At 48.2% G+C, this 60,948-nt stretch overlaps 3 protein-coding genes across 5 annotated transcripts; 1 reads left to right on the forward strand and 2 right to left on the reverse strand.

The window, feature by feature from the left end:
* Positions 1-1,842: 1,842 nt before the first annotated feature.
* On the reverse strand, positions 1,843-27,653 carry VIPAS39 (VPS33B interacting protein, apical-basolateral polarity regulator, spe-39 homolog). 2 transcript variants are annotated; one of them, XM_082617964.1, is made up of 20 exons: positions 27,538-27,653; positions 24,698-24,790; positions 23,744-23,846; positions 21,183-21,326; positions 19,806-19,844; positions 19,389-19,453; positions 18,616-18,672; positions 14,706-14,798; positions 14,035-14,068; positions 13,427-13,529; positions 11,139-11,166; positions 9,708-9,781; positions 7,897-7,972; positions 7,315-7,449; positions 6,665-6,706; positions 6,252-6,341; positions 5,134-5,220; positions 4,474-4,563; positions 3,607-3,711; positions 1,843-2,850 (listed from the first exon to the last, which is right to left on the reverse strand). In XM_082617964.1, the coding sequence occupies exons 2-20, from the start codon at positions 24,788-24,790 to the stop codon at positions 2,830-2,832; spliced, it is 1,479 nt and encodes a 492-aa protein (XP_082474090.1). In that variant the 5' UTR covers positions 27,538-27,653; the 3' UTR covers positions 1,843-2,829. The 2 variants fall into 2 exon arrangements, 1 of the variants encoding a protein (XP_082474090.1); XR_014293792.1 differs by lacking the exons at positions 1,843-2,850; positions 3,607-3,711 and adding an exon at positions 5,570-5,629 and having other exon boundaries at positions 4,553-4,563.
* A 453-nt stretch (positions 27,654-28,106) lies between these two features.
* AHSA1 (activator of HSP90 ATPase activity 1) lies at positions 28,107-36,000 on the forward strand. Its single transcript, XM_082618158.1, has 9 exons — positions 28,107-28,337; positions 29,705-29,895; positions 31,593-31,675; positions 32,077-32,194; positions 33,334-33,422; positions 34,262-34,390; positions 34,851-34,952; positions 35,438-35,489; positions 35,607-36,000. Exons 1-9 carry the CDS (start codon positions 28,258-28,260, stop codon positions 35,777-35,779), a joined length of 1,017 nt encoding a protein of 338 aa, XP_082474284.1. The 5' UTR covers positions 28,107-28,257; the 3' UTR covers positions 35,780-36,000.
* A 4,790-nt stretch (positions 36,001-40,790) lies between these two features.
* On the reverse strand, positions 40,791-56,136 carry ISM2 (isthmin 2). Of its 2 annotated transcripts, XM_082618000.1 has the most exons (6): positions 55,681-56,136; positions 46,837-47,079; positions 45,107-45,476; positions 43,274-43,414; positions 42,933-43,016; positions 40,791-41,653 (listed from the first exon to the last, which is right to left on the reverse strand). In XM_082618000.1, the coding sequence occupies exons 1-6, from the start codon at positions 55,810-55,812 to the stop codon at positions 41,136-41,138; spliced, it is 1,488 nt and encodes a 495-aa protein (XP_082474126.1). In that variant the 5' UTR covers positions 55,813-56,136; the 3' UTR covers positions 40,791-41,135. The 2 variants fall into 2 exon arrangements, with proteins under 2 accessions (XP_082474126.1, XP_082474127.1); XM_082618001.1 differs by lacking the exon at positions 43,274-43,414.
* Positions 56,137-60,948: the final 4,812 nt, after the last annotated feature.

Below are 60,948 nucleotides of genomic sequence, written 5' to 3' on the forward strand. Positions count from 1 at the left end.
CCTTACAGCTCAGCATGACGACGCAGCACACGTTAACTTGTATAAGCGTGGATTCTAGACCCATCCTTTACTTACGCATTCTCAAAAATGGGGATCTGCTGCTTGTGGCTTTGTAACACATCGAGTTGGCTAGGCTGAACTACATTTTCCAGCATTCCCTTCCTTGTCTGTTTCCAGTTAGGGTGTGCCACCACAGGAGAGGTTTCTGTGCGGATCTGGAGGTGGAAGTGCAGCAGCCGCAGCCGTTCGTGCTTGCGAGGCTGGGCAGGCACTTTTGCTGTCTGCAGGCGGCGCTGTTACTGTGGGGCAGCAGTTGGGCCCGCAACTGCTATACCTTCCCTGGGATCCTCCTGCAGCTTCTCACACTCCTGGGCCAGGTGTGTGTTCAGCTGTGTGACAAAGGCCACCAGTGAGCTTCCCCTGCAGGTCATCCACTTCCTCAGGTTGGAGGCGGTGAGAACTGGCGGGGGTTCCAGTCCATCCTCATGGGCTCCAGCTCATCCTTGCTCCCCCTCCCCTCGCTTTTTATCCATCTTCCCTTCCCCACTGCCTGCCCTATGGATTTCTAGCTCTACCACCAGACATGAAGATAACCTTCCAGAGACCGTACCAGCTGCCACACTTGAGCAAGGTCAAAGCCCTGTAAGGAATCCCACATGTAGATCAGACAGGTGGACAGACTGGGAGACTATATACTCCTAGTGGCTCTGCTTCTCTAAATGAACCCTCATACACTAGTTAGGTCACCACTGTTTATTTGAAGATCAGACAATAACTTCAGCACAATTTAGCGAATTAAACTCCTCTTTCTTCAATAGCAAGAGGGTTGATCCGGAAAGGAACCAAATATGAGGTTACCTGGAATTGCAAAGGCCATTGCAAAGTACAGGAGCAAAAGATGGAATCTGATCCCCTTAGAGCAGGCTTTCTCCGCACTACTAACATTTGGGGCCGGATAAGTCTTTGTTGTAGGGAGCTGCCTGTGCATTGTAGGATCGTTAGGAGCATCCCAGGCCTCTATCCACTAGATGCCAGGAGCTCCATCCAGTTGTGGCAACAAAAAGTGTCTCCAGGCTTCCCTGGTGGCGCAGTGGTTAAGAATCTGCCTGCCAGTGCAGGGGACACGGGCTCGAGTCCTGGTCCGGGAAGATCCCACATGCCGCGGAGCAACTAAGCCCGTGCGCCACAACTACTGAAGCCCGCGCACCTAGAGCCCGTGCTCCGCAACGAAGACAAGCCACTGCAACGAGAAGCCCGCGCACCGCAACAAAGAGTAACCCCTGCTCGCCGCAACTAGAGAAAACCCGCGCACAGCAACGAAGGCCCGACGCAGCCAATAAATAAATAGATAGATAAATAATAAATTCTTAAAAAAAAAAAGCATGTCCAGATGTTGACACGTCTCCTGGGGGGCAAAATTGCCTCCAGATGAGAACCACATTGCCTTAAAGCCTGCTGTGTGCCTCTGTACGAGCGTCTTCTCTTTCCCCTACCACTTCACCCACTCCACACAGCCACGTGAGCACAGAATCCTACAAGCTCTGAGAGAATCGTGCCGTCCCCTCACAGATTAAGACAGTGAGTCCAGAGAGAAGGAGACTCGCCCAGCACCACACAGCTTGTCAGCGGTAGAGCTGGGACGAGAGGCCAGGTCTTTAGCCAGGGGGCAGTGCTCCCTCTGTTAACCACACGGCCCTGCTTTGCCGTAAGCACTGTTACTCCACAACCTGAAGTGTTGACAGGCTGCTGAATGCTGTCACCAAGGCAGATTTGTAGTGGTCCCAAGAGACGGGGCAAATGCTTCACTGTTCTGTACAAAATAACTGGGAGGGAAAGAGAAGGCACCAAGAAAGAACCAGCTTTATTAGGAGTCTAGGCATGTCTGGGAAACCCAGTTCAGTCACAGAGAAGAAAGGCTAATATTGGCACAGGAACACAGGAAACTGGCATTACAGAATATCCTCTCGAAAACCAACCATGAACCTAAAACCTCCATCTTAATGCCTAACAGAAAAGCTGCTAAGTTTAGCCCCGGTGAAACTTGGGGAAGGTCCTAGTGAAATAATGAGATTTGTGCAGAAAAGGAGAGCTTGCTCCAGCAATGCTGAATCTGAGCTCCATATAAGGTTAGGGGTCTGGGTGGGAGGGAAAGGTAAGGGGGACGCTCTCATCTCTCACACAAGGCCACCTTGGGGTGCAAGTGAGAGAGGAACCACAGTTTTTGTACAAAGGGAAGACCATGGCAGCAGAGGGACGCTGGCAATCTCTGTCATGAGGTGGAGGACTCTGTACAGTGTGAGGGCGCCTCCAACAGGTCCTGGCGACCCTGGCAGCGCTTCCTGAGGCCTCTTGGGAGACAGCCATTCTGGTTCTGTCCTGACTTCCTTCAGAGCAAAACTGCCAATGTCCAGCACCAAGTCCAGGGTCATAATCAGCTGAGGGGAACGGAGTGGCCACCCTATGACACCTGTACCTCTCAGTCGAGGAGACTTCCTTTCTGGAGCAGTCAGTTTCCGCAGACCGAGGGAGAGCTTGCCCAATATGGGCCCAGTCTAGAAATTATTCCCACCTTCACATGAGCACCAGGTGGAGAGAGTCTCTCATGAGGCAAAGCTTTAGATCTTGCCCCTCAGGTGATGGCCCCTGGACAAAAGATCGGTCTGAAGCTGTCGGTGCCCAGGTGCTAGTCTCTGTCCCACGGGTAGCAGGCACTGCCTGCTGACGATGGGCCCAAGCGATGTGATGCTTAACTCTCCCAAGAAGAGCGCTCTCTACTTTCACAGGCAGGAAAGGAAGAAATGAGGCAGGTTTCAAGGGAGCTGATACCACTTAATTCTTCCATCGAATTTGCTGTGAAAAAAACAAACAATGATCAATTTTTCACTGATCCTTACAGATAGGCAGAGGGAATTCGATAAAACAAGGCCCACAGCTAGGTAATGTAAGGAAAAGAAGGATGGAGGGGGGAGGCTGAGAAAAAAAAAATTTTAATGTGGGGAGGGAGTTCATTTATTTAGAGATGGATTAAGTTCCTATTCTGTATCTTACAAGCCTGATTTAGGGCATTTATTCTGGTTCTGCCTGCCTGAGGACAAAGATTCACTAGCTGTAGCTTGTGCAAGGTTCCAAAATATCTAACAGGGACCTAAGCTCCACGTTAACAGTAAGCTCAGCAATTTTCTGCTATGAGAGATGAGTCAGCTGTGTTCCCCAAATAGCTAAAATCTATTTCACCCACTTCTTTCTCCCAACAGGAAAGTCACATCCAGCCCCAGGAAACTATGCAGTTTGGATATTCTGAATGTGTAACGTTTCTTTCTGGACTCCCAGTAGTTAGTCCTTCCTGCCTGCTAGGTTTAACAATGATCAGAGGGCTACAATTGTCAGCCAAGGTCCCCACATCACCCTTATGTCATCCCACATCTCAGGAGTGACTTCTGCTGTTCTAACCAGCGCTTTTGACCTGTAGGACCATAGGAGACCCTTATCAAGAGATCCACAGGCTTGGCTGACAGCAATCCCATCCAGGCCGTGGCAATATAAACTCAGTGCTACTCTATGAACTGTCTACTGACACTGCTGGAGGCGTAAGCTGCAGCTGCTCACCGAGCTGCTGAGAATGGCGTCAATCTTCTCCTCCTCGGCAGATCCTTTATCCACCTTGCTTCTGTACGCCAGCAACTGCTGACGATCCTTCAGGTCCCGGCAAGTCTATCACCAAAACAGACAACAATAGAAACCACCAATCAGCCTTCTCCAGAAGGGCCTTTTTCCTTTTGTCACTCCCGTTTTGAGCTAAGGTTCAAGGAGAAGCCAGGAAGCTACAGTGGGATGACCGTGGGGTCAAGCACCCACTGAACTTCATGCTGAAGAGAAGTCTACAGAGGTTACGTGGCTTGATTCAGTTCTATGAATTCTCCGAGTGCAACGAATTTATAAAAGCAGAGAGAAACCAGTCAGAGGGCTGGGAAAATCATACAGGAGTGCTGGTCTCCAAACTAACTCTTTTTTTTTTTTTTTTTTTTTTTTTACAAACAAGTGTTAATTTAAATTTATTTATCTATTTATTTTTAGCTGTGTTGGGTCTTCATCTCTGCGCGAGGGCTCTCTCCAGTTGCGGCAAGCGGGGGCCACTCTCCATTGCGGTGCGCAGGCCCCTCACTATCGCGGCCGCTCCCGCTGCGGAGCACAGGCTCCAGACGCGCAGGCTCAGTAGTTGTGGCTCACGGGCCCACTTGCTCCGCGGCATGCGGGATCCTCCCAGACCAGGGCCCGAACCCGTGTCCCCTGCATTGGCAGGCAGACTCTCAACCACTGCACCACCAGGGAAGCCCCTCCAAACTAACTCTTGCCAGACCACTTTATCCACTGAGTTGAAACTGAGAGATGAACCTCAGGATCTAGGACTTGAGACTATAATCTCCCACTTTCCACTGAGGTCTAACTCAGGGTTTTCATTTCTTACGGACTCACATCAATGACGACATCATGACACTTGAACTTGGTGGCTAAGTTCAACTTTGTGTCCACATCTTCCACCAGATTGACATACTCCTGTAATATCTGTGAAAAGAAGTACTTCTGATTAATGATTCCCAGATGTATTAAACCCAGAGCTCTGAAAGGTAGAAAAAAATCCTGAAGAAGGAAAAGAGTCAGTATCTGCAGTCTACAATTCCCATCATCAACCACAGGACTAGTTTTGCAGAGGGAAATGAGGTAGACCCTCTGCAGTACCTCCATGCTCCCCCAGGAAAGAAGGGCCCATTCCTCCTTATCCCAGAGCTAGATACCCATGCCAGCAACAGGTGTGCCCTAGACCTGACCCCGTGCTGTGCCCCCTTGCTCCTTGATGTCCTTTCTCATTAAGTTCTCTTTTTGCATCATTTGAATAGTATGTCAGTACTCCACCCGGGCTAAACACAGTAGATGTTCCTCAGAGAGGGTAGATTGGGCTTACTTCTTAAGGGCAGAGGAGAACTTCCTTCCCTGGCCTTTTCTATGTCAAGGTGCAGTACAGCCATTATGCTGCCTTTAAGATAAGACCAGAGCAGGTCAAGTCTCCCATCGCTGAGCACTAGAGGCTGAAAGTTAGGTTTCCTAGAAGATCCTTTACCCTCTAAGAGCCATTACCTGGACAGGGGCACTGTTCTTGTGCAAAATTTCCACAACCCGATGGAAGCCAATGGGTGCTCTCTTCTTGGTATAGCCCAGCCAGTTCTGAAAAAGGAAGATGGGGCAGCCGTGGGTAGGCCAGACATCTGAGCTAATCTCCCTACGTTTTATGGTCAGACTAGAATAACATGGTGATGAGGAGTGGATGAATGGGAGGGGAGGGAGAGAGAAATGAAGAGAGATGAGGGTTTCAAAAAAGTCAAGGAACTCAGGAGGGTGGAAAAGAGTCAGAGGTATGAAATAAGTTCTTAGATCTATAGGCACTAATGCAAAAAAATGTCTGTGAAATATGGCTAAATAAAATAAGCAATTTACTTAACAATCCTTGTAGTATGAACTTATCTGGGTAGACTGATCCTACCCTTTACAGCTTTATATTCATATAAATGTTTACTTGTCAGTTCATGAGGAAAGGTCTGGAAAGCCACCCGTCAAACTTTTCACAGTGCTTGCCCTGAGAAAGGAACAGGTGGACAGTGAAAGAGGAACTTCACTCTTTACCCTCTACACTGTCATATCGTGTTTGATTTTGACACAGGCATATATTGCTTTGGTAGTTAATGTAGCCAATTAAACAAAAAACTGTCAAACCCATAATGGAAAAATGGATATTTAAACATAAACTAATAGAGACATGACAACCAAATGTAATGTAAGATCCTTGACTGGATCCTGACAGCAAACAAAAACAAACAAAAACCAGCTCTAAACAGCAAATTCATGTGTATGATAATATTCTTATATTAATGTTAAATTTCTTGAGAATGATAATATTGTGGTTACAAATGAGATAAATGCCTACGTAATTAAAGGAAAAGTATCATATCTGCAACTTACTTTCAAATGTTTCAGCAAACGAAAAAAGCATATGGCAAAAATGTTAACAAATTAGTGAAGCAGCTGAAGACTGTTTAACTATTCTTTCAGCTTTTCTTTAGGTTTGAAACCTTGGAAAAATAAAAATCTGAAGGAAAAATGTCTACCAGTAACTAGAACTTGAGACTCCCAGGAGGCATGGGATGACAAGATGGTATCTCCAAGGCATCAGCGGCATGGAACAGTCCCAGGGCACCCACCTTTGTGGTAAAGAGGGCATCGACATCATGCCAGGCCCGAAGCTTGGCGCGAGCAGCCAGGGCTGTCAGCACATACTGTTTTTCTGGGATCTAGAAAGCAGAGGCCAGGGGAAATTAAAGAGAAGTAGAAACGCATCAGGGGAGGTGCTTGAGAATTCTGGAAAGATAGGCAAAAATATTCCCTGGTGTTGATTCTGCCTCTTAAAATCCACAAATCTCTCAGGTTTCCAAGACCCAGCACTGCTGCAGGCCATTCGGTTAAAGCCTTCCCTCACTTCCCACAAACTTACTCCATTTTCCCCTTAACCTTGCACGTTAAGGGACTTACTACTGTGCAGGGACAGAAAGCAACATCCACTACATGCAGTTACTTTGATACTACTTTTACCAAACACTGACTAATTTATATCTACCTTAAATGTCTTCTTCAAGTTGACCGGACTGCTGAATGTGCCCTAGGATGAAAGTGAAGAAGGAATTTTAGTGGTATTTCTCAAATACTACCAATCTCCCCTTTTCTTTTCCACTACATAGACAGTCTACATTTCACTTTGTAACCATTCAAACCCGGAAATTAATTTAAGAGAAAAGCTCCATCAGGTCTAATTGGATATCACCATAACCCAACTTAAGAGGACTGGATTAATAGGTATGGTGTATTTCCCAACTTTATGCTAATCCTATGATCATTATGATCATGCCCGCCTATGGTCATTAAATTTACACCTGTTCAAACAAATTTTTTAAAGTACCCACAAGTAACTATCCCCTGCTGCTCTTCTCTATACTGTGTGAATCCATTTGAAACTATGGACCCTTGAACAGAGGCTGCTATGGGAGCAGCACTGCTGCATGCCAGCTCACTGGAAGCCATGCAAACCCTTACAGACCTCTTTTCTCCTCTTGGTTCACCCCTGCTGAGAGCCGGGAAGGCTTCCCAGATGGATTGCCGAGAATTATGCGCACCCATTGTAAACAGGATATGCTGAAGTACTGGCTTTGAAATATGCTCGTCTTGTGCAGTGAGGATGTGTGGGGCCTTTCTTTCACGTTCTGCCTGTACCTCAGCCTCTGTGTAGTGGTAGAAGCAGGAGTAGAAAAGCGTCGTCACTAACGGCATGTTGAGGATAGAAGCTTTGCGGGGGTGCTTCCGGAAGATTTCAGTCTGTCCTGCTGATTCTAGATGTCGATCATTTGCCTGTGGTGGCGTGAGCCAAGTGAAAAAAAGAACAATGTCCATGGAGTAGAGGCAGGAGAGAAGCCTTTACTATTACAGCAGTTGTGCTTCCTACCCTAGGAAAGAGGCAAAGAAGAGAAAAAGAAAAGAAATTGCCTAGGATAGCCCAGAGGAGCTTAAAATCCAGAAAATGATGACAGGTCCAAGTTGGATGGAGGAAGACCAGAGAAACAGTGATGAAATGGAGTTCTGGGATGAAGAGGACCTACTTCCAGGTTAACAGCAAGTGAGAAGAAAAAGGATGCCTGAAGACAATGGACAGAGGCTACCACGTAGAGAGAAAGAATGAAAGGCTCTTAGAAAATGTAACAGGAAATGACCTAGGTGGGCAGAGCAGAAGTCTCCTAGCTGCTGAATGGCAGTGAGCTTTGGCACTGAAGCAGAAAGTGTAGAGATGAGGAGTCTAACCTCGATAATGATCTGACGTTCCAGGAGCGTGTAATGGTCTTGTATGTGTGCAGAATCTTCTGCTGAAAACGGCAAACTGGGAGAGGGCCAGAAGGTTAGTACCTCATTCTCTGCTCAAACAGGAAACAAACCCAACTAAACCAAATCACCACTGTAAGCATAAAAAGCTCGTGGGGCTTCATAAATCTAATCTCAGTTCACCTTTACAGCATCCCTGAAAGGCAGAGAGAGAGAAAGCAGAAAATAGAGGAGACCGTTGGCTGGGATTTTATATTTAAGGTTTTGTCGATTCAAAAGGGAGCCTAGCCTGAAAGTCCACGAAATATACACAGTCACTGGGGATTTTGCTGAGGAATGAATTAGAATCCCCTCATTGTGGGAGTTGGAATGTTTGATGAACGAGTCACTTAGCTAGTGAGTGAGCCTAGCCAGCTGCCTGTCATCCACATCCCTGTGAAGCACAGCGGTTCCTGTCATTGCTTAACGTCAATGCTTAACTCTGCTTAAGGGGCACTTACATTTGTTAGCATTTTTTTTTGAGCAATTTTTATTGGGGTATAGTTGCTTTACAATGTTGTGTTAGTTTCTGCTGTACAGCAAAGTGAATCATGTTAGGCATTTTTTAATGCAGAGTAATAAGGTAAAATCAAGTTACACAGCACGGCGGTATGTTTGTAGATTAGTAAAGATCTCTCAGAGCTCTACATAATGTCAAGGGTCCCATCTTCAACACTACATTATATTTTTACACATGAAGAAGTTGAGGGACAGTGTCTTGCCTAAAAGCTATATGGTAAGTCAATGAGTAAGGCCAGGAATAGAAGCCAGATTTTAAACTCCCAGTTCCCAGACCTTCCTTCAGAAAGTGCTGCCTTATTCCCCTACTCCACTCACTCCAGGAAGAATTCTGAAATTCAACTACACTCTCCCAGATAAGTGTGATCCCCAGCCAATTTTTGGAAGAGATAAAGAAGACAGCAAAAGGTTCCAGTTACTTCACTATTCTAACTTCTCTTTGTTTACGAGAGGCCATACGACGTATCAGCTCAGTAGCTGATAAAGTTAAAATTACGGATTACATTGAAATAAACAAATTTCTAAATGTGAAACCTGGAAATCATGTCACATGAGGAATGACTAAAACAACTGTGACCACTGAACCTCAAGCAAGGTCTACTAGGTAGACTCCACACCTGTCTTGACAGATACAGGGAAGCAAGTTTTAGCTCAATATAAGGAAGCACTTTCCAATAATGAAGGCTGTCTGACAATAAAATAAGCTACCTCCCTGAGAACTGTGTGCCCCATCACTGGAAGAATAATATGTGGGGCTGGTTTTTACAGGGATTTATATTCTGAATGAAAGCTGGACTGAATCAGTAGTTCTTGGACTGTGGAGTTTCAAGGACCAGTAACACTGAAAATAATATATAAGGTAAAATGTTGCCAACTTTTTCTTTTATTACATAAGGTCAAACACAAAAAATTATAACCCATTTTTCTACCAAAAAGGGGGTGGAGGAAGAGGGGGAAAAAAATCCCAGAATAAAAGGCAGTCTTTCAAATTAAATAAATATAGCTTTAGGAGAAAACTCTCTACATTGACCTTATTATGCTCAACTTACCACCTATCAGAGAAAACTCTGTGAGGACTAGTGTTTGGAACCACTGAATGAGATGATCATTAACGATGCTTGTATGATCCATTGTTAGCCTTTCCCTGCAACCATCTATCCATTCTATCCTTTTTTAGTCTTTTCATTGCTCTGTATAAGAGTATTTATAGTTAAAAACATTTCTCCCCCACTTACCCAATGCAGGTCTTAAGAAATTCTTTTCGTTTCTCGGGGTCCTGAATGTTCAAATGCTCTCGATAATGGGTTAGCTACAAAAAACAGAGAAAGCCTTTGAGCTATTTCTTTTCCTCAGAAGGGCAAGGTAGCTCTGTAAGTAGATTTCCCATGCTTAAAAACTAAATTCTCATTACCAGAGATTCCTCTGTGAATAGATGAGGGGGCAGGGGTGGGCAGGAGGGCCAAGAATGATTCAAAATTATTATCTCTAACTGCATTATCCAATACGGTAGCCGCTAGCCACTAGTTTCAAGAAAAAGTTGTTCTTAGGAAATCTTCATATTCTACGGGGATAAACTAAAAGCAGACTGTCAGCTTTGCCAATTCCAAAGTTTACAAGGTTGAAAAACTCCAAATTTATATACAACAGCATGCATGACAAATCACCTTCAATTCAAACATAATACAGAATATGAAGAAAATATGAAAGTTTTAGATAAAAATCACATTTATTTTCACTGATTAATCAAACTTCAAAATAACAAACTTTATAAGCATGCTATTTGAAGAAAATTCCTTATAGTTTAGAACCTACAGAAATTAAAAATGTAAACAAAAAGTTTTTCAAAGTGATTACTACAGATCCCCAATCATTTTGAGTAGATTTAGATAAAGGGTTTTTGAGATTTTCCCATGCCTTGAATATTAAGTACAAGTTCCTTTTACAAAATGTTACTGAAAAACATTTTCCTGACTTATATTCTGTTGCGTAAAGAAGGTTAAAAATATATTACCACCAGTGTGTGGTACAGCGACTAAAAGGACAATCCCGACATTGACAGCACTGAGAAATTCTTAACCCTGCACTGTAATGTTCAACTGTTTAAATGATCACTGAAGTCTGAATAATACAATTACATTTTTGGTAAACTTTCAGATTTATTCTTGTATTCCAGGAGTTTCTTCTCTAATGGTGAAAATCTGCCCAAAATCAATTTTAACACTTGGTCGTTGAGCCTTCAGCCAAAATGTGTCTTGGCTGCACCGTCAGCAGCCTGACCTATCTTCCTTCATGACCTGCATCTGGTTTCTCATCCCTCTTTGCTTTCAGTATTATCTTTAGTATTAGAAGCCAAAACCCCAAAGCTCCAACAAACCAAGAATTGAAAACAACTAGAAATTAAGAGACAAATTCCAAATGGACCAGGCCAGTTTTCATTCGGCTATTAAAAAAAAAATTATTCATAAGCCCAATCAAAACAGCATATAAAAAGAAACAAAATGGTACATCATTTGGATTGTTTTTAGGCTTCCCAGATGCCTTTCTCTCCTGGATATAATCAATACCAAAGGAAAGAAAATATTCAATCAGTCTGGGATCTTGGAGGCTGGGTTTTGGCTTAGACTTCTGTTAAAGAGGCCCCCAACTGAAACAAAGGCCACACTTACCGCAAGCTCTTCTGTTCTATCTAGGAACCTGGGAAGAAGCAGAAGGCAGCAGGGCATTTGTATTTATTGATGTGTGGCAGTATAACCTCACAAAATAGGATGACTGCTCTAAAAGAAACACAATTCAAACTCATTTGCTTCTATACATAAGATAAGCCCTTCTCTTCTTAAACTCTCTACTAATCAGCAACCCCTTGAGAACACATGGTGGATCAGGTATCATCGTTCCCCCATCTACCTAGCTGAGCAAAGAGTAGGGACAAGAAGACACTGCAGGGCACTAACAACTGTAATGTTAACAGATCTGACAGAAAGGCTCAGAGCCTCCGCAAAACCTTAGCCCACGGCAGTCTTCTGGTTTGTTTTTTTTTTTAAATACAGCTGAAGAGTTTTTTTTCTTTAATAAATGTATTTATTTATTTTTGGCTGCGTTGGGTCTTCGTTGCTGCACGTGGGCTTTCTCTGGTTGCGGCGAGCGGGGGCTACTCTTCATTGCGGTGCACAGGCTTCTCATTGTGGTGGCTTCTCTTGTTGCAGAGCACGGGCTCTAGGCACGCAGGCTTCAGTAGCTGTGGCTTGCAGGCTCCGTAGTTGTGGCTCACGGGATCTAGAGCGCAGGCTCAGTAGTTGTGGCGCACGGGCTTAGTTGCTCCATGGCATATGGGATCTTCCTGGACCAGGGCTCAAACCCGTGTTCACTGCATTGGCAGGCGGATTCTTAACCACAGCGCCACCAGGGAAGCCCTGGGTTTTTTTGGGGTTTTTTTTTTGCGGTACGCGGGCCTTCCACTGTTGTGGCCTCTCCCGTTGCGGAGCACAGGCTCCGGACACGCAGGCTCAGCGGCCATGGCTCACGGGCCCAGCCGCTCCGCGGCATGTGAGATCCTCCCGGACCGGGGCACGAACCCGCGTAGGCGGACTCTCAACCACTGCGCCGCTAGGAAAGCCCCCTGGTTTTTTTTTTTTAAAAGATGAAAACACTCTTCTCTGTTAGTACAATCTTGGAAACAGATTGCCTATACTGCCCTCTGTTGTTTTCAGGTACAGCATACAATGTGTTTGGTCTCTCCCCAACGGTGGTAAGGCCTTGGAGAACAAGGACTTGTCTTCTGATTCCTTCTTACCCTGAATGGACCACTATAATTAACATCACTAATTTGGCATAGAGGTGATACTTAATAAAGCCTTGTTGATTAGGAGGGAAAGAAGGAAGGAAAGGAGGAAGGAGGGAGGGAGGAAAGGGCTGGGGGAACAACCTGTCTTGATGAACATGTCTTCTGCAAAATTCCTGGCTAACCATCTGTAACCTTGACCCTGCCCAGGTGACCTGCTTTCCCCACCTTAGTCTTCGGGGCAGCTCATCACTGTGCTGAAGCCATGGGGTAAATGAAGTTACCTTGGGCCACATGTCAGCCTAACCAGAGGTTCCAACCCCTTCTCTGATACTGAAGAAAGGACATAAAATAGTCCCTACCAGTTGAAATGAGACAGGGAAGAAACACATGACAGAAGACAGCCACCCCCAGTAGATACGCCTACCTCTTGCCTCTCTACCTATCAGAATCCTATCTAGTCTCACAGGCCCAACTCAATTCCTAATCACTTCCGTGAGGCTCTCTGCAGATATCCTGATTGAAAATTCTATTTGCTTCTTCTGCTCTTCCACTGTACTTCTCACTGGCATCACTGGGGACCAAGTAATAAAAGATACCTTTATTCTAGGTCTTTTGTAAGAAAATACTTAATAAATATTAATACTACAGACTAGGCATTATGCTGAGTGCTTTACACACACGAACTCTTTTCATCTTCATAATGACCTGTGGGGTGGGTATCATCATCTCCATTTTACAGATGTGAAAACTGATGCTTGGAGAGGTTGAGTAACTTGCTCAAGGTCACGCTATGAACTAAGTGGTGGAGACAATATTCAACGCAGGTGCTTGACTCCAGAGCCTGGTTCTTAACCACCTGCTGCACGGTCACTTTATCATAGGTTGTGGTACATTATTAGTTATCCCATCACGTTTCTTTTTTCTTTCTTTTTTTGTTTTTTGGCCGTGCTGCGCAGCTTGCAGGATTTTAATTCCCTAACCCGGACTGAACCCTGGCCAGAGCAGTGAAAGTGCCAAGTCCTAACCACTGGATCGCCAAGGAATTCTCCCATCACGTCTCAATATCCTATCTGATAAGCATTTCCATAAAAGAGGGGCAGTGTCTTCTCTTTCTTTGTATTATCGCCCAGAGTGCTTTGAACAAAGTACTTAACGAACTTTATCAGTTCTTACCTAAAGAGGTCCAAAAGCAGCTTTTGATCCCCTATCTCCTTAAGGAAGTGAATGAGATGTCTCAGGGCAACCTGCCGCACCTCCAGCTCTCGGAAGAGGATCTCTAGCAGGCAGGAAGGAGTTAAATGGGGAAAGATTAAAGCCTATTACTCAATAGGAAATTGCTCTCCCTACTCACACATTCCAAACATGATCTCCTCAAAATCCATCAGAAGCTAGGAATGGTTTTCTATGGTGCCCATCCCTATGGCTCAACCCACCAGCAACATACTCCATGGTCCAGGGCAATGCTTAGCCTTTGTGTTAACTTTCAGTTCTCACCAACCCAAACATCAGGCACTGAGCATGGACTTTCACATCCTCAAACCCACACAGACATCTGTCTGTCCAATAAATGGAGGGGCTTTGTAGTTACTGTAGTTATCACCCTAAAGGAAGAACAACTGCCCTCAGGGTTGTGATGTGTATTCAGAAGTCTCAGGCCACCCCAGCTGTCCCTAAAGTAGACTTGATGCTGGTAAATTCTGGTATGAAAGCCACAATGCCATTCTCCCTTCAAATGTAGTAGATACCTTACTGACTGAAGATTTCCCTCAAACCACACTCACCTTTGCTCAGTGTCCTCTTCAGGAAGATCAGAACCTAGAGGAACAAGAGAACCAAGAATGAATTATCCTGTGTAACCTTCCAAACACAAGGCCCTGCCTGAGCACCTGATGTCTAGGAATGAGGCCAGCAACTCATCAGGAATCTCTGCCGGTCTATACAACAGGTTTCTCTATGTGATGGACACATGGAATGAGCTGTGTCTTGGGAGTCCACATACCTGTGCCCCTACTGGTGAGAGGCACCTCCCTCCCTGTGTGAGAAGCTGCTCTCACATCTCTCCTCCTTCAGATTATTTTTGAGAACACAAAGTGGCCAACCTACTGCTTCTGGGTCATAATCAAGAGTGCCACACACAATGCATATCCTGCCAGCTAAGCCTTAGAACACATACTTCTGAGAATCTTCCACTTCAAGAGGAAACCCAGGGTCTCTACTTGACATTACCAACAAGGACCTACTGTATAGCACAGAGAACTAGACCCAATAGAATCTGAAAAAGAATAACTACATATATAACTGAATCACTTCACTGTACACCCGAAACTAACACAGCACTGTAAATCAACTATACTTCAAATAAATAAAGAGATTTTTTAAAAATCTATTCTGATTAGACTTTCAGAAACTAATGAAAACAATACTTAAACAACAAACAAAACCCACAACTCACCGCAGTAATGACGTTTCCATCGTGCATGCTTACTGCTTCTTCTAGGAGTTGTAGCTTGTCCTGTAAGGAGCGGAATCTTTCCAGGGAGCAGACCTGGCAGAGTAAGAACAGAATTGGTGTGCAGGGAAGAAGACAATTTCCTATATTCTTTTGTCACTGGATACTGAAGAATGGGCAAGAATAAACTAAAATGTCCCCAAGGAGAGCTTCTTTGTTTTTACACAACAGCCCCCAGCACTCTATGAGCCAAGAGGTTCCCATCACACCCTCCCTAGTTCAGCCTTACGCCCTAGAAGATGCTGACGTCCTGATGAACTCTTGCCAAAGTCAACAAGTAGAGAGATCACTTGTTCTCTTTTCCTCTTTTTCTTTAAATCTGGTTTTTCAGTTTGTTTGTTTGGTTGTTTTTTTTCAAACCCTGTGTCAAGGGTCGACTTTCAGTAGGTCGCAGCGAGGGAGCTACTCTGCTACGAACGACACGCTGACCCAGAAGCAGGTCGTCTAGGAATAGTTTAGGACCAGGTTCCCCAGGAACGTGTGGTGTGTGATGGGCAAGGCGGTGGCTGCCTTTCCAGCAGCGCCCCATGTCCTAGGACGAAGGGCTCTCTGCACCGGCCCCCGGCCCCGAAGTGCCGCAGGGTACGCCACGCCACTGGGGACAGTGGGGGACCAGCTATCTGAGGCCAACTTGTTCTCTTTTTAATGAGGCATAATTTGCATAGCATAAAATCTACCCTATTTAAGTGTACAGTTCAGTGAGTTTGGCAAGTAAATAATTCCATGTAACTACTACCACAATCAAGATACAGAACATTTCCATCACCCCAGAAAGTTCCCTTGTCCACTCTGATGTCAATACCCTTCTCCTATCCCTACCCCCCAACAACCACTGATCTGTTTTGTCACTAAAATTTTGCCTTTTCTAGACTTTCAGAAAATCAGAATCATACAATATGTACTCTTTTGTACCTGGCTTTTCACTCAATATAATGTTTCTGAGATGGACCTATATCTTGTGGTATTAGTAGTTTGCTCCTATTTACTGGTGAGTAGTTTTCCATTGTATGGGCATACCACAATTTTTTAATCCATTTACTTACTGATGGATATTTGAGTTATTTCCACTTTAGGGGCTGTAACAAATAAAGTTACTATGAACATCTGTGTACAAGTCTTTGTATGAACATATTTTCATTCCTCCTGGACTGTATATGTCTAGTAGTGAAACTAAATGTGTTTAATTTTGTAAGAAACTGTCAGACTACTTTCCAAAGTAGTTTTACTATTCTACCTTCCTGCTTGCACTGTATGAGAGTTCCAGCTGCTCCACATCCTCCCAACGCGTGGTAAGATCAGTATTTTTAAATTTAGCCATTATAGCGGCTGTATAGTGATATCTCAGTTTTAATTCATGTTTTCTTGATAACTGATAATGTTGAGCATCTTTTCAAGTGCTTATTGGCCACTCATGTATCTTTTTTGTGATATAACTAGTCAAATCTTGAGCCAATTTTTATTTATTTATTTTAAAAGATTTATTTATTTAATTTATTTTTGGCTGCGTCAGATCTTAGTTGTGGCACACGGGATCTTGGTTGAGGTATGCAGGATCTTTCGTTGCCACGTGGGCTCTTCGTTGCGGTGCATGGGCTTCTCTCTAGCTGTGGCATGTGGGTTTTCTCTCTCTAGTTGTGGCATGCAGGCTCCAGGGTGTGTGGGCTCTGTAGTTGTGGCACACGGGTTCCAGAGTGTGTGGGCTCTGTAGTTTGCAGCACACAGGCTCTCTAGTTGAGGCACACGAGCTCAGTAGTTGTGCCTCGTGGGCTTAGTTGACCCATGGCATGTGGGATCTTAGTTCCCTGACCAGGGATCAAACCTGCGTCCCCTGCATAGTAAGGCAGATTCTTTACCACTGGACCACCAGTGAAGTTCCCTTTAGCCAATTTTTAAATTGGATTGTTTGGGACTTCCCTAGTGGCACAGCAGTTAAGAATCTGCCTGCCAACGCAGAGGACATGGGTTTGATCCCTGGTCCGGGAAGATCCCACATGCTGCGGAACAACTAAGCCTGTGTGCCACAACTACTGAAGCCTGTGCGCCTAGAGCCCGCCTGCTACAACTACTAAAGCCCACGCACCTAGAGCCTGTGCTCCACAACAAGGGAAGCCACCACAATGAGAAGCCAGTGCACTGCAACGCAGAGTAGCCCACGCTTGCCGCAACTAGAGGAAGCCTGTGCACAGCAACAAAGACCCAATGCAGTCAAAAAGATTTTTAAAAGTTTAAGAAAAAATAAATTGGCTTGTTTATCTTCTTATTACTGAAGATAATTCATTATTTTTATATACATATTCTGGATAAAATCCTTTATGACACATGTATTTTGCAAATATTTTCTCCCAGCTATGGTCTTTTTGTGGTTTCTTTCGTTTGTTTGTTTGAATTTATTTTATTTATTTTAGGCTGCATTGGGTCTTCGTTGCTGTGTGAGGGCTTTCTCTAACTGCATCAAGTGGGGGCTACTCTTCGTTGAGGTGCGCAGGCTTCTCATTGCGGTGGTTTCTCTCGTTGTGGAGCACGGGCTCTAGGCACGCAGGCTTCAGTAGTTGTGGCTTGCGGGCTCTAGAGCGCAGGCTTAGTTGCTCCATGGCATGTGGGATCTTCCCGGACCAGGGCTCGAACCCATGTCCCCTGCATTGGCAGGCAGATTCTTAACCACTGCACCACCAGGGAAGCCCGTCTTTTTGTGTTTTTAACAGTGTTTTCTTGTTTTGTTTTGTTTTTGTTTTGTTTTGTCTTTTGCGGTACGCGGGCCTCTCACCACTGCGGCCTCTCCCCCTGCGGAGCACAGGCTCCGGACGCACAGGCCCAGCGGCCATGGCTCACGGGCCCAGCTGCTCCGCAGCACGTGGCATCCTCCCGGACTGGGGCATGAACCCGTGTCCCCTGCATCGGCAGGTGGACTCCCAAACACTGCGCCACCAGGGAAGCCCTAACAGTGTTTTTAAAGAACAAAAGTTCTTAATTTTGGTGAAGTCCATCTTTTCAATTTTTCCCTTTCTGTTTGATGGTTTTTGTGTGCTTAGGTAATAAGTCTTTGCCTAACCCAAGGTCACAAAGATTTTCACCTATATTGTCTTCTAGTTTTATAGTTTTAGCACTTATTCTACATTTAGGTTTATGATCCACTTTGATCCATTAATTATTATGATGTCAATTCTCCCCAAATTGGTATATAGATTCAATGCAATCCCAATCAAAATCCCAGCAGCTCTTTTGTAGACACTAACAAGCTGATAGTAAAATTTATATGGAAATACAAAGGATCTAGAATATCTGAAATAATTTTGGAAGAGAAGAATAAAGCTGAATAACTTATACTACCTGATTTCAAGATTTACTACAAAGCTACAATAATCAAGGCCTTGGTAATGGCATAAGGATAGACAAATAAATCAATCAACTAGAAGAGAGTCCAAAAAGAGACCTACATATATATGGTCAATGCATTTTTGACAAGGGCACCAAAGTAATTCAATGCAGAAAGAATAGTCTTTTCAACAAATACTGCTGGAACAAACGGAGAACCACATGGGAAAAAAATGAATGTCAATTTTTACCTCACACCATATACAGAAGTTAACTCACAATGGATCAGACCTAAACATAAAAGATTGTTCTCACTCTTAAAGGCACTACTTTTCACTCTCATCCATCACTCTTTTCCCCCTTCCCCATCAAAGCAACACTAAACCCTGGAGAATCAGAAATTTTGCAGCTGACTTGTCATCTTAGTGGATTGATTTTCCTCCTGAAAACCATTTCATTTAACAAATATAACTGAAGAGAAAGGTCAAGCTGCCCAGCTTCCAAAAAAATCTCACAAGAATTCTCTCCCCAGTGGCCTTACCTTGCCCTTCCGAAGGCGTCGCACTGTGTCACTGGGGCTCCAGTCATTGCTGTAATCCTGAAATATTAGCAACGCATGAATCCCAGGAAGTTAAGGGATCAGAATTATAAGTGTGCCCGCTCCTCATCTCAAACTCATAATCTTAGTCCCTAAAGGGAAGATATTTTGTGGAAGGAAATGGATGAAAAAACAAGAACTGGCATGGTCTTGTTCTGAGTTTCTTAAGGAACTAGAACAGAGACAATACAGGCAGGAGGAGTTGGATCATACAGGGAATGGATCAACTAACAAAACCAGCAACGCTATGCCTAAGTGGTTCAGGATTTCAACCCCTAAATGCAGTTTTGGGACTCTAATTAACGGCTTTGCCAACAGAGGGAAAGAGAGAAACATGTTCCTTTTTTGGACCTTATGATATAATTTCTTCCTTTTGAATCGATTTGCTTTTTTATGTGCTTCATGGGAATATGAGTTCCACCAAGCTTCCAGACCACAGTGATGATCAAAAGTACAACCTAAAAAAAGGCAGCATAATGGGTAAGGAAAGTGTGCCAGGACTGAATCAGAAAATAGAGATTCTGAGTCCAAGTTCTACCATTTAACTAGCTGTGAGACTCCAGGCAAGTTCTAATGTTTAAAAATCCAGTTTTCTTACCTATAAAAGGGGTTTAAAATCATACCTGCTCAAAGATTTGAGAAAATCAAGCAAGATAACATACGTCAAAGTATGTCAAACTGTGTAAAGATATAACACAGTGTAGGATATGACTCACCCTATACTCCCCCTTGGGTCTCCCTAGCTCTGGAGCATAGCTCTTGGCAGGTGTGTCTGACAGAGCTGAAAAAGAACAGGCAACTGATTCAGAAGGGCACCATCTCCTGCCATTCCCTTCCTCTACTGCTTCCTTCTCAGGAACATTTTTTTTTCATTTGGCCCCCAAGGCATCATTATGGCCCAAAGTAGATCCCATTCCTCCCCCAAAGACAGCAACCCTAGAAGTTACCCTTTGCCCCTGTAACCAGAATGGTCTTGACCTCCTTGCTCAGCATCAGAAAATCTTTCTAATAATGATGATGGAGTCAGAAGAAATGTCATCATCTAATTATCACTTGTCCCCATGACTCCCCAGGTTGTACCCCAGATCAGTAACATCTCCCACAGTGAGCAAGAGAAGAGGGTCAATGCCTACCATCAGAGAGGGACTGGAAACTTCCAGGTCTAGTTCTCCCTAAAGGTAAAGTACACATAAGGTCAACAGTTCAAGTCAGAGCCATTCAGACTTGGTTAAGGATTCAGTGCACATAGAACTTTTTTATGCAATATGAGAACTTAAGGCTTAAAAAAGTTTTTATTCAACTTCAGAAATTTGAGGTGCTACGAAAAAAAAAAGGCACTGAGGAACAGTTTTTAAAACTGTGGTTCAAATATCCACAACATAAACTTTACCATTTTTAAGTACACAGTTCAGTGGTACTGAGTACATCCACACTGTACAGTCATCACTACTATCCATCTCCAGAAACTTCTCATCATCCCAAACTGAGACTCTGTACCCATTAAACACGAACTCCCATTCCTCCTCACTCTCATCCCCTGGTAACAACTATTCTACTTTCTATCTCTATGAATCTGACTATTCTAGGTATCTCATAGAAATGGAATCATACAGTATATGTCGTTGTATGTCTGGCTTAATTCACTTAGCATAATGTCCTCAAGGTTCATCCATGTTGTAGCATGTACGAGAATTCTGATCCTTTTTAATGCTGCATAATATTCCACTGCATATACATGCCACATTTTGCTTATTCATTCTTTAGTCAATGGACATTTGGGTTGTTTCCATATTGTGGCTATTATGAATAATGGTATTATGAACACTGGTGTATAAATACCTGTTCAAGTCCCTGCTTTGAACTCTTTTTGGTATATACCTAGAAGTGGACTGCTGGATCATATGATTGTTCTACGTTGAATTTTTTGAGGAACTACCAAACTGTCTTCCACAGTGGTTGTACCATTTTATACTCCCACCAGCAGTGCACAAGGATTTCCAATAGAAACGCACAGAGGTAGGAAGGAATTTTGACCTAGGCAAATTTCTTCAACTGAATCTGTCACAGGGTTAATGTCAGTTTTGTTCATCATGTTCTAGAGACCCAGTCCGAGCCCTGTGAATTCCCCTCATTTCTGCCCTTCCTGATCCCCAATTGCCAGCTCTAAAGATTTTTTTTTTTTTTTTTTTTTTTTTTTGCGATACGCGGGCCTCTCACTGTTGTGGCCTCTCCTGTTGCGGAGCACAGGATCCGGACGCGCAGGCTCAGCGGCCATGGCTCACGGGCCCAGCCACTCCGCGGCATGTGGGAATCTTCCCAGACCGGGGCATGAACCCATGTCCCCTGCATCGGCAGGCGGACTCTCAACCACTGCGCCACCAGGGAAGCCCTCTAAAGATTTTTTGTCCCTCAATAATCTTTTTCTTACAGAGTAAATGAAAATTATAGCCTCAGTGGTTTTTCTTAAAAAAAGAAAAGGACTCCCTGCCCCTTTAACCATCACTCTTTACCTCTAAAAAAGCTGCTCAGGGAGTAGGTGGAAGCAGGTTTGGGTAGCTGTGCGTAGGAGGAGAAGCTGTTCCGGTTCTTTAGCTGTTCACGCTCATGGTTTGACCCACTACTACTAGCAGTCTCTTTGATGGACCATGAGATACCTGCAAGATAATAAGATCTAGATCAGTAATTCTCATCCAAAATAATGCCTTGGCATCCAGCATTCCAATAAACTCTAAAAGCTTTTCATTAGAGGCTCTGGTCCCTTGTCAACATGAACTTAAAAAATTGGGGCAGGGAGAAAGGACAGAATCAAATAGACCAATCAACAGAAAAAAAGGGGCAAAGGAACTGAATAAATGGATCACAGAAAAGGAAATACAAGTGGCTATTAAACATGCGAGAAGATGCTCAACCTCACTCTTAATAAGAGAATGACACAACATAACAGTACACTGAGATACCACTGGCCCCCTGTAAGATTGGCAAAGACCCAGAAGTTTGGTAATACCCCGTGTTGCCAAGGCTGTGGTGGAGAAAGGAATACTCTGACACTGCTGGTGGGAGTCCAAACTGGTGCAACCCCTGTGGAAGGCAACTTGGCAATATCTAACCAACACAGATGCAAATACTCTCTGCCAGTAATTCCACTCTAGGAATTGATCTTTCCGATACTCTTATCTGGGCAAAATACAAGGTTATTGACTGCAATATAAACAACAAAAGATTGGAAACAATCTAAAGTTCATCAACAGTGGACTGGTTAAATAAATTATGAGAACGCCATACAATGTATACTAGGCTGCTATTTTTAAAAAGGGAGAGGCAGAATGACAAAGCTCTGTATGTCCTGTTATGGAAAGATCTTCAAGCTATACTGTCAAGTGAAAAGAGCAGGGTATAAAGTATGCTACCACTGGTGTGAAAAAGGGAGTAAAAATATATATTCCTATATGTATTTCCAAATGCAAAAAGAATCTTTAGATGAATACACAGAAAGCAAACAACAGCAGTTGTATTTTGGGTGGCCAGGGCCTGAGAACTGTGCAGATGCATGACAGTGGGGGAGGGAAACTTTTCACTGTGTGCCTTAAATACTTATTACTTTTTAAATCATGTGACAGTATCTCCCAGTTTAAAAAAACAAACTTGGACGTCCCTGGTGGCGCAGTGGTTGAGAATCTGCCTGCCAGTGCAGGGGACACGGGTTTGAGCCCTGGTCTGGGAAGATCCCACAGGCCGCAGAGCAACTAGGCCCGTGAGCCACAACTACTGAGCCTGCGCGTATGGAGCCTGTGGTCCGCAGCAAGAGAGGCCGCGATAGTGAGAGGCCCAGGCACCGTGATGAAGGGTGGCCCCCGCTTGCTGCAACTAGAGAAAGCCCTCGCACAGAAACGAAGACCCAACACAGCAAAAAAAAAATAATTAATTAATTAATTTTAAAAAAATCCCCCCAATGAATTAGCAGAGTTTAAAAAAAAAAAACTTAAAAAATACACTTAAAAGTCAGATGAAGGGACTTCCCTGGTGGTGCAGTGGTAAAGAATCTGCCTGCCGGGCTTCCCTGGTGGCGCAGTGGTTGAGAGTCTGCCTGCCGATGCAGGGGACGGGGGTTTGTGCCCCGGTCTGGGAAGATCCCACATGCCACGGAGTGGCTGGGCCCATGAGCCATGGCCACTGAGCCTGCGCGTCTGGAGCCTGTGCTCCGCAACGGGAGAGGCCACAAGAGTGAGAGGCCCGCGTACTGCAAAAAAAAAAAAAAAAAAAAAAGAAAAAAAAAAGGAAAAGAATCTGCCTGCCAATGCCAGGGACATGGGTTTGAGCCCTGGTCCGGGAAGATTCCACATGCCGTGAAGCAACTAAGCCCGCGCGCCAAAACTACTCAGCCCGCACTTTTAGAGCCTGTGCACCACAACTACTGAGCCTGTGCTGTAGAGCCCGCGAGCCTAGAGCTCGGCAACAAGAAGCCCAAGCACGGCAGTGAGAAGCCTGAGCACCGCCTGCCAGCAGCAACGAAGGCCCAAGGCGGCATAAATAAATAAATAAATAAATAAATAAATAAATAAATAAATGGGAAAAAAAAAAGTCAGATGGACTCTGCAAAGGTGTTAAGTGGTATTACAGAACAGCTAGGCAGTGAGACTTGGTGGCTAAGGAAATCAGTCCTGCTAGCCAGTTACGAGCATTTCAGTCAGCAGTTCCCAAATATGACTGCATATCAGAAGCATCTGTAGAGCTTATTATCAATTGAGACCCCACCCTACCCCCCAACCACCCCCATTCCCAAGACCTACTGAAGTGGTGCCTCTGGAGTGAAGCCTAGAAATCTAATTTTAACAAGCACCCCAAGTAAGTCTGAAATAGCCAGCCAAGCATTAGCCCTGGGGTAGCAGGCCTAGATAGCCGTATGGAAACTACTGCTGTATTTCCCCAGTATCTTCTCCTGGGTTAAATTTCCAGATGTATGCTCATCTGAAAATAGTTTAGCCTCATTCCCTTTCCTGACAAGTATTGAGGAGACTTTACTAGTGGTAAGAACCCTGAATAATTAATCCTTCCTAGGGCCTCTTCTACTTACTTCCCACAGGTTCCCTGCTCCAGCTGACTCTCTCCAGGTCATCGTCATCATCATCATCCACGAAGTCTCGAAGGCTATTCACCGCCCGCTTGGATTCCTTTAACTGCAGACAGACATAAGGCAGGGCACTCAGGCAGTCACCACTTCTCACCTCTCTCTCTGACAGCCAAGAAGGCTGAGGAACTGGGACTTGAAGATGGCCAACATTTTCACCCTCTGCAACTGAAAGCCTAGCCTGCTAGACATTTGCCAAGAAAACAATTTGCTTTTTAGCCAACACTGGAGTCCAGTGGCAAAAGGTTAGGAGGAATCAAAACCGCTTTTGAATTCTAATCACACTCCTGGTATTGACTTGCTTTGTAGTGAGGTTATCCATCTCTCCAAAAATGAATCTGCTTCCCCATTTGTAAAATAGACACAATAAAGACAAACTTCCAATCCAGTTCATCCTTCAAAAATAATAAATTGGGCTTCCCTGTGGCGCAGTGGTTGAGAGTCCGCCTGCCAATGCAGGGGACACGGGTTCGTGCCCCGGTCCGGGAAGAGCCCACATGCCGCGGAGCGGCTGGGCCTGTGAGCCATGGCCAGGCCTGTGCGTCTGGAGCCTGTGCTCCGCAACGGGAGAGGCCACAACAGTGAGAGGCCCACGTACCGCAAAAAAATAAATAAATAAAATAATAATAATAATAATAAATTATATCACATGATAAAAGACTTAGGGTTCTTGAAAAAAAAAACTCAAAGAAATGAATCATAAGAATGTAAAGGAAAAAGGGCAGAGAGTTGGTTTTTACAATCCCCCTCTTTTCTCAGGGTTCTTTTCCATGAAGATTTTTCTAAAGATCTGACTGAAAACACTTCTGAGCCTCATGGAGACAGGTTACTGAGGATGCAAGGGGAAGGGTACACAGTGGAAGAGGGTGAGACCTTCAGCAATTGTTCACGGAAACCTACCTGTGACAGCTCATCATCTTCGTCATCAAAGGTGAAAGCCTTGAACTTGGAGCTATTCCAATACTCCTCCTCATCACCCTTTGTCCGATTCATCTGGAGTGAGAGGAAGATAGATATATGTCCCTTTCTGGAGTCCCCTCAAAAGAGCTCCAAAAGCTTTAAGTTCCTAGACTACAAACTCCCCACAGTAATCAGGGATGTATGAAAGTGTCTGGTAAAGCAAATACTGAACATGCCATATAAAATCAGATCCTTGGGTCTCCAATCAAATCATACTTTTGATCCTCTGATTACCCACAAGTAGTCATTCATTCCTAGAGCAGCTACTTTCTTCACGGCACTCTCTCAGGTGTTGTAAGGAATATTTAAAGTGCAAAAAATAGTCCCCCTCTGAAGGATCCTACAACAGAACTCGGGTATTCAGCATAAGTTATGTATAAAGGTAATAGTACAAAGCAGGCAAGTGTTAAAAGAATGCATCACGAACTTTGCTGAATATACAATATCAATCAAAGCATGAATAAAACAGATAATAACTGCATTCATGTACTCAACATATATCTATTGAGTGCCATCTCTGAGGCACTGTTCTAGGCTCTGGGAATACTACAGCGAATAAAACTGACATATATCTTGCTCTCATGTGTGCTTGTTAAATGCCTGAAGGCAAGCAAGCAATTAAAGGAAGCTAAATTATCCCCCTTGTATCTTCAAATCATGATTAATTTATTAACAAGTATTGGCCAAAATGTGGGAAATGAGGGCATGGCCAAAAAAGTATATAAAGAATCAGTCAAAACACGACAAGTCCCTCTCGTAACTACTCTAAAATTAGATTTCACCCCGAAAAAAAAGTTTTGCCTTAGAATTACAGACTAAACTATCATTGCCAACTGGATTAGAGTGAAAACTGATGTAAGCCAAGAACCAGGTACCAAACCTTCCACAGCACCCAAAATAACTCCAAAGGCTACAAAGTGTCAAATTCTAAAATATCAATTTGCTTTTTCTTTCATCTCAGTAGCACCTTTCTCAATAGAAGGTTAAGAAACACTCATCATGGCAGCCCCATTGAGGCTCCCAATGGCCCTTAACATACTCTGCTCTCACTGTGTTTTCAGGGGATCTAGGGATGGCAAAGGTAGGAAGAGAATTTTTTACTATCTGATCCTTTCCCATTGCAGACATCACTAATTGATTTCTACTGAACCCAAATATGGCTTAAAAATCTTTTTGTATATTTAAGCCAGGGAGTCAAAACCAAATAACAAAGCTAGCAGAAACAATAAAATCATCACTTATATTGGAAGAAGCATAGGCTTTGTAGTCAGGCAGACTTGAATTCAAATGTCGCTTCTCCAATTCTGAGCAAACTGGGTAAATACTGTTATTTACTCCTAAGCCTTGGAGAAAGTGATATCCTACCTCACAGGGTTGCAGTTAAGAATAGGAGTCAAGAAACAGCTAACAAAGTGCCAAGTATAAAGTAAATACTAAATGTTAGTTGTTTTTAGTATAGGATATCTTCTGCCATCTTTCTATCTCGGCCATCTGCAAAATTTGGGCATAACAACAGAAACCTACCTTTTGAGATTGGTGTGAGGCTTAAACCAGTTAAAACAATACATGTAAAGCACATGTGCTGACAGAAAATTAATGTTCAGTATTAATTTTTATTATTAATAAATCGCTATCTTAGAAAAAGCTAGAAGAATATTTCAAAGCATTCCTGAAGCTTAAAAATTTTGATACAAAAATTCTGAGTAGCCATCACAAACACTGAAGGTGTGCATACTGCAGGTAAATGCCTCTGGTACAGATGCCGGTTTATAAAGCACTTTGTGATCCTCAGAACAACCCTGTAACACAGGCTTGGCAGATTCCATTTCACTGATGAGGGAAATGAGACAAAAAAGGATTAATTATCAAAGTATTCAGCTAAAGCTAGCTGCTCCTAGCTAATCCAGGTTTTCTGTCTCCTGGGTCATTTCCACTCTGATTTGCATGGTTCTTTTATCACTCTAGGGAAAACGAGGGCAGGTCATTACTACAGTAAGTAAATAAATGTAAATATCTACGGATAGGCATAGAATGTGTCTAACAAACCCCAAAATCCACCAGAGGATTTCTGGAATCTTCTTTAACCATGCAACAGCAGTGGACATCTGACACTAACCTGTACTTCTAGCGCCAAGTCAGAACACAGATTTACTTAGCAAGTAAAAAGATAATGATTTAATGGTTCTACAATTTATAAAGCAACCAGGTACAATTTTAAGAGGGACTGAGAAAGCTGCTTCAACATGATTTAAAATATTTCAAAGGCTTGTCCTTGTCACTTGTTTACTGAGATCCCATCATATAGGGTAGTAGATCCGAGGGAAGAACAGGACACGACAAAGAAAGGAAAACGATTCAACCAAAAATATCTATAACCAACACGCTCCCGGCCTTAGGACACCCCAGAAACCAGCTACTGAGAAGTTACATTCGGATTCATTTATCAGTTTTAGAGCCAGGCTACGAACTGAGACGAGGAAATGTGGGTTAAACTAGGAAGACTCTACGGGCGAACGTCCAGGAAACACGGATCAACCGCAGTGGCCAGAGCCCAGAACCCTGGTACAGTAAATGCTCGTTCAAAATCAGTTGTCCGGGCTTACTCGCGACCCCAACCCCGAGTGGACAGCGGCTCCCAGCCCACGGGTCGCCGGGACTGGAGTAACAGAGTCAGGCCTGGGGGGTCTAGGGACGCCTCAGAGAACAGGGTGAAAGGATATGGATGCGGAGAGGCTTGACCTGGCCAGATATGTGGCCCAAGGGCTTTGGGACACCCTCACCTCTTCCACACCGAGCCCTCCCTGTCAGGTCAGCGTCAGAGTCCTCAGCCGTTGCACCGACCTTTCTAGACAGGTTATGCGGCATAGAAAAGAGGCGGAAGGGGATAGTCCCGGGGAGAGGCGGTCGGCTGTGGGGACGAGGACCGTGGGGTCAAAAAAGAGGCCGCAGGGCATGCTGGAAGTTGTAGTTCATTCCGCCTCTGTCATCGGGCGCTGTCTGGACGGGCCACAGGGCCCTATTGACTACAACTCCCAGAATCCGCAGCGTACCGTGCTTAAGTCTTTTCCACTACATTGTCCGCGGTTATCCTGCGGGTCAGTCAACAAGACTACAACTCCCATGAGGCTTAGCATGGCCGATTAAGCGTTCAGGGAAACAATGAGACGTGTCCTTTGTGTCTCCACGGGTGAGGAATGACCGTGTGAGCGGTTGCATTTCGTGTCTTTTAGGCGATAACCCGAAGGAGTTTGGAGGATCTCTAGAACAGACAGAAGTTAAGGTCCGGCGAGGCGGAACGGAAGCACCTGGTGGGAGGGAGGAGGAGCCGGAAGTTAAGGCGGGGAGGGGGCGGGGGCGGGGAGGTGGAGGGAAAAGCAAGCCAGGAGGTTCTGCGGCCGTTTCTAGTAGTTTCCAGGCGCTGCCGGGCGGCTCGGTCCGCGCGGTCCTGAGGCTGTGGCTGTGGCTGCTCGGGAGCTGGTGGCGGCGCTACCGGAGAGCCGATGGCCAAGTGGGGTGAGGGCGACCCACGCTGGATCGTGGAGGAGCGGGCGGACGCCACCAACGTCAACAACTGGCATTGGTGAGGGCCAGCGGGCCAGGCCGCGGGAGCGCTCCGGCCGCCAGGGCTGCAGGGTCCCTGGAACCTCGGCCGGGACAAAGCTGGGGCCAAGGCAGCCCTTCCTGCCCGGAGATGGGCGTGGGTCCTTCCTGTTGCAGGGGTCCGTAGTCCCAGGTCCCTCCACCCTCCGGTCTCCGTTTCATTGGCGGGGGAGGCGGCGGGACGACATGGAGGGCTGCGCCCCAGACGAGGGGGTTCAGATATGAGAACAGAACCCCTTGGCTGCTGCATTCAGCCTGAGCGGGGAGATGATTCCCACTCGTGGCCGCAGGAGTCAGTGAGACCCAAACCGCCGTGGATTGTGTTGGGAGACTGCAGTGTTCGTCTCGGGAGGGTTGGAACTCCTCTATTCCGGCTTACGGGTGGAATTAAAAGTCAGCCATAGGGCACTGCTGCCTCGCTCTAGAAGGCTGAGGTTTAGAACATGTTCTGCCGGTGCCCAGAGCTCAGTGGTGCTGAAGGCGCCGTGGCCTCTCACCCGGAACTATTAAGTTAGTTGTATTGTAGCTCCAGGGACTGCGCTTGGTTGCCGGGCAATCATGGTTTATAACCCAACCACTCTGAAAAGCCTGCTCTCCTTCATGAAATCCTCTACAAGTAATGTCTTATCTTTTTGAGTCCGGTGAACTTTGTTCATACTGTCTTTACTGTCTTTTTACTTTGTTGCAGCTCTTTTTACTGTTGTTTTCTCTACTAGTTAGAAAGTGGGGAGGTAGATAGTTTTTCTTCTCTATATCTCAGCCTGCCTCCTTTCCTCTTAACACAGAGTGTTTGACTTAATTTTTGTTTGTTTTGAAGTGCTGGACTTACATTGTTTTCATGGCCATTTAGAGGGCATAGAATGTGTAGAGCCTTTATAGCATAGCCTGAATTTGACAGGTCAAAACACTGTGCTAATGAGATCAAGATTATTGGTTTATTCGTTACTGGACCTTTTAGCTCAATACTGCATTCTGTGGCCCCGTTGTGTGCTCCTGACTTCAGCAAGATGTGCACAGTTTTCCACTTGGTCAGACGGGGGCGCCACGTTAAAGTGTCTAATGCTGACCCCAGCACCATCATGCTGAGAAAGGAAAGCAGAATTTTCCATTTAGTTTGAAACCATTCTATTACAACAACTGTCCTTATTGACAGTATGGGACTCCTGGTCTTCCGTTTAGGAGTCCCATACTGTCAATAAGGGGTAACACGTTTGTGGACATACTGGAGTGGGGCTGAGGGTCTTGTGTTCTTTTCCAGCCTCCTTTAGCCTTGGATGCTCTTGCATAGAGCAAGCAGTTGTATCCTTCATTTGGCTGCTGGTCCATAGCTTTGTTTCTGTTTTGCAGGACAGAGAGAGATGCTTCAAATTGGTCCACAGATAAGCTGAAAACACTGTTCCTGGCAGTACGTGTGCAAAATGAGGAAGGCAAGTGCGAGGTGACTGAAGTGAATAAGCTTGACGGAGAGGCATCTATTAACAATCGCAAAGGCAAACTTATCTTCTTTTATGAGTGGAGCATCAAACTAAACTGGACAGGTAAGTCTATGCTTGGCTTTTAGGACAGAGGTTAACCGCATTTTGATTGACCTGTTCAGGAGCCGGGGAGGACAGTTTTTGAGAGGTTATGAACTTTTTTCAAGGGAGATAGTGCTGTTTTGGAGTCCTATTGAAAAGAGTATTGGATGCTGAAGTTCTTCTGCCACTGTGGGACACTATAAATGGGTTTCCTCTCTCTGGGTCTCACAGGTCCCCACTGATGAAGCAGCTGGGCTGCTGAATCTTTGGACCTGGTCTGTGTTGGGACATATGATGTGACATTTCTCAGACTAGCTATTTCTGCCTCTTGGATGATTTTAAAGTGGGGAGGGGGAGTTTTTTGGTTTTCTTTCTTTTTTTTAACTCTCTCCAGTGTGACCCTAACAGTTCAGAGTGCTGTGGTAATGAAGCTTGCATGTGATTATAACTTGGGTCAGTTTTATTCTCTAGCTTAATGTCCCTTTTGTGAAGATATTAACATAGAATTGGGCCCATGTTAGTTGGTCCTGACTGTTGGGAGGCTGAATTTTAAAAGACAGTAAAGTTAAAAGGGTACATGTATGGGGCAAAGCATGAAATAAATTTTTGTTTCAATAAACATTTCTCAAGTGAATGTTAATAAAGAGGGGAAATGTATTTATCGTCTGTTTTTTTGTTTTTCAAACTACTAAAGCACAGCAGTCTGGAAGGAACCTTAGGTATCATCTTGCCCAGTCTCCTTTTTATAGATTGAGAAACTGAGGCCTAGAGAAGTAAAGATAAATAAGTGTTTTGTGAGTTAACTTTGAAATACAGTTAGTTCTGCTATAACGTGACACATGTGTTTCTAAAAATCACCACACTATGCAGAATCTCGCAACAAAAACCACAGGGCTTGTAGGGAAGATGGGGTTAGGGACGTGACACTATACTCAAAAGTTTTATCAGTGATTTTTTTTAAATTTAGGAATGTAAAAATTGATGGCACAGTTTACACTGTGTTAACTGTTAAATCATAAGAAGTACATAAATAACATGATAAATATGATGCTTTACCTTGACAAAGACCTGAAGTTTGCTTGTGAAAGTGGGCGTCGGAAGCCTTGCGGCAGGTGGGTTATTGTGAGGTGGTGGAAGGGGCGTCACCTGAAATCAGAAGGAGCATTATAACACCACTAAGGGATGGCGCGGCTCCTAACACACACGGTGAACTGAAGCCACCGGCAGACAGGCGTTTGAGCTGTGTATTTCGTGTATTCCTGTACAGCTCCATTCAGCCGGGTTTGGGTTTCTTTGGGTTCACCTAGTGTTTCTCAAGGATGAAATCACATGTAAGCAAACATGAAATTCATGTTATGATCAAATCGTCCCTTAATATATCAATAGTATTGGAACAAAATTGTATTTTCAAGACAAGCGTTCTAGCAGAGCTGTCTGTATTGACTATCAACCAAGTCCTCCTTAGCAGAGTTCGTGCTGGTGCCAAATTCACGTAGTTCTCGGTCCCACACTGTAATAGCACAGCCTCAAGGAATCTGATGGGGAAAGGCATTTCAGGGTGGGGGGCAGTGGCTGCACCTGGCATGGCATTCTCTCAGAATAAAGGAGGTCAGTTCAGTTGTCCAAAAGAAGTGTAAGCAGAATAGTAGTTAGCACTCCAGAGCAGAAGAGGAGGAGGGGCGAGAAGGAGACTGATAACATTGCATTACTTTTGACAGGTACCTCTAAGTCTGGGGTGCAGTACAAGGGCCATGTGGAGATCCCCAATTTGTCTGACGAAAATAGCGTGGATGAAGTGGAGGTTTGTGCTTTCTATTTCCTCATCTGTCTGAGTCTTCCACATCCTCTTATTCTCAGATGAGAAAAATGACCTGTCATTCAAGATTACAGGCCAGGCTTGGCCCCAGCATTCAGAACCCCAGTCTGCAGATGATTTTCTAGGTCTTTGGTGCCATCAGGAGCTCCCAGAACAACTTGTGCTTATTTAATTACTTTGCTTTAGTGAGTAGTGTGGGTTCTAACATTAGCCACCTTTGTCTTGGCAGAGAGACCTCGAGAAGGAACACTCATGGGGATTGTACAAAAACCTCAACCCTCATTTCCTTTGGAAATGTTAGCAGTTATCTGATTGCTCAGCACCGACATTCCACAATGTGGGTTCCTCTCAAGTTATTTACCACCTACTTCTGATCTTTCACTCAGATTAGTGTGAGCCTTGCCAAGGATGAGCCTGACACAAATCTCGTGGCCTTAATGAAGGAAGAAGGGGTGAAACTTCTGAGAGAAGCAATGGGACTTTACATCAGCACCCTCAAAACAGGTATCCCTTGAGTCGTTACGAGTGCCTTGAGAAGATAGCTTTCCACCCGTCAGATGCTAATTAAGGGGATTGACAGGTCTTTCTTTGGCAAATGGATAAAAATTTGGGGGGGAGGAGGCTTATTTCATCTTAAAATCAGTCTGTAAGCTTTAAGTAAGGGAAAGATCTAGAGATATGTTGTCTGATTTGTTGGCTGTTGAGCACTTGAATGTGGCTAGTCCAAATTGAGATGTGCTGTGAGTACAAAAAACGCAATGGATTCTGAAGACTTAGTATTTTAAAAAAAAGTAAAATGTCTCAATAATTTTTTGATACTGATAACATATTGAAATGGTAGTTAGGATATATTAGGTTAAGAGTATTGTTAAAATTAATTTCACCTGTTTGTTGTAACGCTTTAGTGTGGCTACTAGAAAATTTAATTTACATTTGAGGTTGAGATTGTATTTCTGTTAGACTTGCTGATCTAAAGACTTGGCAGCCCCAGACGCACCACGTGAGCATAGTCCTGCACTATTTTTGATGCGCATTCTCCAGGGACATTTAGAGGGTTATTTGAATAGTAGTCAGCTCAGCTGTCCCCTAGAATTCTAGTTCTGCTGGTGTGTTCTGATCACCAGAGTGATCAGAGTACATATGATCAGAGTACATATGGCGTCAGAGTACATATGATGATCATCAGAGGGAACCAGTATAGAGGTGGAAACCTTTGTTGGTGGGAACCAGTGCTCTGATGGCATAACTAGTTGTGGCTGTCCTACAGAGGTAAGGCAGAGTAGAGAAAGGGGACTAAATATGCAGCTGTGGGTATCTTGGCACACTCTTGAAGTCTTTGGAACTGCCACTGCATTCATTGGCTGCCATCCACAGTAGACCTCACATACAGTTAACAAGTCGTGATGCTTCTAATTGAGTCAGGGGTTTAAAATAATGCCAGTGAACATACTGTGTTCTGTAGCATACACTCAGATACCTGTCTGGCATAGATCAAAGTTAAAGACGCTAAAGTGGATTACTCTTCCCTCCCTTGTCGTGACCTCCATCTGAGTTAAGATGGCCATGTTTGTCAAACTACAATGAAACCCTGAGTCTCAGCTACTAAGAAATAACTTCCAAGAGCTGGGATTTTATCTTTTCAGAGTTCACGCAGGGTATGATCTTGCCTACAATGAATGGAGAGTCAGTAGACCCAGCCGGGCAGCCAGCACTGAAAACTGAGGAGCACAAGGTAACCGGTGTCCCCAGGTGCTGGGGCGGGAGGCCATCTGGAAAGGGAGTTAAGGCACTGCCTCCTTCATAAGTCTCTATCTCAGCTCTTTCTCTCCCACCCTAACCTCTGAGCCAGAGCTGGTGCTTTGTAGAGAGTCCACAGAGTGTAGTTGTCTGTCTCCCCATCTTTAACCTGGTGTTCATTCATTTATAACAGACCCCTTAGAGCAAATGGAAGCCATCAGGGACTTCAGAGTCCGACTGTTGTGTTTAACCCGTGAGGAGGTTATGAATGCAGGGTGGTCTTCACCTCTATGCATCTTAAGTATTATGTCTACATTTCATACTTTGATACTAAAGGTGTCATCAAGGTATCAGGGGTTACTTAGATCACTAACTTCACCTAACAGGAAACTGATCGATTTCACTCCATTTGCAGGGTGAGCAAATATTTTTTCTGGAGATGGAACTTGCGTGGTTTGGGTTCGGCACTTGGTTTTCAGCCCTGTTGCCCTTTTGTCAGCACACTGAAGGATATTCTGGGGGTGCTGCTTCCAGCTATTTAAGCATAGAAATTCTGCTTGAGAATCACGTGGGGCTCTTCAGAAATACCTTATGATTTGGTGCGCCCTTCAGCAGTGGGCTTTTAAATGAGTGTCACTCTTCTTTCACCTAGAGTGGCATTGAGGATTTTCTGGGAAAGTTCCCCTTCTGCCTGAAATGCTCGTGCACATAAATTTCCTCTAACTCCCCGGAATAATTAGCCTTGGAGGTGAAAAAGTCTGTGAGAATGAATAGCATTCATTGTAATGGTTTCACCATTACTCTAAACTGACAATTTCACTGCCACTTCCACAGGCTAAGTCTGCTCCTTCAAAAACCCAGGCAAGACCTGTTGGTGTCAAAATCCCCACTTGTAAGATCACCCTTAGAGAAACCTTCCTGACATCACCAGAGGAGCTCTATAGAGTTTTTACCACCCAGGAGGTAAGTATAGTCTTATCCTTCTAGCTCCTGGCATCTGCCGTCCCGAGTGACTGGAGTTGTGGGCACATCCCCGCATTGTGCGGAGGAAGTGCTGAGTGGAACCATGAAGCTTTCCTTGTACACTCAGAGGCAAAGGGAAAACGCTTTTGTTCAACCCACTCATCAAAGTGGATTCGTCTTCTTTTTTCTCTTTTATGCTAGTTTTGGGTCACGTAAGTGGGAACCACTGGAATCATTCTCGTTAGAAAAATAAATGGATTTGAAATAATGGCATCCTAGGTTCAGAAAGGGTTACTTGAGTCGAAGCCTGGTCTCTAGTGGAACAGAAAAGAGCCTAAACCTGGTTCTTGGGCAGAGTAGTATCTTTGGAAGTGAGAGCTGAGGCATGCAGGTGTCAGCTGGCATTTCTCCTGGGTCCCACTGAGAGCCACGCATCTTCTTACCTCCTTTTTCTCTGCAGCTTGTTCAGGCCTTTACCCATGCTCCTGCAATGTTAGAAGCAGACAAAGGTGGCAAGTTTCACCTGGTAGATGGCAATGTCTCTGGAGAATTCACTGATCTGGTGAGTACGTGCTTGCCAGGATATAGCTTTTGTCTGGTCAGAAGAATAACATTTCCCCCTTTTTCAGCTCTGTAGATAAAATTTAAGGCTGTAATCTCTTTGGTTAGTAAAACCGCATTTTGTTTTTCAAAAGAATGCTACAATTGAGTTCTCTTGCTTTCATATAAATTTTTCTTTAGTGGGGTAAAATTGCTTCTTCCTGGAAAAATCAAACATGGAGGAGAGGTTAGATGCATTTGTGGCTTACGGCTTTCCGTTTGCAGCACTGAAATTTCACGTGGGCACAGGTGACTGGACCCAACTTAGGAGTAAGAGGAGAGGCTGTGGCTGATGTCAGTGCAGGAGCTACCAACTCTGGTCCACTTTGTCCTCATCAGTAGTACAGCTGCAGATGATGGGCCCATATGAAAGGCAGATGGGTGATGCTTGCTAGGATTGGGTACGTTGCAGTCTATAGTATAGGCTGACCTCTTTGATTATTTTAGATCCCTGAGAAACATATTGTGATGAAGTGGAGGTTTAAATCTTGGCCAGAAGGTAAGTAAGCATATGTATTTATTGCCATTGCCCCCAGAACTTGTTCTTTTCCCCTTAGCCTCAGACCCACATGGAAACCCTGGATCTGAAACCTCCTTCCCCTTTGCCTTTCCCCAGGGCACTTTGCCACCATCACCTTGACCTTCATTGACAAGAATGGAGAGACTGAGCTGTGTATGGAAGGCCGAGGCGTCCCTGCCCCTGAGGAGGAGAGGACACGGCAGGGCTGGCAGCGGTACTACTTTGAGGGCATCAAACAGACCTTTGGCTACGGCGCACGCTTATTTTAGGACCAGCAGCAGAGGGTACAGCCTGCCGAACACTTCAGTCCAGCCCTCTCCTGACTGGGGCTTGTGACTTACAGGATTGCACCATCCCAACCACTAACTTGGGGCCGGGGCCCCTTCCCTTCATGTATACCTTGGGTTTGTGCATGTTTTCTGCTGGGTGGGAACAGAGGGTGATTTCTCTTTTACGTGTACATACGCTAAATAAACGTAATTTAAAAATCGTGCATGTCTGGAACCTGTGTTGACGGGGTGGCTGGTATTGAGTTCCCTTGAAGGTTTTGAACAAAAAAAAAACAACCGAGGGGTTTTATCTCCATTCTGCGTAAATGTACGTAATTAAGAGGCCTGAAAAGAGCCTACTTCTCACCAGCAAGCATTCCTGAGCTCATGTCCTTTCATACTGCAGACTGGCAAAAAGGGTCTCTTCCCCTCACTGAGGGAAACGTGGGGTGGAGTTTCTCTGGGGTGAACGGTACCAAGAAACTTTATCGCTGGTCCAGGTGGCATCCTGGGCTTCCCACTCTCCATGGCCTCTTATTCTCTTCCAAGAAGAGGTGATCAACCAGGTGCTGGTTTGAGGTGTGGAAAGAGATTCCCCACCCTGTGACCAAGGGGAACTGTGGGCTTTGGGTTTCTGTTCACTGAGCTTCTGTTTATTGAGTGGTTACTGTGTACCAGGCACTGTACTAAGCAGTTCCCTTACAGTAGCTTATTTAGCGCCCATAATTTAGCCCCTATGAAACAAATACTACCATCATTTCTGCTTTACAAGAACCTAGTCCTTGGATTTCTTAACGCATATCCCAGACCCTACAACAGATAATTTAGCAGAGTTGGAATTTGGAACAAGGACCATAACGGCAGAGCCAGTGCTCAAGTCCAAACCACTGTCTACTGCCTTGTTGCGTTCATCCCTGAAAAGAAGCAGCTGCATTTCTAGCATGTTAGGCATCCTTCCTGGAATCGGAAATTCCAGGTCTGTTGTTACTCCCAGAAAGAGGAAGAAACGAATATAGAGTATTTGTAAATACCTGGTTCCATTAAGCAAGTTTACTGAGCACTGACGAAGGGGTTCCAGTGGGGTCCAGATTGCCACGTTGCAGGAAGAGGTAAACTGTACCTTCACAGGGAGGGTCATTTTCCTCGACAAGCCCCGCCCTGGTGACCTCAGTGTGAGTCAGCACCTTCTAATCCAGACACTACCTCCTGCAGTTACAGCTATTTCCTTCATCTGTCCTTGCCTGTTTTATTAGGTGGCAGTGAGGTCTGCAGGCTAATCCAACCAACGTGACTTGGCCAAAATGCAATTAAAGTAGGAAATCAGTACTGATCTGGATAATTTAGATCCCCAATATCCCCCTTTGGCCTGAATTAATCGACAAGTGCTGGGCTGAACTAATTTGCACCTAGTTCGGCATTATATCTGCTTCCTGGGGGTTCGAACAGATACTTTTTGATAAAGTACCTGTGCTCTAGCTTGAATCAAATCAAGGACCCCTTGGGACTTCCCTGGCAGTCCAGTGGTTAAGACTCCGTGCTCCCAATGCAGGGGGCACGGGTTCTATCCCTGGTCAGGGAACTAAGATCCCACGTGCTGCACGGCATGGCCAAAATCAACAAAAACAAACAGCAAATCAAGGACCCCTTCTAACAGAGACCAGTGACGAAAAAGGACCCCTTTCACACCTGGCGGGAGAGTTACCAATTCCAGAATACCTAGGAAAAATCTGAAGTGAAGTTTACAAGTGTCTTAGTAATAACCAAAGCACCAGGCAAAGTTCCTGTTATATGACAGCTCGGTAACATTCATATCCCCCAGTACTGATGGCTGTTCCAATTTTCACCACTTCCATTTCACTGATAACATTTTGGTTAGCCATCGGAGCCTAAAAAGCAGAATGACAGAGCTAAAAACAGAACTTTGGACTTGGGTTTGAATTGTAAATGTGTCACTTCCTAACAAATTGGGCAAATTTCCTCATCTGTAAAAGGGGTAGTATAATAGGTACCTATAAGAGCATTAGAGATAGATGTAGAAGCTCTGGCCCCTGGTGGCACGTTACCTGTTGACTCCTGGGCTCCCAAGCCCGCACATTTTCCCTTGAGGAGGAACTGATCTTTTGAAAATCTAGTTAATTGGCCAAATTGCAAATCCTAGGCCAAGGGTTCTCCTCAACTAAGAACCACCTGAGGGGAGCCTGTCAAATGCAGGAAAGTGGACTCCACCCCTAGATACTCTTAGTGGGTGTGGGGTGTGGCCTGTGAGCTTACATTTTAATATCCCAGGGGTGGATTTTGAGAAGCACTTCAACATGTTAAGAAAATCTAATTGTAGCAGAGGAGCCAAAGAAGCACATCTGGGTCCTTTTTGTGAGCAATGAGACAAAGGATCTGAAACATCCTGTCTTCCACGAGACGAGGGAGGCCAGCAGGATCTGGCAGGTTTGTACTGTTGGTTTGTTTTAAACCCTAGTAAGAATTCAATGTGACCAGTCTTTTTTTTTTTTTGGGTCTTCGTTGCTGTGTGCCGGTTTTCTCTAGTTGCGACAAGTAGCGACTACTCTTCATTGCGGTGCGTGGGCTTCTCATTGTGGTGGCTTGTTGCAGAGCACAGGCTCCAGGTGAGCGGGCTTCAGTAGTTGTGGCACACGGGCTCAGTAGTTGTGGCTCATGGGCTCTAGAGTGCAGGCTCAGTAGTTGTGGCACACGGGCTTAGCTGCTCCACGGCATGTGGGATCTTCCCGGACCAGGGCTTGAACCCGTGTCCCCTGCATTGGCAGGCGGATTCTTAACCACTGGGCCACCAGGGAAGCTCTCAATGTGACCAGTCTTGCCTAGCCTAGAACCTTTTACGAGGTAACCCAGAGGAGGAAAAATGGGGCAAAAACAAACATCCAGGTGGCCGGGGCAGCTAAGTTAGAAACAGCTGTGGTGTTCGTGCTGGATGCGTAGCCACGGATGGCTCCTGGTGTCTGGGATGGGAAGAATAGCCAGGTGAGCCAGGACGGCCTACACTGGACCAGAGCGGGGGAGGGTCCTCTCTGATTTCATGGTCCTCTCCTGGCTCTGATACCAGCGGCTCCTGAAATCCTCCCTTTAACAGGGTCAATGACCCATCTGTGACTCTTTCTGCTCACACACAGGTGTTCCCTAAGCCGGCAACCACCTGCACAGCATCTCTTTCTCCTTTGTACAGTTTGAATAAACACCATTTTATAGTTGATCAACGCCCCAGCCCCTTCAAGGCTCCTTTCCAGCCCCCTTTTCTTTAGTTTCTCTCACCTGTGGCCTGACATGGTAGCAATTTAGCATGTCACTTGGATTAAAAATGGGGCTGGTTAAGTTCAGTTTGGGTAACAGACAAAGCATTAGGTATAGATTAAATTTAGACAGTGTGTTTAAGTGTCAAGGTAAATTATATTAGAAAGGAGGGGAATTAGCCATTTCCTGTGAAAACAGACTCTGGGATATCTCTATCTTGTTATTTATTTTTTTAAAGTTTCAGCTAAAACATAATTAAAACATTCCTGTGCTAATCGTATCGAATTCCCCAGACAAGAGACAGGGAAGGGAACTTGGCTCCCACCTAGTGACCCGAGATCCTGGCCTCTCTGACCCTGTAATATTCTAATTGCACCAGAGTGCTGTTACACGGTGATCCTGGACCAGACTAATAAACCTCCCTCTAGGTGTGATGTAATTGGAAATATCTGGCTCTCTGAGTTTCTCCAGGTAGTGGCTCTCAACACACCTTGTCTCATTCTGCTTCCTGATGTGACTCCCCCAAATGCCAGAAGTGACAGTGGAGTGTGTGGTAAGGGTACCAACTAAGATAGGGCTCTCTCATAGGTGTAGTTCTTGGGACAACTCTGCATCGGATCCCCTTGCAGCAAGTTGCTTGGGGAAGTGGGGTCACTTCCTCTGGTGTAAATGCAATTGATCTATCTGACCAAAGGACTTGGAGTGAATGTGCCCCTAAGGTCCTGCTAGCTCTTCCCTGCCTCCCAGGTAACGCTTTACGAGTTTGAGTAAAGATAACCTAACTGATGTTTAGTCTAAACTAAAATCTGCACCCTGGAGCTCTGCCTGCCCAGCAGGGTTAGGTAATCACAAACGCAGTCCAGGGGAGCTTGGCTTGGACAGTAAGCAAGGGCTCCCTACACCCCTCTGCTCTGCTGGGGCTCCAAATTCTTCATCAGACAGAATTTGAAAATAAAGTGCTTTATTGCTGAGGTTCCCAGAGAGTTTCACGGCAGCTGCCTAGGGGCTAGGACTGAAGTTCCCTACTTTTGGAGGCTTTTATGAAAAGAGACAGTTGGGATATCAGCATTTCAACCCCACAGAAGGCAAGAAAGTGTGGTTGCAGAGGGGAGGGGAGATGGGGTGAGGGGAGGCAGGGAAGAGGCAAGAGGTGTGCTGGGAGAGCTGATCATATGCATCTCTTCCCAACTCTGAGCTCAGCGTATTCAGCGACATCACCTTGGGAGCCTGAAGTGGGCCACAGTGGGAACGTTTACACCACAGAAATTGCCCAAATGCTACAAATTGGGGCTGTTCCCCTGCCACCCACCCCGGGAGAGCTGATTTACCAGCCCACCCTGCACATGACCCATCCTTCTGGGCTGGTTCTGAACCCATCCCAAGCCTGGCTGCTGTGCTCATTCAGGGCGCTGTGATCTCCCAGCCCCACACATTCCTACAACCTGGACAGAACAGAGGTGAGCTGGACAAAGAAAGGGACCAGAATTCATTGATCCGTTCTGCACCTGGATCCTGCCTTGTCTTGGCTGCCACGGCCTGTCTATCCACTTACGGTCCCACTGATGGCCTTCAGCCCTGGACTAAAGTGGTGTCCAACGAAAGGCCACTTGGGGCTGAGGTTAACCCTCCCAGCGGGGGTGAGCAAGCGGGCCACGTGTGACCGCTCAGCGCTAAGGAGGGCTGCTGGCCCAGGGCTGGCTGGCCGCTGGCCCGCGGGCCGGGATGACGAGACTCACCGCAGGCCCCGGGAATCAGGGTGTGTGGAGAGCCAGGCGCACACCTGAGCACAGAGGGAGAGGGAGGACAATGGGCGTCCAGGCTGCGACAGCGCCTCCCAGCGGGCAAGAGGTAAGGCCGCCACAGATACGCATCTGGGGCAGCCCTGGGGGCCTTGGGAGCTGAGCTCCCTCCTCTCACCCTGGGCCTTATACACGCTTCAACCTTCTCCCCAACCCCACACCGACACCTGGGGTGCTGACCTCCCCGCCCTCAGGTTCAAAGGCAGAGGGCTCGAGGTACCAGACTGGCCTCACCGGGTCTGGGCCAGGCAGGGTGAGCGGCCTGCGAGGGAAGTTCTCCAGCACAGCAGCCCTCATTAGAACTCCTTGGCCTCCTGCAACTGCGCCAGGTATTCCTCCTCGGGGGGGTTGTCCGTGCAGGCCCGGCCATTGTTCGGGGGCCGCACGGCGTGGTAGCGGCTCCAGTCCCCCTTACACAGGATCCAGGGCAGCGTGTCCACCTTGAAGTGCAGCTCGGGCGAGAAGTCGGTGCTGACGAGGTCGGGCGCGCCGGCGCCCTTGCCTCGGGTCAGCAGACGGCTGCCCGCGTCGTAGCAGCAGTGCTGGGCGGCCAGCGTGCTGCTCTCCCCGGACAGCAGAGAGCGCAGGCAGAAGCGGGCCGTGGGCTGGTACACGTCCAGGCGCTCGCGTGGGCCGCTGGCGTCCCTCCACCGGAAGCTGCGGCCCTGGTGCTCGTCCTGCAGGCTCACGGCGCTGGACACGGCCTCCAGCGGGTACGCACACGGGCAGCTGGGCAGGTCCCGCAGCACCTGGCTCAGGTACTTGGCTAGGAAGTCACTCTTGCAGTTCAGCCACTTCTCACAGCTGTCCACATCTGCAGAGGGCAGGGGAGGGTGGAAAGGGGACCGGTCAGCCCCTGGGGTTGGGGGGACTGGTCAAGGGCCAATGCACGGAGGGGGAAGGCCTAGGCCCCAGCTGGTGCAAAGCTGTGGCTTGGTAGAGCCGTAGGGGCAGGAGGGGAAGGACCCACACCAGAGCGGGGGGCAGTCTGACCTGGCTGCCGCTGTTGACAGATAAGGGCAACCACACACCACCCAGGCAAGCTGAAGCAACAGGCCGTGGCCGAATGGGGGCTGGAGAAGGGGCCTACAGGCCCTCTGCGGAGATAGGCCTTGTCCCTTTAGATGCTGGATGGCGGGAAAGATCCTGGGATCGTGGGGAATGAGCTGGGGTGGGTGGGGGCAGGGACAGCAGTTTTAGCCTCCCGGTAAGAAAATGTTTCACTGTTTTCACCACTGGCCCATTCTTGTTCTTAACTTTGCCTTTCTCAGGCTCACTCTGTCTTTCTGGGCCCCCTGTGACCCCTCTGTCTATGCTACCCTCCCCCCCTCTCCCTACCTTGGAAAATGTGGCCTCTGACCCGGGCCACCCAGAACGAACTGCTCCTCCCTCTTTGCTGCAGACCCTTGGGCCCACTTGGCAGTGCTGTACCTAAGTTGGTTGTGTGTGTCTTTCCCCCGAAGACCTGAGCCCCTTGAGGGCAGGGACTGGGCTTGGTCTTCTGGGAATCCCCTGCCCCACACAGGGCCAGGTGCACCCTCCCGGTTCAGTGAGCTTCTGTGGCGTTGAGCACGGGACCCATCTGCAAGGGGGCTGTCGGCAGCTGCCTGCCTCCTTGTGGGGTGGGTGCAAGAGACACAGATGTGGAGTGTGCTGGGGAAAGCGCGGCCTGCTCCAAGCAGCCGGAAGGAGCAGTCCTGGAGCTCTAGACCTTGACTTGTTTTTGAGGGCAACTGCTCCCCAGACAGAGCCTGCCAGGAGCCTCAAAGAGTGACCAGGGAGTGGAAGCCAGAATGTCCCCATCCTATCCTGCTGCCAGGGAGCATACGCCCCACTAGATGATCTCCAAGCTCTGGGCTCCCCTCAAGACCTTCTTCCCAGCAGGAATATCAGGCTGGGAAAGGCCAATGGGTCTGGCTAGGGGGCTTGGAAATGTTACGGTCCCCTTGTTGGGGAGGCTAACCTTCCACCTGGAAGATGTACTCTCTGCCTCGGTGGCTGGAGGCAAGATTCCTGCCCGTGCGGTGAGGCTCCACCCTCCCGAGAGAAGTTTCCCCCAAACCCCCAAGGGCAGGGCCTAGCTCCCCACTGACCTGGGCTGAGCATGTCCGTAGCATTGTGGGCCAGGGGCCGCCACCCCTCACTGGGGAAGCCCAAGGGGTCCTTGTCCTCAGCGCCTTTGGGAAGAGAGGAGGCCAGGCTGGTGGTGCCGCAGGGCACCTCTGTGCTCCCGATGGGAGCCCAGCCCTCACTAGGTTCTCAGTGCCCGCGGCATCTGGGACAGGCCTGGCACGGGGCAGGACCACCGTGTGTGTGAGCTTCCTGCCTCCCCTCTCCCAAGCCCACCCTATACAAGGCTTACACGCCCACATTCCCAGGGGACCAAGTCCAGCGTGTAAGCCGCTCCGTCTGCAGGAGATGGGGCTCGTCTCACCAGGACAGGGGGGCAGGTCGCAGGCACGGGACTCGGTGGCAGTGCAGGCGTAGCCACAGGGCCGAGTCCTCTGCTGGCTGTCGCTGCTGCAGCTCCCACTGCAGGGAGACCAGGGGCTCCATTCCTCTTGAAGCTCAGAGTCTGCGTCAAGGCAGGGAGCCGGGGTGAGGTAGCAGAGCCCACGGGGTGCCTTGGTGTGAATTAGCAGAAGGCACCCCTCCCTTGGGAGGATACGGCCCGGGCCAGGACGCCCCGAGCGGACGGAGCATGGGCTGAATTTCAGCCCCACTCGTCTGCTCATCTGGGTACCCCTGTGCAGTGAACACCCGGGCAAGTGCAGGAAGTGTCACAACTCCCAGCCACCCACTCTGTGCCCACACGGCAACGAAGAGGTAAAGCCACCTGGAGGCCACCTGACCACTGCTGAGGGGACCTTGGGCAAGTCCCCTGACACCTCTGAGCTACAATTTTTATGTCAATCAAAACCAAGGGTGACAATACTTCCCTTGCAATGGGGGTACTAAAGAATGTCCCTGCTCCCCACGTCCTGGTCTGAGGGACCCAAATGCACCATGACAGCACCCACAGGCCTTTGGCTGCGCGGGCCTGAGACCCAGGGCTCTCTGTGGAACCCCCAAAGTACTGACACACACACCCAGCTCTCTCCTCACTTCCCAGGCAGGCCTGAGCAGGCTGGTACCAAGTGTTTAAGGAAAATCAATGGAAGAAAAGCTGAAAGTCATGAAAATTCTGCCTGTTAGCTTACATGACTTTGGTGAAATGGAAGAAGCCTGCTACAAGTTAGTCTGAACCATCGATGAGACACCAGGGCTCCGGGGAGGAGTGCTGTAACTGTGTGTGAAACATGTCTGTACCCAGGGAAAACTGAAACTGCAATATGCAAAAAAAAAATGCCTGTCATGGGGCGGGGGGCAGGCTTTAGGTGATATTTTCTGAATAGTCTACGTTGTTATGTTGCTTTCTAAAAAAAAAGTAATAGCCAATACTTTGTTTACTATGTACTGGCACTTTAAAAGTACTAACTCACGGGCTTCCCTGGTGGCGCAGTGGTTGAGAATCTGCCTGCTAATGCAGGGGACACGGGTTCGAGCCCTGGTCTGGGAAGATCCCACATGCCGCAGAGCAACTAGGCCCGTGAGCCACAACTACTGAGCCTGTGCGTCTGGAGCCTGTGCTCCGCAACAAGAGAGGCCGCCATAGTGAAAGGCCCGCGCACCGCGATGAAGAGTGGTCCCCGCTTGCCACAACTAGAGAAAGCCCTCGCACAGAAACGAAGACACGACACGGCAAAAATTAATTAATTAATTAATAAACTCCTACCCCCAACATCTTCTTAAAAAAAAAAAAAAGTACTAACTCACTTACTACTCTCTACACCCAATTCTACGTAGTCAGGGTTGTGCCCATGTCCATTTTAGAGAAGAAGGAACTGAGGCCCAGGGAGGTTAACTTGCCCAAGGTCACTCAGCTGGGAAGCAGCAGACCCAGGGTTCAAACTCACACAGTCTGAAGGTGAGGTCAGCTGTGAGTGGTGGGATTTATAATATTTCTTAATTTGTTGGAAACAGATATGAATATATATATTATTAACAAATGTCTGTTCTGCTTAGGGGATCTCAGGGCTATTGTGAGGGTCAAATGTTTAAAAAACAAACAAGCAAACTTTGCAAGCTATGGGTAATGCTTGGCTGATGATGATGTCTTCACAGGCCTAAGCTCCAGGCCTCCCCAGCTGCCCCTGCCCAGGAAGCTCTCACCCCCATTTCCACTCAGGACCTCCAGGGCCAGGGATATCAAGATGGGGGAGCTTACCGTAGCTTTCAGGCTCCCGGAAGGCCCGGTCCCCCGGGGACAACCAGCCCTGCTCCCAGCCTCTTGCGGCCCCACTGAACCCATGCTCCTGGTCATCGTCATTGTCTTCCTCATCGTTGTCCCCTTGGTCCTCACTCTCACTGTACTCTGGAGGGTAATCCTCCTCTTCCTCTTCCTCCTCTTCCCCTGGGGCTCTGCCCTTGAGACTAGGCCTCCCTTCCTCGCCCTCCAGGTAGCCCCAGAATAGGGGCCAGAAGAGTTCCTTGGCAGGCAGCCAGCTGGGGGCACCCTGGGACCAGTGATTGTTAGGCTCAGCCAGCAGGTCCATCTCCACCTCAGTCTGGGGGTCCTCCACCACTTCGATGGTCACCTGCAGAGGTACAGACACACCCGGCCAATAAGGGAGGGCTCAGAGCCAGACTCCAAAGGCTGGGGAGATGACAAGCCTGGGGGCAGGGGCAGGGGGAGACGCCCAACCTTTTCTCCAAACCAGCCCATTCTTTTGGTCCACCTTCTTGGTCTCCCCGGGCACAGAGGGTCACAGGCTAAGACCTGGCTGTGCATCAGAATCTGCTGGAGATTCCTGAGCCCCTGACCCCACCCCAGACACAGATTTAACTGGTGTGAGGTAGAGCCAGGCGTAGTGGTCCTAACATGTGCCAGGGTGGAGACCCACTCATTTAAGAAAAGCTGGGTTTGAATTCTGGCTCCACCAGCCCACAGGCTGCCCAACTGCTGAGGCCACTGACGGCCCTGAATCTCCATTTCCTCATTCTAGGGCCGGAAAATGAGGCCAAATGACAGCAGATCCCCACAACAGCCCTGGGGAGGGCTCTCGCCCACTACATTGTGGACAGGAAATAAGTAACATGAAACCATTTATGTGAAAGTGAACTTTAAAAACATCACTTTTGGCTCTTACAAAGTGATAGGAGGTCACAGAACAAAATTTGGGGAAAAGAACAAGCAAAATATAAAGAAGAAAATGGAAATCACCCATATTCCATCTCTGACAGGTAACATTTTGGTGATTAACCTTCCAAGTTTAGATATATAGACACACACACACATACTCACACACACACTTTTAAACAACTTTAGAATGTTGTGTGTTCTATATTTTTGTGATCTATTTTCTCTTTTGGTGAAAGTGTTTTGTGAGCTATAGATGGTACACAAAATGCAGGAATTCTTGTCATTAGGGGTTCGGGACTGATGGTGGAGTATGTAAACTGGATTCCACCAACCCCTCTAGTTTTCTCTTCCATAAAGCCCCTCTGGTGGGCAGGCCGCCGCCCCCCCAGCCCACCCCGTGCTTTGTCAGGAGCCTGCAGTGAGGGCTGGGCCTGGGGGATGATCAGACCTTCAGCCTTTCTACTAGACCTCTCCCCGTATTCCAGGAATCTCCTGCAGCTCACAAAACGGTCTCTGCTCGTTTGGTCCTCATGACAGCCCTGCCAGGTTGGTGCTGTTTGCCCCTTGCTATGGTCTAAGAAACGGAGGCTCAGAGAGCCACAGGACTTGCTCACGGTCTGGAGCTAGAAAGGGGGGAGCACTTCCACTTCCCACTGCTCCACAGGCAGGGCGGGGGGCTGTCACCTTCTCCGACCTGCACAGGACCCCTGCCCTCCAAGCAATACCGGATGGGACGCCTGACCTCAGAGCGGAGCTCTTCAGCCCAGCTTCTCTCCAGGCGTCCACTGGGCCCACGGCCCCCCTGGAGCTCTCACCTGGATATTGGGGTTTGGGGCACTCAAGTCTGTGTTGGCCAATCCCGGCAGCTTCTGCAGCTCCAGCAGCAAGGGTGCGTCCTCCAGGGTCCCGGGCAAGGAGGTCTTGTCCAGGGTCAGGGCCGCTGGCTCAGTGAGAGCCCAGCGTCTGTGTCGGCGCAGCCCTGCCTGGAGGCGGGCTCTGGAGAGCAAAGGGGTCTCCTCTTCGTCTCTAGGAGAGCTGGGGTCTGGGGAGGCCGAGACCTGAGGGAGAGATGGGAGGGAGGGGTGCCTGAGGTCAGCGCCCATGTGAACCCGGAAAAGGCTGGTGGGGGGCGGGAGCAGGGGGAGATTCGGGAGCCCAGGGGGCAGACCAGGTCACAAACTCGCCTTGAGACTGTTCATCCAAACGTGTCTGCTTTAACACCTCAGAGGGTGGACTGCGTCCACAAAGCGCTCAGGCAAATGATGCCAGCATGAGGCATGAGAAGGAGGGTTCAAATCAGGTTTCTACACATGGAAGAAACACAATCCAATCTGCTCATTTCACAGATGAACAAACTGAGGCCCAGAGGGGAAGTGAGGTGTTTAAGGCAGTGGTTCCAAAGTGCAGTTTGCAGACACTTGCCTCAGAATCCCCCAGGGCCCTTGTCAGAGAACAGACACCCAGGCCCTCCCACGTGAGGGCAGGAAGGCTCAAGAGGGCCGACAGGGGGGTGGGCAGCAGGCCCAGGCCCTTCCCCTCAGCACACTCCCCTGCCACCTGGCCTTCCCAAGCCATCCGTGCGGGGGCTGTATTTCTTGGCATCCCTGACCATAGCAACCTTCCTCCGCCTGCTCACCTGGGGCCTGGCCCCTTTTCCTATTCCAGGCTGCTTGTGTGGCCGTCTGTCTGCCAGTTAATTCCCTCCACCAGCCAGTGCCATGAGGTCCACACTGGGACTGTCCTTGATGCAGCTCAAATAGTAAGTGAAAGCAGATCCTGGCTGTCTCTGACTCTTGCTCTGGCCTTCCCTGCTCAGACAGTGGAGCACTGGGTCAGCACCTACCTCCAGGCTGCAGCCATTGCCCAGGTCTCTACACCAGGGCAGAAAGAGCCCTGTCCAGAGCTGCCTTGTGAGCCTCAGGGGCCAGGTGCCTGTGGACCCTGCCTCACCCAGGCCACAGCCTTGAGCCCACCTCCCGCCTCATACCTCGGGCAGTGCGGTACGGCTGAAAAACATGGGTCTGGAGAGTCAGATCAGCTTGGGTTCAAATCCCAGCTCTCCTTCTTACTTGCTCATTCAATTTGATGATTTCCCATCAACAAAATGAGAATAAGGGGCCTCCCTGGTGGCGCAGTGGTTGAGAGTCCGCCTGCCGATGCAGGGGATACGGGTTCGTGCCCCGGTCTGGGAGGATCCCATATGCCGCGGAGCGGCTGGGCCCGTGAGCCATGGCCGCTGGGCCTGCGCATCCGGAGCCTGTGCTCCGCAACGGGAGAGGCCACAACAGTGAGAGGCCCGCATACCGCAAAAAAAACAAAAAAAAACAAAAAAAAAATGAGAATAAGAATTCCTACCTGGAAGGATTGTCAGAATTTTATTTATCAAACACTCCACAGCATCCACTGTGTGCCAGGCACTATTCTAAACACTTAAATCACTCATTTAATCCTCCCAACAACCCTCAGAGGTAAGGGCTAGCTGTCATCTCCATTTTGATCATGAAAACTAAGGCACAGAAAAGGCAAGTAACTTGCCTGAGGTCACACAGACATTTACTGTTAGAAGCAGGATTTGAACCAGGCAGCCAGAGCTCACACTCTTAACCATCATGCTCCAACACTGCAGGTGAGAGCGCTGAGTCTACTTCACAAATCAGGGGCTGAATCAGTCTTGTTTCTCATGTCTCTCCCCTTTGACCCCCTCCTTCTGTGGTCCCCAGAGGCCTGGCTCTAAGGCTCCTGCACTGGGACTTCCCTGGTGGTCCAGTGGTTAAGACTCCATGCTTCCACGGCAGGGAACACGGGTTTGATCCCTGGTCAAGGAACTAAGATCCCGCATGCCATGTGGCGCAGCCAAAAAAACAAAAAACAGAACCAAAACAAACAAGGCTCCTGCACTAAACACCTGGTCCCAGGGCAGCCGTGGGCCCATCTCAACCGGGGCCCAGAGTCTCTCGATGAATGAAAGTGTTCTGGTCCAGATAGCCAGGACGGATGAGCAGAAGATGGGTAGATGAGTAATGGAACAACCCAACCCCTTCTCTGGCCAATCCTGGAGGCCTGGAGCATCCCCAGATGCCTCCTTCCTAGCAGTTCCCACCCATAATTCCACGGAAGCCCTAACTGTCCCCACGACTTTGCTCAGCAGTTCCTCTGTCTGCAGCCTCTGGGCACAGAAACAGGCGGACTTGGGACAGCAGCAGTTCAGGGTCTGCAGCCTTCCTACCTGATTTAGATGCCCCAGCCTCCTGGGCACAAACACCAGGATTCATCTGCGGACATCTGGCAATGACATTTGTAGTTGTCACAGCTGGGGCGGGGAAGGGGGTGCTACTGGCATCTAGTGGGTAGAAACCAGAAATCTTACAATGCATACATAGCACAACCTCACAGCAAGGATTACCCAGCCCAGAATGTCACCAGTGCTGCAGTTAAGAAACCCTGCTCTAGGGTCAGGCTGCCTGGGTCTGAATGCCAGTGGTGGCCTGGCTTCTGACCTGTGGGACCCTGGCAGGCGACATGACCTCTGTGAGCATCCTCATCTGTAAAATGGAAACGGTGATGGGACAGAGCTGGTACCGAGCAGGGATTCAAAGTGTCCGTTTCCAGCCCTCCCCACCCTGGTGCCCAATCGGACCAGACGATGAGCAGAGACCCTAGAAAGCCCTGGCTCAACATCACAGCCACACACACCACCCTTCCTCTCTTGGAGCCTCCTGCCCTGTGTGTCAGCCCCTGGGGAACTCCCCGGAGCGGACGGGGACATCTGATCTTAGTTTGGGTTCCCTGAGAAGCCGACCCTGAGACAAAGATCCAAGGGCAAGTGGTTCCTTTGGAAGGTGATCCCTGGAGACACCAGCAGGCAGTGAGGGAGCAAGTCAGGGAAGGGAGGCAGCTAATAAAGAACGCTCCATGAAGCCAGTGACCACGGTGCACAACTGGAGTGCATCCCACTGGGCGCCTCAGTTATGTCATCAGTCATCGGTTGAGGGAGGCTGGGTGGGGGAGAGGATGGGCACTCCAGGCGCTTCGGGCTGGCCGTGCACAGCTCAGAGCAGGCCCTGGTGCCAGGAAAAGCCCTCAGGCAACTGGAAGTGAGGCCTGCAGGGATGTGGGCAGAGCATTCAGAGCCCTGACGTGTAAGCACTGTCTGAGCGCATCTTCTGTACCGCGCCTAGACCAGGCCCTTTACATACCTTCTGACACTTACTCCAGCTAGGGTGTAAGCTCCGTGCAGGTAGAAATGTTTGTCTGCTTTGTTCACGCTGTATTGCATGCCTAGCACAGTGCCTGGCACGCTACAGGCACTCAGTAAATCATTTCTGAGTAACTGAACGAATGCCAGCAATGATGAGGGGTGAGTGTGACTATCTCTGTGTTAACGATGAGGCTGTGGAGGCTCAGAGAGGGTAAGGGATTTCCATAAGGTCTCACAGGTTACACTATGGGAGCTTAGGTTCAGACTCAGCTCTGCCGGATCTCAACGCCCAGGCATCGGTGCACACGCGCCTGCGCAGACAGACACTCAGGCCAGTTACCCCTCAAGCGCAACCCCCTCTGCATTCAAAAAGCGCTTCGGCTTTCATCTTCTTGTCTGGCCCCTGAAGGTGGTGGTAACGAGTGCAGCCTGGAGGCCACATCACCTGGGATCAAACCCCAACTTGGACACCTACTGGCTGTATGACCGTGGGCAGGTTACTTAATCTGCCTTAGTTTCTCCTGTAAATTAGGGAAAGGGCCGGCCATCCCTGTCTCATAGGGCTGCTGAGTTAGAACGGCGCCTGGCACATGCAGTGAGTGTTACCTAGAGGTGGTGATAGATAGTTCTCAGAGAGAGAGCGGGCAGCACCCCTCTCACCAGCCTGGTGTTGGTTCTTTACACTTTATTTGGTCTAAAGACCGCTCCCCCTCCACTACTGATGCAGATCTCTGGGCGGTGTATTTCCATGACATTCTGAAGCAAATTCTGAGGCTCCGGCCTGTTTAAGAACACCTGCCCTATCCCACGGGACCACCTCCCACATCTTTTATGCTTAAATGTGGAGTTTCACACGTGTACATATACACAGCCCCATTCTTTTGGAGATGGTGTCATTACCCAGATAAACATGAGATATATAGATATACACCAAGATATGTCCCCACCATTCATTCTCTCTCTCCCTCTCTCTCTCTTTCTCTCTCTCACACACACACACACACACACACACGGGCCCACGCATATGCTCCCAGGCTTGGCAGGGCAGCCCTGACCCACGTGTTTCCAGTTAACATAAGAGCCCCCCTACCCACAAACCCTTACTGCATTGCTTGAACATTGCCTGCTAACCTGCTTCAGCTCCCCTCACAGTCCCCCCACTCTCCCTTCTCCCCTCTGCCTCCTCTCAGGGGTCAGAAACTTGTTCCAGATAATGAAATCCAGTTGCCAGGTGCAGTCCAGCATCTCTCCTCCCCGCAACCACTGGCTGAGGCCCAGGCGCATCCCTACAGAGCCCGGGCTGCACACACAGTCACCACGGCTTCCCAGAGGTGCTGGAGCCCCATCATTCAAAGGCAGTTGCTTCTCCAGACAGGCCAGAGGACCACCGGCAGAGGAATGGGGTTGGATGTCACCCTCCTCACTGGTGTGGCGCTGTTCTAACCCAGCCCACCCTGGTCTGGGAGGGAGACCTACCTCAGAGCACACCCTCCAAGCACCAGGGCTGGCTTCATGCTGTGTGACCTGTGCACCTGTACAGCACGCTGCACCGGGTTTACTGCTCTGCTGTTGCCATCTTGAAATGCTTAGAGACCCCACATTTTCATTCTGCACTGGGCCCCATGAACTATGAAGCCAGTGCTGTCGAGCACCCTGCAGGTACTGACCCAATGAATCCTCATAGCCACGAGGAACCAGCATCACCCTCACTTCCTAGAGGAGGCAGCCAAGGATCCGAGAGGTGAAGGAACTTGCTCAGGGTTACACAGGGGGCTGGCAGACCAGGTTTTGAGGCAGACGATCTGGCTAGAGAGTCTGTGCTCTTAACCCTTGTGCTTTGCCGGCTCCAGGCACGGGCAGCACCTTCTGGTTCATTGCCTGCCACTGTGGGGTGCGGAATGTGTCGAACGAACAAAACACTAGGACACGATGTTCTGCTTTTCATATCCATCCTTCCCGTTGATCCTCATAACAACCAAGTGAGGTGAGAAGGGCAGGGACGATTAGGAGACTGAGATCCAGTGAGGCTGGGCCTTGTCTGGGACCACTGAGCGGCCAAGCCTCCAGGCTTCAGTTCCTGACCTTCCTTCTCTCCCTCAACCACCTTTCCAGTGGTTCCGACCTCTCAGAGCGAGAAGAATGGTCTGGAGGGAGAACAAAGTTCACAGTCAAGGGGCGGGAAGGTGCTCAGATGCAGGAGGTGGCGGAGGGCAAGGCCACAGGCTCGCATCACACAGACCTGGGTTCCAGTTCCCCTTCTGTCAGTTGCTCACTGATTAGGCCAGAAAGACCCCAACCAAAGAAGGCCAATCTTCAGAAAAATACCTGCTTCTCGGTGCCACCCACCTGGCAGATGAGACCTTTCAACCCACCATGCAGTCCAGGCCCTGCTGCCCGGTAACTGGCTGGATGATGCACCAGGACTGAAGTGCTGCCTAAGTACCCCTGCCACGTGCATGACGCTGCCCCGGGTTGGGGAGCTCCTTTCTCTGTGTTTAGTCCTTCATCTCAGCCTGCACCCTCACAAAGTACTTCCTCCCATGGCAGCTGAATCCCTGCTGCCGCAGCATGAAATGTGCCCAGCTCTGCCCCGTGGGGGAATCCTTCCTGCGGGACAGTCCTTGAAGCCGAGGAGCTGCCCTCTATCAATTCTTCTCTCTTGCCTAGTTCTAACCTCCATTACCCTCTTGTGGCTGCAAGTCCCCAGCTCCCCTCCGACCTGCCCCAGGGTCTTACCTTGTTGGGCTAGGAGGTGGTGGGTGCCAGGGTTAGGTGCCCAGGGGCTGGAGAATTAAGCAAAGCTGGGTTTGGATCCTGGCTTAGTTATTGGACCCACTGTTAGTTTCCTTGTCCTTCAAATGAGGACAACAAGACTAGGAACACAAAATGCCCTGTAGCTGTATGGGTGATGTTCTGATCCCGACTAGAATAGAAGATACCCAAGGCAGAGCTGTATCATTCTTTGCTCGTCCAGCACCCAACAAATTGCGTGGCCCCAGCCCCTTGTAACGACGAGGCCACCCACGTGGACAGTGCTTTCTCACCCCGCATGCCACCCAACGAAATGGGTTCTCATTCCCACTTGACTGTGGCTCAGCAACAGGCCTGCCCAGAGAGAGGATGGCATAGTTTGTTCACGATAGTAATGATTTCAAGACTTCAGATGAGCAGGCTGGAGCATGACACGCAAAGGTCTCAGTGTAGCTCTGGAAAGACAGATCTGGCTCCCAATCCCAGTGAGGCTTACCATCTCTGTGCCTCGATTTTTTCATCTGGAAAATGGGGATGATGCCCATGTCAGACATTTGACAATGAAATAACATCACGTTAAGTACTTTGTACTGAGTCTGTCAGGCCCAAGGGATGCTTACTGCCCTGCAGCCATCCTACACCTTTGGATCCAGGGGGGGTTTATGTTCTTCAGCTCCTTCACAAAGCCCTCTGGGCTGGTCAGCGATGTCTGACGCATCACCAAAGCCCTAGAATAGCAGTGTGCACTCTCGCAACATGATTCCTCAGCTCACACCTTTGATGTGTGACTGCTTTAGCACACATCATTCACACTTGGGAAACAATGTTTGAGCTGGATGGGACCATGGAGATGACTTAGCCCCTCATTTCAAATGTCAGGAAATTGTCCAAGGGGAGTCACACACACATGAGTTAATAACCAGCTGGGACCAGAACCCCAGGCCTCGGGCTCCAAGCTCTGTTTTTCCTCCATGCCAGTAATTTGTTTGAAAATGTTTTTGAGGGCTCTGCCAGGCTCTATACCAGGGCTGGGGATGTGACTTTGGCGCTGAAATAACTCATCCTCTGGGCTGGTCTTGGGGGAAGACCTGGCAAACATACTAAAAATAATTACAATCAAAGGGGTAAGTAAAAAAGTATTTATGCCAATTCAGTTAATTTTATTTCCATTGTCATCTCCACTGAGGAAGTGGACTGGCCAGAGGCTGTTCAGTTCCTCTGGATTTGTGTTCAGCTGTGGCTCCCAACAACGGGCAGGAAGAGGGGGTATCCCACAGGAAATATGGGCAGTGGGTGCTACAGGCATCTAGTGGGTAGAGGGCAGAGATGCTGCTAAACATCCTACAATGCTACGACTCACAACAAAGAAGTGTATAACCCCAAGATGATGGTAGTGTGGAGGTTGAGAACCCCTGGTCTACAGGATGTACTCTCAACAGGGGCAAAAATTAGATCTGGGAGGAGGAGGCCAAAAAATCTAAGTATTATTGCAATACAATGGTTTGTAACACTCCAAAGGGCCTTAGTGCATGAATAGAGAGCATATCTGTGGTATTAAAATTTCATGGGGGAGGCACTTAGAACAAATAGAGTCTAAAAATCTCCTTAGGAGGGAGAGCAGTCATGAAAAAAAGATGGACAAACAAGGGTCCACAGAGACACCCCCCCCCTAAAATGCAGGGGACGTGCTTTCTTCCCGTTGCCTCTGGAGGGCCTCAGCAGCCTGGGCACTGACAGGGCCCCAAGCTCGGGCTCTGGCTCACTTCACTGCTCTCCTGAACCCGCCTCGGGCCCTGAGTGTCCTCATCTGGAAAATGAGAAGAGCCACTCCGGCCTCCCCCTAGAATTGCTCCGTGCACTGAGAGGCCAGGACCCCCTGCCACACAGGCCTGCTCCTGCGAACCCTGCAACAAGTCTGGCGGGCTTTGTCCCCATGGGGATGAGTCCGCTGTGGTCCAGGAGGGAACGGCTGGACTGTTGACCCCTGGCGACGGGAGACGCGGGTTTTGACAGACGGTGATTTCTCTTCGTGTCTAAACTACTCTTGGTCTCACTACTCTGTCTTGGCAAAAGCCCACTCACAGCCCCTCACCACCCCCAGAAAGCGCTCCTCTACCTCTTACCGACCTCTTCTGCTTGTTCAAGTCCCTAATGATATAAAGGTCCCACCCAGAAAGTTGGAGGCCCCCACTTACTACCTCACCTTCTCTCAATTCACACCCCAAAGGACCCAAATCCTTTGAAGATTTGATCGAAGAGGCTGCACCAGGGGCTCACTTGACCGCTGGAACCTCAGCAACACCCGCCCGCCACTCCGCAAAGCGCTGCGGTCCTCGAGCATCCTCCGGACTCCTCTCGGAGCGCGCACCTGAACCGCATGGCTGCAGGAGAGGTTCGCTCAGGGCGAGGCAGCCGCGGGGACGCGGCGGGCGGATGGGAAAGGAAGCCGGGCGGCTGCAGGGTATCTGCGCATCTCACTCAGCACAGAAGTAACGTTTCTCCCCAGGGTGACCTGCTTCACAGCCCGGGGGTGTTTCCCGCAGGTCCGGCGCACCTGGCCACCGCTCGACGCCCGCCGACGTCCGGGCCGGTCCCGCCCCTCGCACTCAGAGGCCGCCACTCGCGTCCCGGTCCTGCTCCCCGCGCGGCCAGAGCTGGGGGCCGGGGGAGCAGGAACCCAGCGCGCCGCAGCCCGAGCCCCGCCGCTCACCTCCGCCAGCCTCACGTGGCTCCAGCCGGGGCCCCGCGGCTTCCGCAGGGGGAGTCCTCGCACCGCGGCCAGCAGCGCGGTCAGCAGCACCACGCAAAGGGGGAGCGCCGCGCGGCCGGGGAGTCGAGGCATCCTCTCCCTGCCGAGGCTGCTCCGCCCGGCGCCTTCGCGCCTCCCGGGCCGCTCCGGCGAGTCTGTTGACGCCGGGCCTCGCCTCCTCCGTGGGCGGGAGTGCTGGGACGGCGGCGCAGGCCCGGCAGCGCCAGCGTTCAGGGCTCGGGAGGGGAGCTCCGGCGGCCGCGGGGGCGCGCGGGGCGGGGGCGCGCGGCTCTCCTCTCTCTCTCTCTATTCTCTGTCTCTCTGCTCTGTCTTCTCCTCTCTCTTTTCTCTCTCTGTCTTCTCTCTCCTCTCTTCTCTCTTTTCTCTGTCTTCTCTCTCCTCTCTCTCCTCTCTCTCCTCTCCTCTCCTCTCTCTTCTCTCTCTCTCCCTCTCTCTCTCCCTGGCCCGGCGTGGGCGCCCCGGCTGCTCTCGGGTCGGCGCTCGGGATGTCCCCCGCCCTCCCCGGAGGGGTGGCCCCTCGCGCTCCCGGACAAGTCTTGGCCCAGCGGGCGGCTCCCTTTGATCTGGCCGCCTCCCCGCCCTGAGTGCCCGCCGCTGTCGCCGGCGCAGCCCCAAGCGAATTCCTGTTCGGGGAAAGTCGCAGCCCGCCTGCCGGCGCTCTCCAGTCCAGCTATGCGACTCCTGCGGGGTCCTGAGGGCGACGCCGGGGCTGACCGACCGCCAGAGCCTCGCGGGCGAGGGGCGTGCCGCAGCCCAACGCGGGAGCCTTCAGCTCTTGGGCAAATGTGCACCAAGGTAGGTTGGCTTGGGGAGGAAGGCCTGGAAGTAACTCCCCCAAGGCTCTTCCAGCTCCCCTGCTGGAGGTGGAGACTCGAAAAAACACCTGCCACTCTGCACCCAATTTCCCCCGGGTGTTCAGCACTTGAAGAGCCAGGAGAGAGATGAGACTCAGATGTGAGGATAAAGTCCCAGAAGGACAGCAGCTGGCCGCATTTGAAGGAGTGGTCAGCAGATCCTGCCCTGCCACTGGGTGTCACCTAGTTTCATCCTGGGTAAAACAGTGGGGCCACCCACTCCCTCCAGAGGGACACTTGTGCAGGGATCTTCCCGTGTAGGGCGTGCGGTCACGAAATAAAACCTCAGCTTATGATAATGATCAGGAACTATGAGTGGCAGTGACGATTTTCATGGCCGGGGGCTGTTAGGGACTGTGAGCTCCGTGACACAGGGCAGGTGGGGTGGGGTTTGGACAGGTAGGTGAGGAGCAGTCAGAGGCATTATTAGGAAGATGCCTACCCAGGGGCCATATGGAGGAACACAAAGGCTGCCTGGCTTCTGGGCAGGGACAGCAGATCCCTGGAGGTGCTGGGAAGGATGCCAGCAACCTGGCCATAGGGTAAAATTTGGGATCTGGGTTTAGCCTTAGAAACTCTTAGGAGACTGGGCACATTTCTGAGAAACCATTCCTATCCCTAAGCACTGCCCAGGACTCTGCAGTTTTTTTGGTTTTTTAATAAATTTATTTTTGGCTGCATTGGGTCTTTGTTGCTGTGTGCGGGCTTTTCTCTCGTTGCGTCGAGAGGGGGCCACTCTTTGTTGCGGTGCGTGGGCTTCTCATTGTGGTGGCTTCTCTTGTTGTGGAGCACAGGCTCTAGGCGCATGGTCTTCAGTAGTTCTGGCATGGGGCTCCCCCTCGCCAGCTCTAGAGCGCAGGCTCAGTAGTCGTGGCGCACGGGCTTAGTTGCTCCGCGGCATGTGTAATCTTCCCGGACCAGGGCTCGAACCCGTGTCCCCTGAACTGGCGGGTGGATTCTTAACCGCTGCGCCACCAGCGAAGTCCCAAATGGGTATTTATTTTTTCAATGCTTACAACTTTTCACTGGTTTTCCCCGGTGTGTAAGATAAAGTCACCCGGTGCAGCAGCCTCTCCCACCTCCTGGTGAGCCCCACTTCACCACTCTTGCGAGCATCAACCACACTCTTTCTTTCAGATCCTCCAATCCTTAGAAAAGTTTCCTCTATCACCTCTGTCTAAACCAGACACTGGTTCCAATCTTATCAGCCTCTTTACCTTTCCTTCATGGCACTTCGCAGTTTCTAACATGACATATATGGTTCATGTGCCTATTTGTTTACAAAAGTAGGAACCATAACTTTTTGTTTGTTGCTGTTATTGGTAATGCTCAGTGCAGTACCTGGCATGGAAACAGCTCTCAGTATTTATTGGTTTAATGAATAGAGGCAGATACAGCTTTCAGAGTATTTTATTGGAGCAAAACAACATATTTCATGGGATGATTCTTAAGTCATCTCAAGTAGTTCCCCTTCAGCTCTTAACAGGCACTCTCAAAATGGATACACCTCCCCAACCCATCATTTATAGCTTGACAGTCATCCAACAACAACAGCAACGAAAAATCATCTGGGAAAAAAGGGAGACCAGGGAGGGGTGTGGGCAAGGGAGAGAGTGACATTTTAACACAATACTAAATTTTAGAAGGTTTTATTTGTATTTCCCCTTCTCTTTCTCAGATTATATGAGCATTACAGGTCTGGAGAAGGGTTAGCACAGCACCTCTTGCAAATTCCAGTTTACAGGAATGAAAAAATATGGGCCAACAAAATAAGATCTCGGCTCTCCATAAGCTATTTCTCTATTCTTATTTTATCTCTTTCCCCCTTCTTAATGTTAGCTACCTTTATCAAGAGAGGGATCATCAAGACTATTGGCATGCTGGCTGACATGGCGATCTCACTAGTATCCTGTGAAGAACCATCAAGGATGCTTTTTATCGTTCCAACCATTAACACCACTGAGGTCACAAGACCTACCATCAAGGGTGAAGACAAGTCACCATTCCCCCCTAGTCAGTGATATGTCCCACACTTCCTTGGAAGGCCTGGGCCAAATGACAAAGCTTTGCACAAGAAACTCGGGAACTGTGTTGGAAAAAGCAGACACTGAGTGGGCTTAAGGCTCCTTGTGTATGGAAGGATCCACTGTCCATGCAGACAGCAACAAGGCAGGACACTTGGCACATCAGGGCACTGCTCTAATTTTTACCTTTCATTCATTCAACCTCCCCATAACTGCTCCAAAAGAACAGAGCTTTGGGTGTGCTTCATTAAAAACACAGTAAAGGCAGTTTAAGAGCCACTGAATTCTTTATGGTCAGTTTAATAAACTCATCATACCACAAAAAATCACAGTTTATAAGGCCATTTATCACGTGTACTACACAGTAAACGAGACCTTGCCCACAGCTCCCCCAAGTCAGTCCCAAGGATGACTGGGAACGTGATACCTCAGACTCAGCAGAGACATTAGAATAAACATTTCCAATAAGGGCTCGAGCTAGCCCCTTCGGTTTCCTCCCTAGAAAAGGCTCAGTCTATAGCAAAAGGTGCTTAGAAAACAGAAGTCACTAGAAATGACAAAAGGGGCAACAGCATTTTCTACACATTAAAAGCAAAGGGATCACTGGCTAGTCCTGGCATTTCCTCTGTATGATAAGGGAGGAAGCCAGCCTTCTAACCCAGCTATCTGGGCACATGGCAAATGGCTAGGAGCCTGAACACTGCATTTCATGTGGATAAAGCTGAAGAGAGAATGGACAAGCTTTTCTTTACGAGGAAGGTGTTTTAATTAACTGGCTTAACGGATTAAGCAAACAGCTGCTCAACAGCCAAGAAGAATCCTTTGATTTTCCTAACTCCCCCTTCATAACTCCTTTGGGCTAAGATGATTTTACCTGTGTGAAGTACTCAACAGTTCTTGACCTTCATGAAAGTGGACAGAGGAAAACCACAACTTTCCCATTTTTTCTAACCACATGGGTTATAGCAAGTACAGATTAAAACCTATGCTGGCTTACCTAGAACACCAGGAAAGACACCCTGGGAGTCAGGGCACAGCAATTCTTTATACAAGAGAACCAGGAGGGACCTCCCTGGCGGTTCAGTGGTTAAGATGCCGCGCTTCCACTGCAGGGGGCGCGGGTTTGACCCGTGGTCGGGGAACTAGGAGCCTGCATGCCACATGGCACAGCCAAAAAAAAAAAAGAGAGAGAGAGAACCAGGAGACAGTCAATTGTATTTAATCTTTTCTAGGTGGTTTTGCCACAAATTCATACAAAACAAGAACCCAAATTCTCTCTCTTCACTGCCTATGACATGACTAGAAGTTCTGTGCTGCTGCTGCCCAATCCAGTATGACAAGGGGCCAGAGATCCTCATCAATTTGGAAAGAGGCACATGGGGGAAGAAATAGGGGCTTGGCCTCTGAAAGGGCATCAGGCAAACACGCAGCCCTTAGTAGTTGTGTCCGGTTATTTCTGTTCACCTTCCATGACTACATGAGGAAGAGGGGTGTCTGACCATCTGAAATCCTCACCTTATCACGAAAGTTTAAGACAGTGACGAGAAGTTCTTCAAACAAGCAAACAGTACTCTGGGCTCTGGAGACCAGAATGTTTTTTTAAAGGGAAAAAATGTTCCAAAGCAAAGCGAAAAGTTTAGTGCTTCAAAGACCCTGCCCCTGAACATTCTCTTTCAATACTCTAGAACGTACGCCATATTCTACAGTAAGGCTTTTAAAATAAAGGTGGGAGGAGAATCTGCCACTGCCACTTGATCCATTCTTTGGGTGTGATTTTGATGTCCCCTAGTTATAAACTTCCTGGTTTCTGATGTGATCTGCAGAAAAAGGTGGTATAAAACCTGAAATGGATGAAGACAAAGCTAAATAAAAAGAGGGATGAGAAAAAGTAATAAGGATTAGTCACACCTCTATCGACTAACTCTGATGATCAGCCTTGGTAGTAATGGTTAGCTGATGCCTGTTTGAATCCCATCAGATTCTTGAAGTAGGCTGTGTTAAACCATGTACTAAACAATACTTATTTGTCCCAGATTTCTACTCATTCCCAGTGACAGTATTTAATACACTTGTGTTTCCCCAAGTGCTTGGTTAAGTAATGATATTTGTGATATGACTGGACCCTAGATTTATATTACAGTTTCAAGAAGAGACAACCAGTGTGTGTAATGTTTTGTCCTCTGGAAAGCAGAGGTCCTAGAGAGATCAGAGGAGTTTTCTCTCTTCAAAATAAATCTGTAACTTAACTGCATTTATCCTGAAATAACTGCATAGCAAAGTGATATATATATATATATTTAAACGCCCATATTAACTGACATTTTAAGTTG

Source organism: Mesoplodon mirus (genome assembly GCF_964341445.2).
Source record: "Mesoplodon mirus genome assembly, chromosome: 4".
Lineage (NCBI taxonomy): Eukaryota > Metazoa > Chordata > Mammalia > Artiodactyla > Ziphiidae > Mesoplodon > Mesoplodon mirus.

Excerpts from the sequence above, each read along its gene's own strand:
- VIPAS39 (XM_082617964.1), bottom strand. The coding sequence starts at position 24,790 with ATGAATCGGACAAAGGGTGATGAGGAGGAGTATTGGAATAGCTCCAAG. Across the intron at positions 19,454-19,805 it reads TTTCCAGTCCCTCTCTGATG|CTCTGTCAGACACACCTGCC; the intron begins GTAGGCATTGAC and ends GTTCTTTTTCAG. Across the intron at positions 3,712-4,473 it reads GTCATGATGTCGTCATTGAT|ACTTGCCGGGACCTGAAGGA; the intron begins GTGAGTCCGTAA and ends TTTTGGTGATAG.
- ISM2 (XM_082618000.1), bottom strand. The coding sequence starts at position 55,812 with ATGCCTCGACTCCCCGGCCGCGCGGCGCTCCCCCTTTGCGTGGTGCTG. Across the intron at positions 45,477-46,836 it reads CCCCAAACCCCAATATCCAG|GTGACCATCGAAGTGGTGGA; the intron begins GTGAGAGCTCCA and ends GTACCTCTGCAG. Across the intron at positions 43,017-43,273 it reads CGACCTGCCCCCCTGTCCTG|GCGCTGAGGACAAGGACCCC; the intron begins GTGAGACGAGCC and ends CTCTTCCCAAAG.
- AHSA1 (XM_082618158.1), top strand. The coding sequence starts at position 28,258 with ATGGCCAAGTGGGGTGAGGGCGACCCACGCTGGATCGTGGAGGAGCGG. Across the intron at positions 28,338-29,704 it reads AACGTCAACAACTGGCATTG|GACAGAGAGAGATGCTTCAA; the intron begins GTGAGGGCCAGC and ends TCTGTTTTGCAG. Across the intron at positions 31,676-32,076 it reads ATAGCGTGGATGAAGTGGAG|ATTAGTGTGAGCCTTGCCAA; the intron begins GTTTGTGCTTTC and ends TCTTTCACTCAG.